The sequence below is a fragment of the Silurus meridionalis genome, chromosome 16, assembly GCF_014805685.1.
Source record: "Silurus meridionalis isolate SWU-2019-XX chromosome 16, ASM1480568v1, whole genome shotgun sequence".
Taxonomy (NCBI): domain Eukaryota; kingdom Metazoa; phylum Chordata; class Actinopteri; order Siluriformes; family Siluridae; genus Silurus; species Silurus meridionalis.
In genome coordinates, this window is record NC_060899.1 from 13,945,053 (window position 1) to 14,007,147 (window position 62,095).

Consider the following 62,095-nt stretch of genomic DNA (forward strand, 5'->3'; position numbering starts at 1 on the left):
ATCTAATCAATCCTCATTCACACAGCAGTGATCTTCACGACGTCCTCAGTGACCTCACTGGGGGAGAAATCAAAGACAGCTGCTTTTGTGAGAGCTGCTTTGAAAGTGTGTATCCTCTAGGAGCCTGTTCACACGACACACACACACACACACACTAACACGCACTTCTCAACTGCGAACTCTCATCAGCACCAGAAGCTTCTTCAGCCTTCATCTTGCTCGGAGGAAGCGTCCTGAGTGCCAGAGTAATGAGTACTTTACTCTCGTGTTAACCTGCAACATAAGGTTTATGGCAAACTAATACAAGAGATTTTGACGGGAAATATGCAAATCTGATGCTCATATATAATGCTGATATTTCTATATTCATGCCAGGAATGTTTGATCTCCTAAATCTAATCGAACCGTTCAAATATTAGGGCCTTTAAAAACAAATATGGACCATCATACACTATATCAACATCTCAAAATCTAATTTCTGATTGGTCAGAAGGTGTTGATTCATTTTCGGTACGTACACTATATTGCCATAAGTTTGCGGACACCTACTCATAAGTATGGTGCTGTTTGAGCAGTTTTGGAGTGAATTTGGAGTGTGCTTCTACACATTTGTGTTTATAATATTAACATATGTAAATGATAACTGAAAGCTTTTTCAGTGCTTTCCTGGAAGTGGGAATTCAGACTTCTCTATTTCAAGCTACAATGTAGAAAAAATGAAAGAAATGTCATGTTAACATCCAATAACGCGGTGTAGTGATGATTGGTTTCTGATATATTGTATGTTCGACGTTATCACTTTAACCATGCTGACTGATCTAAAATAAATACTACTACACCACAGTATACGGACAAAACTATCGGGACACCTGAATTACCAGCCATATGCAGTTCTTCCACCACAAAGTTGGAGGGACACAATTGTATACGATGTATTTGGATGCTGAGGCATTACATTTTCCCTTTACTTGTACTAGGAGCCCCAAACTTGTTCCAGCATGACAATGCCGATGTGCACAAAGACAGCCTCGTGAACATATGCATATATGAAAGATCTTGGGTGGCCTGCTTTAGAGTTCTGACCTCAACCCTATTAAACACCTTTGGGATGAATGTGAACGCTGACTGCACGTCAGGCCTCCTTATCTCAACTACATCAGTACCTGACTTTACTATTGTAGCTGAATAAGCACAAATCTCCCCACAAAAATCTAGTGGAACATCTTTCTAGAAGAGTGGAGGTCACTATAACAGTATATATAATATACTGTAATATATAATAATCTTATGCTCAGGTGTCCACAAACATTTGTCCATATAGTGAACAATAAGGTAGTAAAGGATGAACAGCCATGTTGGCATGACATGTCTTATGCTGGATTGCAAATTAGAATATAGGAATTTTTAAATAATGAAATTATTATTAAGCAAAACAACTCATGTTCTATACAACATCGCTAACCAGGGCGATTTGCTGGGAACTGATTCTTATTGTAGTCCACTGTGCCTGATAACGATCCAGTGCCAAGTCTGACTATTTTAACACTGCAGTTTACCATGGTGATCAGGACAACATGTGCGTGCTAACTTTCAAAAGTGCAACATGCTTTGCTTAGAGAACTTTTGTTACTATGGAAACTGGCAGCATTTTGAAGAACCGAGTTTTGCTCTGAAACCCTCGATTGTCTTTGATCATCAGCTTTTAAACGGTTTATTATTTATGACGGGCCGTGTGAATGATTTTCGTTCTTGCTTCGGGAGGGTCAGATGAGCCTCCTGCAAAGTTAACAGTGTGCTGTGATGCATTGCCGATAATAACTCATGATGAAGTGCGCAGGAGTGGGGTGAGCTGGGGTGGATGTGGGGGGTGATGGGGTGGTGGTGGTGGTGGGTGGGGGTGTTTGGATTTCCCAGTCGCTGTCAGGAATTTAATTACTGAGCCTTCTGTGATGCTTTTGGGGATCCTTGATTAAGTTAGACTATAAGAAGACTACAAATATACACTATATACATATTATATATACACACACACACACACACACACACACACACACACACACACACTAAATAGACAAAAGTTTGTTGATACCTTATTAGGTATTAGGGTAAGAAGTATATACTGTTATAAGGACAGTGGTAAGTGGTTATTAAGGCTCTGGGTGACTGATCTGAAGGTCAGAGGTTAAAACCCCAGCACTGCCAAACTGTCACTCTTGGTGGGCCCTTAACCCCTTTGTGTTTCAGGAGTGCTGTAAAAGCTCCTTTACCTTTATAATAACCTCCACTCTTCTGGAAAAAAGTCACTAAATTTTAGAGTGTGCTTGTGGAGATTTGTGCTCATTTAGCTTCAAGGGTGTTAGTGTGGTGAGGAGGTCTGGGGTGAACAAAGTTGAGTTTAGAGCTCAATAGAAGGCCACTCAAGATCTTCCACTCTAACCCATGTAAACCATATCTTCATGGAGCTGGCTTTGGGTCTCCTTGTTTAAGTGAATGGAAAACTTGATGCTACTGCATCCAAAGATCCTATACAACTGTATTCCTCCAACTTTGTGATAACAGTTTAGCGAAGAAACACATATGGCTGAAAAATGTCTGACAGAGAGACTTTGTAAGACCAGTTTTTTCTTTCTTTCATATTCTATTAGCTAAAATGACTGCCTGTAAACTGGCTCACTTCCTTCAAGATATCATATTTCATATTGCTACATGACCCTGAACATCGCACCAACAATCAAGCTACACCTCAGAGCATATTAATTTGCATTTTAATTTGCCTCAGGGCGTAACTTTTACGAGCATGCGTCATCACGACGCTGGTGTCTGGCCGGAGGTGGAGACGCTTTCAATAAAACGGTGCTTACTGAAACCGTCTTTCAGACCAACGCTGGCTAAAAATGCAGGTAGCATATTAATGATGGGAATTAATCGGTAAGATTAAAAAGAGAAACTATATCAGGATCAGATATCACGATGCGTAAAGTCATTAACCGATGCTAAACATCTAATAAATAATCATTGCTGTAGTGGGTGTAGTTTATTTAAATCACATGAGGGAAGAGTGTAAGCTTTTTTTACTCAATGCTCATAATCTCAAATAGCAACTCTCATAATCTTGTATGATAAACCTCCTTATTTTAAATAATTGTAATTTCTGAAATTTCAGTTCTCATAAACTCCAATTGCAATTTTTGTCATCATAAATAACAGTGTAATTCCGATAATCTCAAATGGCAAATTCTGATTATCTGAAATCAGAATGAAAAAAAAAAAAAACCTCAAATCGCAATTCATTACATTGCAATACTCATAATTGTACACTGCAATGCTCATAATCCAACATGGTAATTCTTATAGAGTCACAGCAATACTCATAATCCCACAATGCAATTCTCTGAGTCACAGCAATATTTATAATCTCACATTGCAATTCTCATAGATTCACATCCATACTCATAATCCAACATTAAAATACTCATAATCTCACATTGCAAATCTCAGAGTCACAGCAATACTCATAATCTCACATTGCAATACTCATAATCTAACATTGCAATACACACAATCTTACATTGCAATATTTATAATTCCACATTGCAATACTCATAATCCAACATTGCAATTCTCATAATCTCACATTACAATTCTCATAGAGTCACAGCAATACTCATATTCCAACATTGCAATATTTATAATCTCACATTGCAATACTCAGAGTCACAGCGATACTCATAATATCATATTGCATTTATCATGAACTTAAATCACAATTAATATAATTTCACACTGCAAATTGCACTCTTTTGAACAATTCACACAATCTAAAATCTAAAGTGGAAATGGTAGCTGCCTAATTAAGGTGTTGGAATCCTGACTGTTGTGAGTTCAAATCCTGGCACCATTAAACTGCCACAGCTGGGGCCTTAAGCAAAGCCCTTAACTCTCAACTCGTACACAATTAACGTTAAGTCTCTCCAGATAAGGGCGTCTGCCGAATGCTCTAAATGTATTCATCCAGTAAAACATCCAAAAAAATCGGAATGGCTTATCTTATTCACACAAATATCTAATCATGTACCTGTTCATGTTTCCATATGTTGAAAAAAAGATCTCCAAATTCTAACAATTGGCAGATCATTACACATCACACTGTTTTTAAAACTGAAATAGCTAATCAATTGGATTGGACCGCAAACTCTCACCTGTCTCCTCTGTCTCAGACATTACTGCTTAGTATTCAACACATGAAGTGTAGACCTTTGGCAGGCTTGATTTCTTTGGTTCTTGAATTTCAATGTGCAGGTACTCTCACGTAAATGGTTTACAGTCTTCTGGGGTTGATTGCATCATTTGTTTTCCTTAGACATTCATTATAACCATATATAATTGTAGATTCATAGCATATACTAGTTTCTCTTTACAAACCTGTCTGTCTGTCTGTCTGTCTGTCTGTCTGTCTGTCTATCTATCTATCTATCTATCTATCTATCTATCTATCTATCTATCTATCTATCTATCTATCTATCTATCTATCTATCTATCTATCTAGATGTAGCCATCTATATTATATAGATGTTGTATTAAACACTGATTTTATACACACAAAAGGTTGTCTGAACAGCTAAGACCCACAATCTCCTCATAAGCTCTAATTAAATATAACAGAAAGTGGCACCTTTTAGCAGTCACTGGTTATTACTCTAGTCCGTCTCAGGTGAAGTCATCTTCTAATGATGGTTCTTCTCCGTGCTGAGAGACTGAGGATATTCCCAAGGTAGTAACAACGCCTGCTTCGTTCTTCATCACATAGTGACTCAGTCATCCGTTTCATGTTATGACTCTGGACCAGACCACTAATTGATGTCGCATCATGGTGTGGTTGGAGTACTGTTATTTGATATATATCCTTCAATTCTATAAGTTAAGCTTCAGAGTCAAAGTAGGTCAAGCAGCGAGTAGAGGAAAAAGCCACATCATTGACACCATTCCTTCTTTCAAGGTAAGTTTGATGTCTTGATGTCTTAGGAACACTGCATTAGGGTATGTAATATTGTGTAATTATTTCTAAGTCCAGAACAACTATGCATTTGACTACATAATTTATAGCCAGCTATGTACACGTGTTAAGATGTGTCTCTGTTGATTTTTACAGATGAGATAATCGTCATATGCGAAGGTATTGGAACAGCAAGGTCCTTGCCATACACTAAAAACATTTCGAATGGAAATCGAAAACTTACTGAGGTAATAAATCAGAATTTCCAGATAACTGCATCTAATTATTTGCAACACAGCACCATTTTTTCGATTTCACCCAATTTTTCAAATGATCGAAAATATTTTAACATGCTATTGTTTCTTGTTACCCAGATGTACCCTATTAGGTTGGTCATTTCAACAGCTAATAGTTCTGAATTTTTACTCTTGGGTTGAGCCATGGCTTTTTGCAAAGATAAGCCAACATGATGACCAGAGAACTGTCTATGGGAGAAAAGCAAGTAAATTTATTTTTGAACAAAAGCAGGAAAATCTGAACCATGACAAAGGCACCTAGCACTAGACATCGATCAGGTTGTTTAAGAAAAACTTAATTTCATGACAGAAACATATTTTATTATCTTACATTAAAATGGATTGAAATATTACAATCTTACATTAAAATCTACAAACTTTTTGATTACATTTTGTAAAATTGTGTAAACAATGTTAAATGAAAATGATCACAAATTAAGCATTTTCATACAAGAACTTTATCAAAACTTCATTCGTTTAATTAGCCAATCAGCCAATCATGGCTGATTTCAGTATTTTTCCACTTTTCAGAACCAAACATTTCTTCGGTTTCAACATAAAGTACACTGATTCAAAAGAAAATGCTGTTCCTTCACCAGATAAGTCCATTATAGGATGTGTAATAGCAGCTACTGTAAATGAAAGCTCTTGGAAATGTGTGTTTCCAGGCAACTGTTGAAGGCATTAGTGTTTTAAAGAGATTTCCTTCATCTCTGAAGAAACTTTACCTTTAAGTTTTGACTTGTTGAGTCTAGTTTGCCCTCTAACCTTCAAAAGAACATCTTGGAATTGTCGCACTTTTCACTCAAAAATGCTTTGCATATTTTTCAGAGAACTCATACACGTTTGTGTTTTCTGGTTCTAGTTCTTCTGAGAACTTAAGGCAAGAATTTTTGTTAGCTGGACACTAAAACTGTACTTGGACAAATTAGGATGAACAAACCTCTTGATCAATACTCAAAATAACCTTCTACATGTGCTGTTTCTCCATCATTGAACATTTAAAGGCTTTGGCATGGAGGATTTGGTGTTGAATTTATAATGATCTCAGATGTTAAGCTAATTTATGAGTTGCTCAGGAGCTCCTGGTCCCACAACTCCAACTGACTGTAAAAGACTGTAGAATGTTACTCATAAACATTACTCATAATTACACACTCTGATGCTCATGATATTTCTCACTCTATGGTGGTTGTAATGTTTTAATGATTTATAATGACAATCTTGGTCTCACCCAAATGAGGATGAGTTTGGTTCCTTTCAAGGTTTCTTCCTCATACTATCGATATCTATCATACAGATCTCGTTCATGAAGTTAATATGTGCATCCCAAGTGTCAAACGCTGACACTTTTCTCCCGGGATTGTGTAAATGTTGCAGAAGCACCTAAAATCATGCAGATATAGATAAAGATAGATAGATAGATAGATAGATAGATAGATAGATAGATAGATAGATAGATAGATAGATAGATAGATAGATACTTTATTCATCCCAATGGGAAATGTACAATTTATGACTGATTGATGATCAGTCTCTTAGCTAAGATGATGAAGGTGTGTCTGAACTCATGCCCCGTGGTGAAAGGTGCTGCGGTATTCACTTGAGGTTGGCAGGAGGTAGGTGGTAGCTTTAAATTAATCATGAGCGACACCGCTGATTCCTCTAGGTCTCCGCTGTTTAAGAGGCGAAGGATTGAGTGTCGTCGCTGCCTGATGACAGCCGGGTGGTTCAGGGCCCTGGCAAGATGTTGCAGTGTGATTGAGCAAAGCAAAAGCGCCATGTCATTTGATAGACCATTACTAATTCATCATCGTGACTGCATTATTGCAGGGGAGCGCAATGATGATGGCAAAAGTTGCAGAACATGTGATTCCGGTTGGGGATAATACATAAAACCTGATATGGGATTGATGCCAAGGCACATATTAACAAACTGTTTTAAAAAAGACCACCGACCTTTTGCATGGATCTGGAGCTTGTCATTATAAATGGCCTTACTGGCTGTAATTATTTAATGAGGCTTCGCTACTCGGTAATGCCATAATCACATCACAGTGGCAGAACAGGAGGCCTGTAAAAGATCCAGACCTGATAACCTTAGAGAGGAATAATGCACAGCAACAGTAGATTAATTAAAATTTTATTTAACACACACACAACCATATACTGAACGACATGCAGTGAAATGCTTTACTCTGACTGTGTGGAGCATAAAAATAAAATGAATATAAACCAGAACATATACCCTCACTTTAAAAATCCAAAGACATGGTTTTAGGCTGACTGGCATCTGTAAATTGTCTGTAGTATGCGAAGGTGTGTGTGCAGGATTCTGTCCAGCGATGGGTTGGCACCCCACCAGGGTGTCCCCTGGCCACAACTTGGGGTAATACATGTATGGCACTTGGCTGACACCTTTATGCAGAGCAATACATAATGATATTTTTATACAACAGAGAAGTTAACGCTTGCTCAAGACTCTAGCAGGGGTACCTATTGATCTGAAGCCTAAACCACTAAGCTAAGACTTCCTGTACCTGTGTGTTAAATGCAGTGTAGGGGGTGTGGGAATTGTGCAAATAAATCCAAGGTCTAGACCGAGGCTGGGGGCTTGAATGGCCTGCGGAAAGAAGCTTCTTCTCATTCTCTGTGTTGGCCTTCAATACAAAACAACAATACATAACAACAAGAGTCAGAAACCTAAGGTCCTTCACTATCTTCCTGAGCCGCTTGCTTTAGATAGAGTGCAAGTCAGGGATCTTAGCTGATCTTAGCTGATAGCACCACCCATTGGAGAACCGAATGGGGAACCGGTCAGTCCTGTCTGATGCTATTCAAAATCCAGAATATAATGCTTTTTGTCAGGTGTACAAGTTCCTTAGCACCTTTTAGAGGTCTAAAGAGTAACTGAAACTCATACTTGAAAAAAAGTGCAGATACCTTAATGCAGAACTTACTTTACAATTACAATTACAATATGACCAATTAAATCAAATTAAACATCGCCTGTTCTGCAGAAAATGTTATTGGTAACGGTCTTTGACATTAAAATAGGTTAATCAGATGCTGATCTTAAACCTGACACTTTACGATATCAATATATACCCAATATGGAGAAAATTGGGACATCTGGCTTTTCTATTCATATCCACTTCTTTCCCAATGGCACACAATTGTACAGAAATTCTGAAATTTTCCCACATGAACTAGGAGACCATATTAAATACCATTTGGATGAATGTGAACGTTGACTGCACCCAGGCCTCCTCACCTCACTTACATCAGTACATGACTTTACTAAAAGTTGAATGAGCACAAATCTCCACAAGTACAGTCCAAAATCTAGTGGAACATCTTTGCAGAAGAGTGGAGATTATTATAACAATGTATGGGGTCTAAATGTGGAATGGGATATTTAGGTGCCCAACCAATTTTGTCTGTATAGTGTGTTTATATTATTCTAACATAATGCTTATATATAGTCTCATTTATATTTATGTACTGCATATTTATGTAATTGCTGTGTAATTTCTTTTTGAATAAATCACATTCTTTTTCCATTTCTGCAGTTGGCAGATGGTTTTACAATCACTAATTTCACCAAAGCCTTATTAAATAGGATCAACATTGCGGCGTTGTCCATATTTTTTAGTGGAAAAACCCACAATTAGTTTTTTTTTCCTTGAAAACTTCAACTGGAAGTGGTAAATCAGAGTTATGCAGTTCGATCGAGAAAAGCACGTGGTCTTGGGTCGTGCGTAGGATGCTCAGACCTGCCGTCGTCCTCCTCCACGAAATTAAACTCATCCTCAACTTTGTTGCCAGTTCTTCATTCTCCATGTGTGTGTGTGTGTGTATGTGTGTGTTATAGAAATATACAAGGAGGAGGATGAGGAGGAGGAGAATGTTACCATGGCAACAACTTTGGCAGCATTCACCTCACCGTACAGTATTCTGTGCCAGGAGTGTGTTACCATGTGCTATGCCAGCTTCCTGAGGGACAATCGTTTCACACAACAAACACACGCACACGCTCAAGTCTGTCAGCTTCTGTTAATGATGAACAGGGATCACAAGAAGGGAGCAGTGGGGCTTCAAATGAGATCAAATTGATCTGAAAACAACATCAACAACAACAACAAACATCCTTTTTCCTAAATGTGTGTAAAATTTTTTTTTTATTAAATTCACTCATTCTCCCACTCTGATAAATATTACACCACGTTCTACAGGAAAGGAACATCTGAAAAGACATTAGCTCTTCTGTGAAGGAACAAAAAAAGATTTTCTCAAAAATGGCATGAATCCCACGCTTCAATCACAGAAGAAGAAAAAACTCTTCCTTGTCGCATTCGAATTCTGACAGAATTCGTTAGCTATATTTGCCACAAAGGATTTTTAATCCATCGATGAATAATGAAAATCAGCTTAGTCTCTGAAAATGTCAAAGACAAATGTTAAAAAAATGGGAATTGCTGTTAAAAAATAGACTGTATGAACAAAAATTTGGGACACCTGTCTTTTCCAGTAATATGTAGTATATGTGTATAGTGTAATGGATTCCATTGACATTTGGCATCACCCAGATCGGGGGGGTCTCCCTTTTAAGTCTGGATCCTCTTAAGGTTTCTGCCTAATAGCATCTCAGGAAGGTTTCCCCTGCCACTGTTGCCTCTAGCTTGTTTAATGGGGTAAACACAAAAGGACTCATTTATGCTGCTGAAATGTATATATACGTGATCTATTTATTTCCGGGATAATGTTTATTGTTAAAAGTGCTGAAAACGGAATTAAATTGAATGACCACAGTGTGTTGAGGTAACTTTGCACACAATTGTATAGTATGGGAGGTGGTAGATAAGTAGTTAAGGCATTGGACTCGGAAGGTTCAAATCTAGACCCAAACCTGTTCCAGCATGGCAATGCCCCTGTGCCAATGGTTTAAAGTATTTGAGTAAATGTACTTCATTGTAATGTTTTGGCTACTTTCTAGTTTTACTATCAACTATATAAGCAACTTTTACTCTCTGATATTCTAAGACTTCTACTCGTCATATTGGAATCGGTGGCTTTTAGGTTTTGCAGTAAGGTATCTATACCTTTATTTATCTCCATACCTGTGCCCTGTGTAAATCTAACTCTATGAAGATATGCTTTACTTGGAGTGGAGTTGGAGTGGAAGATGTCCTGCTATTGAGTACTGACCTCAACTCTATTGAATACCACAGATGGCAAAAGTACACACATCCTTCACTCAAATGATTTAAAAGACTCTGGTAGAAGTTGATGTTCTGACTACACTTTTTCATCTAAGTTAAAGTAAAGAAGTTTGGGCTCTGACTTGTACTAGTAAAAAGTAGTCGTTACTACTACCAGTTTTAGTGTCACGCTGGTAACTGGACCTCACATCATATTAATATATTAATACAAAAAAGCTCTAATTTTGTTATCTAACGAATGTATCCAGGCTGAACATCCACCATATAGACCACAAGCAGAGAAAAGATGATGATAATGATCAGGTTCTCAGTCATGTTGGCTCCCTCTGTTTCATCCATCTCTAACGAGTGAAAGCAAAAAGTTGCCTGAAAAATAAATAGTGAGGTAAATACTGATACCAAATATCTGTACTTCATTACTTCCCACCTCTGTTGAATACTTTTGGGATTAATGTGAATGCTGACTGCACAACAGGCTTCCTAACCTACATCAATACCAGACTTTAATTACACCCTTGTTGCTGAATGAGCACAAATCTCCACAAAATCTAGTGGAACATTTTCCCAGCTAATGGGGACTAAATGTGGAATTGGATGTTAAAAAAGCACCTAAAAATCTGATGGTCAGGACCATTAACAAGAAGAAAAAATGTGTGTAGTCTATTGTATCAGTGTTCCTGAAAACTTTTCAGTAATGAAATCTGAATCATCTCCCAGCCTCATTATCATCCTTTAATAATTCAATGACTGATCCAATTATGTGAAACAAAGCCCCATATCCTGCAGGCAGGATTATTTTGCACGAATAAAATGGAGCTCGAGGAATGTCAATCTCACTGAAATATTATCAGATTTTTTTTTTTTGTCTCATCAAAGCCAAATGACTTTGTGTAGTAAGTTGGACTAATGATGTCTGGAAAAAAAAATTGAAGAAACGACATGCTCTGTGTGAGTGATGTATAACGAATAATTGAGTCACAGTTACGTCATGTATAAAGTCGGAGTGAATCGATACCTCGATTATGTTTTAACGTGCGTTATTTGTTCCTCGGAGTCATGAACAGGACAAGGTCTCTCTAAAGCGTTCAAGTCGGACTGACACCCAATATAAGCTGTAGGGGAGAGTGCGGTGGTATAAAAAGATGAATTGAACAGTGTGTACTCTTTATAAAGTGCTACATAGAAACCTTTCCAAGTGTTTACCATGATTCAAGATGAATGAATGTGCACTGATGAATAGCTGCACTTAACAGGACAAAACGGGTTTTTGCAAATATTATACCTGCAGTTTGGTAGTAAAAAATTGCACAGACATTTGCTTTTTGCTTTAATGCTGTGCAATAAGTGACACTGCAGGAGCTTTTTATTTTTGCATGATTTAAGAACTACTGCTTAGCTTGGACTTCACTCTGTGAAGGTTTAAAAGAGTCATCCAATAAATCAGTTTCTTGCTCTTTAAATATTCATGATTTACAAGACAATTTTTTTTTACCCTAGATGAAATGTTCACATCAGGTAAAAGATGTTTCAGTGGATTTTGAACTGTGATTGTGAAGATTTGTTCTCAATCTGCCACGACAGTGGTGGACAGTAGGCGCGTTTACATGGACCATTGAAATCGGTTTGAAAGTCCAATCCGAATGAAAATGCTCCATACTATAAACACCTTATTCGGTATAAAAATGCCCACAGGTAGGGGTAGAAAACATTCTATATACCGAACAAAATAAATGCCATGTACGATCCAAACCGATTACTTGCAGAAGATATACACTAACTTCTTTACTGTGCTCTTGTGAACACCAAATTGATTCGCCACTACACGGTATTCCACACAGCTTCCGAGTGTATATTAAACAACTGCGGCATGCATAATTAGGGAGGATAATTTCGGAGGAGGGAAGGGTAGTATCGAGGTGCTCCTTAGAGATGCACAGGCACCAAAATGTAGTATGTGCACAAATTCACACTGTTGCTTGATCAAGAGCAACACTTTGCATCGCATAAGAAATAATAGAACGGCATGTTGACTGGAATAAAAGGCGGCAAACAGGACATAGGCTAATGTGCGCATGTCGCAAAGACAATCCGATTGAAAGCGCCGGCATGTGTAAACAACATATCGGATTGGATAACGTCTCATGTAAACAGTCCACCAAATCTTTCATTCATAATGACTTTAATTGGAATGACAAAAAGGTGCACATGTCAACATGGCTACTAACGAAGTAAACGTAATTCATTACGGTACCTAAATGGCTTTTTTTGCGTATCTTTACTTTACTGAAGTATTTCTATTTGGAGAGATTTTGACTTCACTACATTTAAAAGTCAAATATTTTACTTTTTAATCCATTTTGCAAAATCAGTCGTTGCTTTTTATTTATGAGGATAGAAACGTAACTGGTCAAACACACACCGAGCCACCAATCAGGGTCGAGCGCGAGCTCTGTTTTGAACTTGTTTTGATTGGCGCTTGGTGGCATCTACATAGCATGAGCGTCCAGTTCAGCATCAGTTCAACATCAAGCAGAACATTTAGAGAGCAATAAATGATGAAGAAACTTCTGGCTTGAACTTATTTGATGATTGTGAAGGCAGACAACTAGGGAGGTTGTGGCTCAGTCTTTAAGGCTCTGGGGTACTGATTGGAAGGTCAGGGGTTTAAGCCCTGGTATCTCCAAGCAGCAACTCTTGGGCCCTTAAGCAAAGCTGTTAAGCCAAAGTGCTCCAGAGGTGCTGTATCATGTCTGACCCTGCGCTCTGGCGCCAACTTCCTAACATCGCTGGGATAGGGAAAGAACGGTATAAAGAACTTTTCTTCTTTTGTACCTTTTTAAAATGCTGCTCCTGCTGCATCACATGGAAGTGTAACACCTTAAATAGAAACCCCTTTCCGCCTTTTACGCTCATACCTGAGCTCACAAGCGCTATGTGTCAAACACTGTGACTGTGTGTTCAGCTTGTTTCAGCAAATGAAGAAGAAATTAAAGCCGACAAGCAATATCAAGAGTCATCAGTCCACCAGGGTATGAAAATATAATCTTGTCCTGGAAGCTCGAGGTGGCGATTGTCCACCCCTGCTTTGTGTGTAGCAGTAATGGTGCTGACACAAAGAGATCTGATGGTGAAACGGATTCAACAGCACCGGTGCCGTAGCCCTGATGAAGAAACGATCATATAAACACCTTTTCACCTATTGTACCCCCGAGACAACGGCGTCATTTTAAATGCACCATAATGAACGAATTGTGGGAAATGAGCACAGCTGAAGTGAAGTGTCTCTCCCTAGGAGAAAAACAAAGTTTCCATGGCAACCACCATGCATGGGACATTGGCTTTGAGGCTAGACGAATAAGTGTTACATATTGGCTTTGCACACAACATGTCGTGTAGGCTTACAGTAAAGCGCAAAGCCATATCCATCCGTCGCCGGTGTTAATATTGCTCATCGTATGGTACATACTGTAGTGTACATATAAGGTAACTCTATACTGATTAACTTTTGCGGTTATGTTAAAACACTTTCAAAATGTTGCTGCTGGATGCTGGAGCCTGAGGGACATTTGGACATAAGATGCTTAACAGCATTTCTCTCGAGTCTTGAGAGGGTCTTGAGAGCTTTCGGTGCTTTACATCGAACAGAGGGCTGCTGATTAGCTTCGAACGAGTGCTGAATAATTGAACGCATTTGATGACAAAGTCCGGGTGCCACTTTACGGGTTTAAGCGAAAGCTAACAAGCTAATGGGGGGGGGCTCTCGCTGTTGCCATGGCAACCAACTCCAGCACACACTGGATAAAAAAAAAAAGGCGGGAAGTGGATTCACATCACACCCCTTTCAGGGGCGACGTGGTGTACCAGATTCGATACAATATGGCCTTTAATGCTTTATTTACAAAATACTGAGTAACATATGGTGCGGTTTGCATAAACGCATATGCTCTTTTTGAACATTTGGTGCTTTTTGAACATCCCAGTCCACATTTGCTCTTATAATGGTACCCTTCAGTCTTCTGGTAAGATGTTCCACTAGATTTTTCTCGAGATGTGTGTTCATTCAAATACAAGGGTGTCAGCAAAGTCAGGGACTGATGTAGGATAAGGATTCCTGAAGTGCAGTCAGCATTTGAATTAATCCCAATTGTGTATAATATTAGATTCGGAGTTGACACACACAAAGAATTTGGTTCCAGCTGTAAGTGACTCTCAAAAGTACAGACATAAACAACACTACACATTCAGCGTGGACTATAGAAGACAATACAGACAACACAGACAATGTGAGACAATATTGACAGGATGAGTATTAAATAGGGTTTGAGTGTTGGAGCTCTATAGCAGGAGATCTTCCATTCCAACCCATGGAAAGCATATCTTCATGGAGCTGGCTTTGTGTACAGGGGCATTGTCATGCTGGAACAGGTTTGAACTCCTAGTTCAAATGAAGGAAAGTTTTCATGCTCACACATCCACAATTGTGTGCCAACTTTGTGGCAACAGTTTGGGACAGAATCAGTAATTGGCTGGAAAAGTCAGGTGTCCCAATACTGTCTATATAATGGATTTCTGTAGATGTTTAATCCAAGACATGTTTTTTTCCCAAATCCAAGCAATTCTTTGATTTGAAAAATATAAAAGAATTTTGAGTTTGAGAAATTTGTTGCAATTTTTGTAGGTCACAAGAACAAAGAAATCCGAGCCACGTTCGAATATTGATTATGACCCAATGATTAATGCATGGATGATAAATAATTAGTTATGGAGAGCTGAGAGTGTGTCACATGAAATCATTGTGGAAGTGAGAAAGAAGAAATCGTGACCTCATGACCTTATAAAATCAGTCTCACATTTGACCGTTTGTAAAGATTTTATTGAATATATATATATATATATTCACATTTGGATGGTCATACTTTTTCGACGTTAGCCCTGTTAAACGGTAAAAAGTGCAACGTTTACCATACATAATATTCAGAAGATTTTGAGGTGGGTCATTCCAAAAAATTACTGCAAGTACACCAGCTTCACTGCCACACAGCGAGGCACTTTAGACTGTCGCATGCAAAATAGAATAAAAAAAAAAAACTAAACAAAAACGAAAGCGGGATTTCACAGTACGCAGAACACAGCGGTACGGCTCGACTGGCAGGCTTCGTTTTTTTTTTTTCTTCGTAAAATTTGGCACAAATTCGTGATCGTGAACATCCTGTACAGCAAAGAGCGTAGCGACCACGTCAAAAAGTGCTGGAATTACAGCTACAAATAAGCCGCTTTGTACAAACTGCATCTCCGTACAAAAAGGTAGCTTTTTTTTTTCTTTTCTCTGTTCAACGAAATTACGATTAGCAACATCGAAAAACTTTCAATTACAAAAAAAAAAAAAAAAAAAAAAAAGATCAAGTAATAAAAAAATGCTGATGCTGCAAAAGTATAATAAATTAACGATTTCTTTGAGAATAAAAAAAAAAAAAACATTGAAGAATTTCACAGTTCCATTGTGCACAAACGTGTTGGGTGCAGAACGAAAAAAAAAAAAAATAATTCCAAGTCAGTGAGTGAGAGAGTGAAAGAGAGATAGAGAGAGAGGAAGAAGGAGGAGAGGAAAAACATCATTGTAAAACACAACAGTAAGCATTCGTCTGTGATTTGTGCTCATCATTAACATCGATGCGAAAGCTTTACCACTGAGGATCAACAAAACAAATAGTGAGATCAGACCAAAAAAAAAATACAAAATGGAAAAAGTGATCAAAAACATGCCCTCGAGAGGAATCAGTAGGTCAGACATGAGTGCTGTGAGGGTGCGAGGCTGCGGCCTGTGCTCCTCTCCTCGTGCGCATGCTGCGAAATTCAACCCTTATCGGAGAAGTGCGGCAGAAGTGCTGCTTCGCGCGGAGCTGAGCGTTTCCCCAAACATCACGGGGAAAAAAAAACGTCCGTCTGTCCGTTTTTTGGTTTTAGACTTCCGACTGCGACTTTTCCGTCGTGTTCTGGAGCACTTCGTCAATTTGGTCGTCTTCTAGGACGACTAGATGGGGGAAAAAAACAGAGACGAAACATGTAAGATGGTGCAGGGATTCATTTCAGCAAATCACCAAATCTAACGATGTTTTCTTAATTATTAATAGTATCATTAATTAGATATTTTTACATTTTTATTGTTTTGTGATTATATACACAAAAAGTAAGACAGCAGTTACAGTTCGGTACATACAGTCTGTCTAAATCCCATAATCACAATCTCACTCTCAGCTCACTCTTTTCTCCAGTGTGTGTGTGTGTGTGTGTGTGTGTGTATGCATTATGTAATCTACCTAAATCCATCCCTCGACCTGACATTATCTTTCCAGACATTACAGCAACCACAGATGAGCAAATATGAGTAGATAATAACATGCAGGCAGCACAAACACCGAGCAAACCGACTCGTATCACGTTTCCTCACGGCACATGCGTGTATGGAGAAAACCAGAAAAAAGCCTGCGTGGAGAAAGATGATGAAACATTGCTTTGGGAAAAAAATTAAATAAACAACTGATGCAAACTTAATTCAAGGCCGAATCGAGGCTGGCGTGTTTAATAATAAGTGCAACAAAAAAAAAAATACTACATAAAAGACGACATTTCTGCTTACCTACATTACCCACAATGCTCTCTGGGATTGTAGCGATAGTAGTAAAAGTGGGGGAAGTGCATCCTGCATTAGCCTAACGAGATGCAGCAGGGCTTTAGTCTTTTTTTTCTTTCAAACAGAACAGCATCCGAAGCGTTAACACGAAGCTTATCGTCGACCGCCAACACATTTCATTTGAGAAAAAAAAAATATACTTTTTTTTATTATTTAGCTGTGGTCAGCAATGTTACAGCACCCCTAGAGCACAGATTATCAAGGGCCTTGCTCAAGGGCCCCAAGAGTGTCAGCTTGGCGATACCAGGGTTTAAACCCTCAACCTTTCCATTATTAACCATCCGTGTTTCAGGTTTCCTCAGCGTTCCGCAGGTTTTCTTTTCTAATCTATGGCCAACCTGCGTCTGTTAAAACTCCAGGGCTCTAGTAATAACTGGAGGAGTTGTGACGTCAGAGTGGGCCACATTTTTCTGTTTAAACTTATGCTAAGTGCATCAGGATAGTCAGGACTTCTGCCTTTAGAAAGGAGATGTAGTAAAACTCCTGAAAGTCTCCTCACCTCGTTTGCTGCGTCCGATCTGTCCAAGCTTTGGAGGTCTTTTATTCTTCGTGGAGCTGAAGAAGTTGTTGGTGTTGTGCAGGCGGCAGGTGAGGGACATCTGCTCCTGGTCCCCATCGTTTCCGTACCGACTTATGTTCTCCTCATAAGGCAACACCTGCGACATGGTTCTCTCTCTCCGTCTAAACACCAAGCCAACATTCAAAATACACCTTCAACTTCATCTTTAAGCCAAATGAATAAAAGAAAAACAAGCTGAAATACCGAAAAGAGCCTTCAAATGATATTATTTGTTTGTATTTACCCTCAAACCTCCTCAGGTGTTTCAGCGTTTCGGCCACAGAGCAGCTCCTACAGCCAGAGAAAGCACGTGGTGCACGGAGACTGCATCAAAATAAAATCTGCCCTCCCACGCGCGGATTCGCCGGACCACCCGCCCGCCCAGCCAATCAGATTCGCTTCGTGACGACGGCGACCCAATAGCAATGCAGGTAGGCGGGATTTCACGGATCCAGCCAATCAACGCGCGGCATATCCCATTCTTCCTGGAGTACGGATTCAACACAACACGTCTCCGTAATGCCCCCTATTCCTACTAATCTAGTGCACTGTGGGGCATCTGTACTCATTACAGCGCGTTTACTGCGCACCTTTATCTTCTACCCATGAAGCTTCCAAGTGTTTAAACACAAAACAAAACATAGAAAAACAAAGAAATCAGTGAATAATAATTGTAACAATAATAAATGCATGCACTTCTACAATTATTATGAGTTCAAATCAAAGCCACACCAAGCTGCCACTCCTGGGCCCCTGAGCAAGGCCCCTAACCCCATAGCTGCTTAGTTGTATAAAGAGACAAGTGTAAAAAATATAGCAAAAAAGGTGACAAATACATTTTCACAGCACTGTATGTACACACACACACACATTTATTTATTTTTGCTTTCTTTGTTTTAATATAAAGACAAAAAGAACATAAATGTCAGACTTGTTACATCTTTAATGTGATATTTTAACAAACAAAAATCCACAGAAAAAAAAAGAATTGTATAATTTTAAATAAAAAACACTACAACACCCTGATTGAGTCTGAAGTCTGAACACCACTCCCAATTAATACTATGTGGAAGCACGTTTTGCCTTCATTAAAGCATCAACTCTTTGTGAAAAAAGTTTCTATAAATGTCACATATCTAGAACTTGAGATTTGATCCCACTCTTTGCGAAAAGGTTACGAGGGGATCTCTTGCGTACGGCTCTTTGTTGATCAATCCATAGGTTTTCGATTGGGATTGAGGTCTTGTTATTTCTATCTTTATATTTAAAAAACCTGCAGATTTTTCAATCCACTGTATGTATGTGTACATCATTAAAACAACATTTAAAAAATCACCATCAAACTCACATGCATAGTGATCCTCGCAAAAGCATTTACCCCTTTGACATCCTGGAAGTGGAATGCACTCTCTGTTTTCATAAATATTCCTGATATAAATTCTCACAAATACATTTTCCAGTTTGCTTGTATAGGAATATAAGGTAAATTATGGATCTAATTTCCAAGCAGATGCATGTGTTGCTTTTAACTATTTTAGAGTATAGTTTAATGTTACATCAAGTATCCTTAAAGCTCAATTATGAATTTAATTTTTATATATTATATGTATATATAAAATATATCAACATTTTCAGAAGCTTTACCAGAAGTTTGCTACCTTTATTTTCTGAAACTGTGGATTAAAATATTCAAGTGAAGCAGGTCTATATCTGGATTCTCGAGAACGTTACAAAATCAAGAAACAAGAATTTCAGGGTGTCCAGACTTCTGTCTGCTTCTGTTAGAACACTACACATAACCTGGGTCCCAGAAAATACAAATCCAGTTCATCACCATTTCAGGTTATTACAGTATAAAATGTACTGAAGTTTAAGAGGGAGGGGCTAATACTTATGCAATGCCCTGTATATACTAGTTAGACAGCGCCCTCTTCTGGTCACTGAGTTTTATTGAAAAGCCCTTCATCACAAACGTGCTGTAGATTCAGAAAACAAACCATAATTTAAATGAAAACACATTGATCAGCCTCTCATTTTTTCTATTTCTCTCAGCTGGCCCGTTCACTTCTACTGCTCTTCTCTTAAGAAAAAAGAGGGTAGCGCTACGATGATACAGAAATCAAATCATATTTACCTTTTATTTTCTGGCTCAACCGACACGCCCTTTTCTTTTTGAAGAGGGAGTGGGCGGGGCGAAGCAAATGTGTTAAAGCTTAAAGCATTACAAAACTGCACCTTCAAACAGTCTTTAACACAAATAGGGTGATGATTATTTAGAAATAAAACATAAAACAGGTAAAAATAATGAACAAGTGATGTCACCAAGCCGGAGTCAATTAAAAGGTGGTGTCAAGTTTCCAGACAAATTTTGTAACACGCCGACAGATGGCAGCACTAGGCTGCACGCACAGTCACAAGGAGCACCGACCGGTGCCAAAGTCGGTGTGCCAAAAGTCCTTTGACATTGTAAACTGTGCAACTGGTGCTATTCTTACCATGTGTGTTACCACTTCTGCTACTCTGGCTACATGCGGACTCGGTCACGGAGCTCTTCTAAAACACGAGTATCTCGCCGGAAACAACACGATCCAGGATTTCGCTCTCTTTCCGAATTGCCGTTTTGACACCATCACGGGGATCCAGCATGAATCCCAGACAGTGCTTGACACACTTCAAAAAAGAAGACTTCCAGAATTTTTAACATGGATAAAGAAATTTCGATTTGATACCACCTCATATTTATATCAATTACCAAAGTGTTTTTTTTTCCCCACGTAAACATGAACTATGATCTACTTTTCACTGTTTATATGTACATTCCATGCTGATGAACCTCTGTATTGTACTGTACATGTTGTAATAGTAGTAGTAGTAGGTAGTGCTGACACTGGAGACTCCTTCCATAAGCCTCCGCTTATAGAACACTTATAGAATCATCCATATCAACCATTAGAGGGTTTTTGTTAAATCAAGAAAATACTATTTATCATATATATGTAGTTACTATGTAAACGACTTAGGTGGAAGCTTAGTGTTTAAGGCATTGAAATCTGAAGGCAGTGAGTTCTAATCCATGTCACATCAAGCTGCCACTCCTGGGCCCCTGAGCAAGGCCCTTAACCCTACAGCTGTTTTGTTGCATGAACGAGGTAAATATAAGTTGCTTTGGATACGGGCGTTCACCGAATGCCTTAAATACAAACTTGCGATTTTCCATGAAGTTGACGCTACAATCAGCGCTGTTGATTTAGTAAACAAGACACTGTTTAACCAATCAAATACGAGAAGACTCCGAAAGCTCCACCTCTGTCTCTAGGGGTACCTGATGTAGACACAGAGCTTCCACGAGCTGATTGGCTCTTCACATTTCAGCGTATAAACATTTCTTCTGAAAATCAGAATCACTATGCTTGAAAAAGCGAACTGAATCGTTAGAAAGGGATTTTTTTGTGTTGTAGATGAACGTGTAATGTTTGTACAATCGTTGAGATGTTTTCGTGGTCAACAAAGCTTTATTGAATTTCTTGTCTTTTATTTTATAACAGAAATGAACTCAAGCATCATTTTAAAGCCTTTGAACGGAAAAAAAATCAGTTGAACACGTATAGATTTGTTGTGTCGAGGTTTATGCAAATCATAAACGTTCATTCTATCACAACGTTGACACACAGTCACAGAAGAAAACGCTTTCAGCAGCCCAGGAAACCAGTCCATGGCTTTTTGTCTCTCTGTCATGGAAGTGCTGCTTGTAGGATAAGTGCTTTCATTCCCATCTAAAAAGTCCAGCTTGGTATCAGAGGTGGTGATCAACCTGAAAAATCCATCTTGTTAAAATTTCATTCGCCTTCCACGTCTCCTCTGCAGCCCTGAAAGCAGGAACGCTGTTCTGAAACCGGTTACAACCGCCTGCTACTACTGACTCAGTCATTTTATACGTTTTATCACGTTAGTTCATGTGCAAAAAAGCCAAGTGATTGAAGAATTTCCTGATTTCCACCACAAACAGTAGTGAGCTATTTAACTATATATATTTCAATATTTTAATTTAGTAATCATCAGCTGTATATTTATTCGTAAACTAAATGAACAAACGTATTTGGACCCCTCACTTTTCCACTCAAGTCTTTTTGGATGTAGTAGAATTCATTTTTCCCTTCGCTTGAACTAGGAGACTCAAATGTTCCACCATGACCAAAGCCAGCTCCATGAAGATATGCTTTACATGGGTTGGAGTGGAAGATCTCCTGCTTTAAAGCTCTGATTTTTCTGCCTGAATGAGCACCGATCTCCACAAAATCTTGTGGAACATCTGAGAAGAACGGAGGAGCAAACGGAGAATCGGTGTGAAATCCAATAGTGAGGTGTCCACAAACTGCCCATAGAGTGAATATGATAAAGAGATTGATTACAGATTTGGTGAAAATGAGAGTAGCACCTACCCACCATGTTAGAAAATGGTCACATATTTGAACTTGAAATTTGAGCAGCACAATATAATCGTTTAGCTGAGGTACAGAGGCACCACACGGTCTATAGCGGCCCTGCAAATGAGGCACTTTTTGGGCAGGGGCAGTGCGTCGTAACACTGCCAGCATGCGCACACATGGCCGCATTCGAGAAAAACGCATGAGCGCTGCTGGCTCAGGCACACAACGCACGCTCCGACGTGCATGACCTCATCATCTCCGCCAATCATCCTCCTCCTCAGCTCTTCAAACTCCTCCATTATCTCGCGCTCCTTCTTCTTTTCCTTTTCCCGGCTGTACCGCCGCCACAGCACGTACACCAGCGTAGCACATGCTGCCAGACCCATGAGTGCCGTCAGAATGCCATAAAACCTCGCTCTGCTCTTGCAGGTCTCGAGCAGTGTCTCGTAATCCAGGCTGCTCAAGACGTAGCGCAATCCCTGTTTTGGAGGCTGCAGGCGCAACTGACCGCCGTCCATCACAAGTTCTCCGACGCCGGTGATGCCCGCTCCGAGCCGCAGCATCTCCTCCATCTCGGTCACGCCCTGGGGCCACTCGCCGCTCAGGAAGTGGCCTAGGATGCTGGTGAAGGAGCTCGTGGCTGGGTGGAATTTCTCATACGTTTTTTCCAGGTCGATCTCGGCGTCCATGGGGCGGAACACGCGCACGGTGGTTTTGATGGCGTCGCAATGCGACGCGAGGTCAAAGGGTACGGTTTTGGTGTGCTGGTGGATGAGCTTCTCGTTGTTAAACCTGATAAAAGTCAATTTTAGTGCGTTTTTTTTTTTCTTTCACGAAAATTTAAGTAAATTTTTTTAAAATTTGTTCAACAATAAGTGTTTACCAAAGATGACTGGTCTGATTCCTCATCATCGTCTTCTCCTTCAGCGTCAGTCTGGCGATCACGCCTTGGCAGCCGCCTACAAACTGACTGTTCAAGGTCTCCTTAACGGAACGAACAACTCCTAAAGAGACGCGACAGAAGACGCTCCAATGAGGAAACATTCAAGACAGAATAAAATATGAGGAATAGAGGTCGACCGATACGGGTTTTTTCTCTGGCCCATGCCGATATATTATGCCAATTTTTTTTTTTGCCGATAACAATACAGCTCCAAAAAGTTCTCATTCTCTCTCCAAGAGTGCCATCAGATTTAAAATGAAAAAAAAAAAATTTCCATTATTTCCAATTTAAAAAAAATGTAACTGATGATTAAAGATGGAATGCACCGATAGATCGGTCGACCTCTAATTAGGAATATGTAAGAATACAGGGTCGATTATTGGCCCTGACTCAATCCCTCAAGTCCTTCAATCCCTCTTTTCCTCCTCTGATGACTTGTTTACAGCACAACTGTTGTCACACACTTCATCTAATATTCATTGGTACCTTGGATAACAGCGTAGGGGATACATTTCCCTGGAGCTTCAGCGAGGATGTTCAGCAAATCTTGATCTAATGAGATTTTCTTGGCTTCCTGTTGATTAGAATACAATCAGATGCTTTTTTTCTTCGGTCAAAACAAACCTTTTGCGAAGTTCTTACTTACTCTTAATCTGGCAACACTGCTGTTCTTGTTCCTGTACAGCCAGTAGAAGAAAGCGGTGAGAGCTGAACTGGTGGCCAGCAGCAAAACCTGGTTTGTAGAAGGTACGCCATTCGAGTCCATTTCTTTTTAAATTAAAAACACGGAAAAGCGTATCAATCGTATTTATCTGGTAATAATCGTAAATATAAAAAACCAACACGTGAGTCCCAACATGGTTTACATTTAGAGAGTTGACCACTTTGTGACTGGGGGAACATTTTTATTACAAATTTAGCTCCTTCCTGACACCTGATACAGATCTCCTGCTCCTCTTATCACCAGTCCCTAATGTTCCCGAAAAACAGGCATTGATCATCGTTAACAAACACCGATGGAAACTTTTCCCAACATTTAATCTACATTTTTAGCAAGGACTAATCCCGACCGTTCCTGTTGACCAATCGCTAATGTCCTTTATTCCAGACGACCAAACACTGATCACCACCGGTCCCAAGAACCAATCACCATAGTCTTTCTCACTCTTTTGGCTTTGTTTTTAACTCTCTGTAAACATTTCCTCTGTGTTTTTCTTCCAACCACTCGTCACTTTCGCTTCTTCTCTTTCGGTAAAAAACGTTAGACTAAACCTCAAAGTGTCAAAAATCTTTCCGCTTCACGCAACACGACTTGAATTGCTGTGCTCATTTGCATAGCAAATACTATGCAAATTAAATTTGTGATGTCACCAGGTGACTCAAGATCACATTAGATACTTGATAAAATATAAATGACACTGATTTCTCCATGGCAAAATTGAACAGCTGAACATTTTCAGTTTGAGCTGAAAATTGTTATTTCTCTAATATTAAAACTAGATAATGTTTTAATATCATATACACGAGCTGCACTTTATAAATATATCATTCGTGCTATTTGCATTATTTCAGTTTCGGGCTGAAGTAGCAACAAATATGTCTCTTTTTTATTCACATTATAATAAAACAATTGAACATATTATTTATAAAAACAAATAAATAAAAGAAAAGCTGAATCCCATTCACTCTGATGTAACAGGATACTCGCCTATTAGCTTTAGCTTGTTAGCTTGTCGTTCCCAACTGACTATCTGAATGCTAGGCTAACATTTCATTCGCACTGTTTTTATTTAAAGAATAAACAAACAAACAAATTTATGTTGTGTTTCTATTGACATTTCTTTCTGGTTTTTACCCAAAACGCCTACAATTGTCCATTTAACATCAACATCTCTCTGAATCCAGTAACTTCCCCAAAGATCTCCACCGGGTCTGTCCCAATTCGAACATGTAGTACACCTAGGTGTAGAATGCACCTATTTAGGGAACGAGCTGTTTTTGTAATGCGGCCCTTGATTCTTCTTCTGTGGAAATGAAGGTGTGATGTCAGTGCCACCTTGTGGTATGGAAAGTGAAGTACATGCAGATTGTTACTATTGATGCTAGATGAAGTGATCGAAGTGTCGAAAGATCGTAAATTTAAATCCCAGTAACAACAATCTACCACTGATGGGCCCCTTAGCAAGGCCCCTAACCCTACTTGCTCAGTTTTACGAATGACATATTTTATAAGTCGCTCTGGTTGAAGAGCGTCTGCTAAAATGTTGTCTGTCTGAATTCGACAGATGTTTCCAACAGGCTCTGCGGAAATGTCCTTTAAAATAACGTCATTTATTTCATTTGTATTTTTTAAATAAATGTACATGCATGCAGAACTACTTACACAGTAAATGTTCATACATACAACCCCAAACTACAGCTCATGGTAAAGAGATGATGGTGAATATACAGTGATTCTGCTTGTAGTATTGTAAGTATAGTTTCTTTTGATGCTTTATGGTTGTTTTATGACCTGCCAAAACACCTTTGCTTCATATGTAAATTGAAATCTGTCCATTTTTAATTGTATTGTATAAAAAAACAAAAACTAAGATTACAAGTCGTAGCAATACAAGAATAAAGTCGATATTTTGAGAAATAAAATATTACCACTTTAATCTCATATTGCTACGACGTTATTCTATAAAATTCTATATAATTCTATAAATTCTATAGTGTCTATGACGTGTCACTATAACCCATCGTAGTTTATGTCTATTTTAATGTCTGTTTATTTATTTATTTTTGATCATTTATTTTTGGTGAGCTGTACTGTATAGACGCTTGAGCATTCTCCAAATGTTTTCCAGATGGAGTGTGTTGACCTGTTGCTCAGTAAACAGGATGTAACGATGAGTCTGGATGCTTTTTTTTTAAATAGCTCTGGTGTTTCATACATCTTCTACCTTCTGTCTAGCGAGTGTCGCAAACGTCACTCGATGACACAAAAATGCTTAAAAAGCTTAAAACGGACTTCCAGCAGGACAATCATCCAAAACATACAGACACAAAAAGAACTTACTGACCACAAACTCAAGGTCCTGCTATAATCATCCCAGTCCCCTGACTTATAGAAATCCTTTTGGTTAAACTGAAAAAGAAAATCCACCAGTGTGGACCTCAAAATTTGAAGGATCTTTAGAGGTATGAAGGAGTGCTCTCCGATCTCTTGGCATGTATTCTCCAATCTCATCAGTCTTTATAGGAGAAGACTCAGAGCTGTTATCTTGACCAAGAGAGATCACGTAGGGTATTGACTTAATGGGCGCCAATAATTTTGGCAGACAATTAAATATTTTCACAGCTTTCTTTGTTTGCCAATATTAATGGAGGGCACTGTGAATTTTAAATGGACAATACTGTACTTTGGGGGTGGGGGTGGGAGGTGGATGGTGGGTGATAAGAGGGGGCTGATTGGGTAAAGGGGCAGGACTCCTTATTGTAACACATTATTTATGTTATTTCTATAGCAACAGCTCCAAATGGTATATTTTGTGATATTAAACAAATGCAAAGTGCTAAAAAAGGAAGAAAGTATTAGCTATGAGAAACAAAACACCGCAGAGCGGATTAGAAAGAGAACCAGCACATGATGGTGTAGGAGTCACAACATAGTTAACTTTATGGAGTTGACCACTTTGTGACTTAACATTTTGGGGAAAATAAAGGGTCTGTAAAAGATTTAGCTATTGCTTGAACTGACTTTGTTGACAGCTGGAGTCTGTCCTGCACATGATACAGATCTCCTGCTCCTCTAGACATATGCATAGATAGAAAGTTTAGATGGCTAGATGAATGTAAGAATGTTCATGAAAGGTTGGTTGTTTCATTGGTTTCCTAAGTTAATTGTATGTATAGATAGATGATAAAGGAATGGATGGTTGGTTGGGTGAATCAGTGAATAAATAGAAAATAATAGGATGGATATCTGTCTGGTTGGTGGGTTGGTTGGCTGGTTGAATGTACGCTTGGATAATTGGAGCAATCGGTAAATTCTAAGGATTTGTTGAGTGCCCTCTAGTGGAATTCCATGACAAAAGCAGGCAGAATCCCTACTGACTCAGTGACTTGAGGGACTTGTGAGATTCGGATCTGTTCACAGAGTGATTCAGAATGATTCCTCATCTCTAGTATCCAGTAACTCCAATAAAAATAAACATCCAAATGAGATGAAAATACTATATTTATCTACCTACCAAGTTAACCATCTAACAAAATCAGCCAATCAATCAATATATCAATCAATAAATGAACAAATCAACCATTAATTCACCAATCAATCGAACATTCAATTAATATCTGGTTAATTGTTGATTTTAATTGATTGATTGATTGATTGATTGATTGATTGATTGAATGAGTGGTTGGTTGGTTGATTAATTACAAATAAATAAAGTTATTTGATTGAAGTAAAAAAAATAAGTAAGAATAAAAAATAAAAATAAATACTTGAAATCTTGGACTTAAAACCTTACCACAATCAGTATTTTTTTAATCTAATTTATACATATCTTTCTCTGATAATTTCACAACCAGCGATCCATGATCTTCATTCAGCCACAACCCATATTTGTTTTTTTTTCATAATGCCGTCCACATCAGTTGAGGAAAGGACAACTAAAGAGGGCTGTAGTGAGGCAGTAGTGCACACAAGCACAGACTCTGATGTAGATGGTGGTCTTGATGTCGTGTTACTGTACATAATAACACACTCAAGGTGCTTTTACAGGAAATGCAGAAGGATCACAAGACTAATAATGCAGGTTGTCAAATTCAAAAGTGAACACTTCTACATCCTGAATAATGGGGAATAAATGACTGTTACGAAGAGACCGGCACTTGAGACTCCTTTCAACTGATTTGTTGTGCAGCAGGAAATCCTATTAAAACTCTGTGTAATTAGTGTGCAGGACATGTGCCTGGATAAAACCCACACAGCATCACTGTATGAAGAACCACTTTAGAATATTCGCTCTGCAGGAACACATCATCAGATGAACAGGTGATGAGGTCATGAGCTAATGAATCTTCCCTGAGCAGAGAAGCCCGTAGCAGCAGCAGCAGCAGATGTCCCAGTCCCAGTGACTCTGGTTTGCATGCTAAACACTTTCTTAGGAGCAGCACAAAGCTGCACAGAGGCTTGCAGAGAAAAAAGCTGAAAGTGTGCAGAGAAACCTGAACTCTCCTGCACTAGTTTCAGGCTCATTAACATTCATATCTCTCTGTCTATCTCTCTATCTATTTCTCACGATACACTCTACTCTGTATAAATAAAAATGCATAGAATTATATTCCACTGTTCTAAAGAGTAGGGGTTAATCAAATATTTAAATCCACACTAATATGCACATCTTTCCCAACTGACACACACACACACACACACACACACACACACACACGAGATGCGCATATTTAACCAGTTCACACGCTCACAAGGCACAGGTGTACACACTTGTGATGTGCATTTCCATAACTGAGGCAGATGCATAGCCAATAATACAATTTATATATTTATATATATATTTTTTTTATTTTATATTTTTTTAATATTATTTATTTATTTATATATTTATAAATGTATAAATGTACATATATATACATTTATATAAAACAATATAATATGATAGGAATAAATTTAAATGAAAAAGAGAATTGACATGATGATCAGTAACAGTATTCAAGCCAGACTTAATTTCATCATTACTGATCGAGGCTAAACATTTTCCATTTAGTTTCAAACTCATTCCTGTGATGCTGAAAAAAGTTCCATGAACCTCAAAAGGTTGGAATATGCAGCATGATGCCTTACGACTAACAACGAGCGGTACTTGTTTTTTATTTATTTACTTATTCAATATTATTTAATATTTTTTTTAGAAAAACCTTATCTCTGATCTTTAAAAAAAGACAGGAGCGAGTACATTCGTGCCAACTCATCTCAGCTAGTTAGGGATATTAAAATGGTGCCATCTATTGAGAGGCGTAATGCATCCGGAGTGCTGCCTTGGAGCGTTTTTTTTTATAACCAGACAAAAGCGGCCAGTGAATAATGAAGCCGATTGGCACTGGCTTGCATCACGCTGATTTTTCATTTCCGTCTTTAGAAAGTTCAGCAGCAAGGCGGATTTGCATTTGGGGGCCGACTCGAATGTGTATGCAAATAAGGGTGAGTCAGTTTAAAAACCTGGGCGTTAAAAAAGTTACACGCTCAGCTGAGGCTAAAAAGATAAGATAACCTAAGTGTGTGTGCATGTGTGTGTATGATAATTATCAAGTGGTGTAGGTTACGTTTAATTGGCTAATACATCATTTGGCAACCAATGAACATGAAAGAATGATGACCAAGGGCAAATTAATGTCAAGTACATTGTTTGGGCAACAAAAATGGATGGATATTCGTTTTCTTTTTTCGACTAAACCAGATTAGATTGAGGACAAACCGTCCCTGCTTGGTAGTCAGTGCATGTTTGTTTAGCTGCAGGTCACAGGTAGTGTTGCACAGCAGGCCAAAATGTTCGCTGTCATCACGCCAGGCATTTCCTCTGAGCAAGAGCACAACAGTGACCATAAATCACCCGTCTAGGAGCCGGCCCTCTTTCACATCTTTCATTACAGTGGACAGTGGAGTTGAGCATAGAAGCCTGATTTAATTATACTCTGACCGTAAAGTAAAGTAAACACAGGAGCGGGCCATGAACCTTTGTTGTTTTTTTCTGCAGATAAATGGTTTGGGGACACTTTAGGTTTTTTCGGGAACGGCATTAAATTACATGCCGTTAATGAATGTCCAGAAGGTTTCAGAAGGTACCTCCAGCACATTCACCATATCACCAGTGTGATATAAAGCGTCACATCGGGGCTGATTTCTTTGCAGCAAAGACTGTAGACAAAGTGGATTAGATAATTATTAAATGGATTTATAGATTTATATAATGCAAAAGATTTTTTTTGTTTATTTTAAGAAGGGGGTGTTTATGGGAAAAGGAAAAAAATGAGATATGTATTATGAATATAATATATTGTGTAAATATAAATATATATGCATGTATGTATATTTAAGTTGAGCACAAATCTCCACAAGCACACAGGAACATCAGAGGATTGGAGGTAATTATAACAGCAAATGGTGACTAAATGTGGAATAAGATGTTCTTTATATAATAGTCCTTTAAACCAATAAAATCGATCTAACACACACAACATGAAGACAGTAAAATGTAAAGATAAAATGTGTGTGTGTGTGTGTGTGTGTGTGGTTAATACCACTGACTCTTGATATAAAGCACTGCTCAAGATTACCAGCATCTTCATCAAGCCATCGATAAGCATCTAATATCACGTGCAGCCATCAAGCGATTCGAATCCCACAGCGCTGTAGAAATCTGATCCTTCAGAAGGTGCTGATTGATGTTCAACACCAGGAGCCCTTTTACACAATCAAAGTCACAGCGTGTGTGCAGGAACGGCGATAGCAAAGTGCCCTGAAATGCGAGAGAAGGGGCGCTTAGATAAGAATAATTGGTTTGATTCGACACTGTTCCGCACTGTGGGCTGCTCATGCAAGAGACGGCCTGATAACAAATAGGACGGGGTAGAGAGAAGGGGGAAAAAAACAAATGCGATATTCTGGCACCCTTGCAGGCTTTAAATGAGAGGGAAAAAACCAAGATCAGCAAAGCTGACACTGTTCCGTTCAGCTCCTACAGCAATAACGTGCTTTTTTTTTTGCTCCCCAATCCCCCCTCCTTTAGCTGATGTTCGGACTGCTAATCTAATGAGCTGCAGAAACAAATATTTCACTAGATAGCATATTATAATGGTTGTTTGTATGGAGTCAGAAAGGTGCTCTTAATTATGCACAAAAAGGACCCAAGGAGTTCCAATTCTCAGAAGAAATGACCTGCGATAAAACGCTGATACTGCGATTAATCTTACTGCTTTAGCAAGATGCACAGTGAAATTACATTTCTCTGAATTCAAAAATGTACAAAGAAATCTACAAGAGATTTTCCGTCTTGCTTGATTTTCCACAAAACGGACATTATTTAAACCCGAGAGCTCGTCAATTTTCAAAGGAATACTTTTCTTCGCATGAAAGGCCAGAGCAACTTTTATTCTAATGTACTTCTGAGATCATTAGTTAAAAAGTCACAAACATAATGAATTCCCTCACACTTTCTGGTTGGCAGACGACGAACCGTTCGACAACACGGCCTTCTTTAATAATGCATACGTTTCAATCAGAAAGCGGTCGCCACAGTTTTTCCGGGTAGCGTCTAACTGTGACTTCATTATATCTGTATACAAATGAGGCACTTCTCTGAGGTAAAATAAATAACCCATTGGGTTTAGTGACAAAAATCATAAATTGTTTGTGCAAGGAAAAAAATACTTGAGCTGTATTTTTTTCGTACAATTTTCTACATTTATTATTTACATTTTTTGTTTACAGTCTTACAAATATGAGTAACCGTAGAGCATACAACAGAAGTGCTAGTTACAATATACATCAAAAATTGAATAGAAAAAACTAATATAAAATGGATTTATAGATTTATATAATGCAAAAGATTTTTTGTTTATTTTAAGAAGGGTGTGTTTATGGGAAAAGGAAAAAATGAGATGAATATGTATTATGAATATAATATATGCTTGTGTATATATAACTATATATGCATGTATGTATATTTAAGTTTATTAATAATATACTCTGTTGAGTATTTATATACATAACGCAAGTCATTACAGGTTATTTTGAATAGAATTGAATGTGACATGTTGGACCATGGATGTATATTTATGTATATTTATAACCCCCAGACTCCCCCCTGCCCCCTTTTTGTTATACTTTGCAACAAATTTTGAGTATAATTTATATTTTAAACACATTAGGTATAAGTTTATCACATGCCATTTGAAATATGCTTTATGATTGCATGTAAATTCATGTTTAAAATAAAAGAAAATATAAAAAGAAGAGAAAAAATTGATTTATGAGCTGTGCATCATTACATACTCAATTAATATAGATTCCATTCTTTAGGAATTGTTCCATGTACCACCTTTCCACATGTGCTTGAGATATGACCGATGTACATGGTGCTCAATATATGGGTAAACATCCTGTTCCTGGTTCCCTCATTCTGATAATAAAAAGTTGTTGATCTTCAAATCAATCCTGAACTTTTTATTTTAAAAGGTTTTAAAACTCAATCAACATCGAAAGATTTAAAAACAGCAAAACACCAAAATGGGCATCATACATAGAAGATGCCTCGAGGTCCATTTTTTCCTCGGGCATTTCCTTATTTCATTCCTCGTCTCTGTTCCCTGCCTTGCGGCGTTGACTTCAGTGGCAGCTAAGTCAATACGCGCCACGTTCATCAATCTCGGGAAAGGCCGGCGAGTCATGGCTGAGTTCTGCCCTGCACGTTAATCTTCTGCAACTCTTTTTTTTTCAGGTTGTCACACACTCGGCTCATGTCCAAGAAAAGTGCTGCACGTGTACTCACTTAAACAAATAACCTCTGCTTGAAGCTTCTGCTCGAAAAAGGCAGGCGCACTGAATGGAATATTTGGAGTCTGTTTCGCTTCAGGACGTTTCCCATGATGCTGTACGGATGGTACTAGAGTGCATATTTCAAAGAGGGTTAAAAAAGGCAGCAATGTCGCAAATTGCTTTGGGCAGTGACATGTTTGTTGTTTGTAGAAAAGGCTTTCCACTCTATGGACCAAATCTCAGGTGAACAGCACACAAATTCTCACATTCAAAGCCTGCATGGCTTGAGAGCAGTGTTTTGATTGTATATGTTCATCCAAAAAATGTACTTTACCAGTCATATGTGGTTCCTTTCCAAGCTGTTGCCACAAAATTGGAGGCAAACAATTGTATGGGATGTTTTTGAATGCTGTAGCATGAAATTTTTCCCTCACTTGAACTAGGAGACCCAAACCTGTTACAGCAAAGCTAGCTCCATGAAGATATGGTTTATATGGATAGGAGTGGAAGATCTTGAGTGGCCTGTTACAGAGCTCTGAACCCTATTAAACATGTTTGGGATGAATTGACAACGACTGTACCCCAAACCTCACCTACATCATACTTTACTAACGCTCTTGTGGTTGAATGAGCACAAATTTCTACAAACACACTTTCTAGTGGAACATCTTCCCAGAAGAATGGTGTCCTCTTCAAACATAATGAGAATAGCTAAATGATGAGAATAGCAAAAGGCTGAATGAAGACATCCAGGTGGGGTTGAAATAGCATTCTCAGTTTGAGGTTACAGTAGTAAAAAGCTACAAGTTGGTAAAACACACCCCAAAGAAAAGAAAATCCCACCTTCCTTAAAAATAGTATGCTTTAATAATTTTATTCTTAACAAGCTAAATGGGAGGCGGGGGACACTATAGCAAAAAAACCCTGTAGCAAAAACATTTAGAAAGAAAAACAAGTCTTGCAAAACAAGCTGCTACTGTAGAGCAAGACCCTTCTCGACTTGCTAGAGTTCATTTAATTTGCATTTAATATTACAAGGCTTGTGTTGGATAAACTAAAAAAAAGTGCAAAATACTTTTTAAGTTTCAAGAGTACACACAGTTTTGCTGCAGCAATAAGGCAACTAAAAAACTTTTCAGAATCCCTTAAGGCAATCAGTCCAGTTAAATCTTAATAGAATGAATAGTTCGACTCGTGGTAAACAGCATATGGGTGTTAATAAATTGTTTGTCATTTTACCTGCATTAAAGTGAATTTTTGGTTCCACATGTGCCATTATGCATTGGTTTTGACATGGCACTGGTCCACATTTCAACAGTCACTGATAGAAATATCCATCCACAAGAGCTCCAACTGCCCTATTTCTAGCAAGTAATCACTAGCTAGGAACTCATTTGGGACTCAATCCATCACATTGCAATCTCATCTCGGATGGACATGTGCAATCACCCCCACCTCCAGCACCACCAGTCTACAATCCCCTTTCTCACACTCTGCAGATGATAGAAAGGCTGTGCATGATTCATCACCACTGACCTGACTGGCTGAATAGCTTCCCTTGACATCCTCCTCTGCTATTATATACTTCAGACTTCAGGGAAAAAAAGACAAGAGAATAGCTCGGGATTATGTAAATGAAGTGATGGCTGGCAGAGATGTCTAGCAAATAAACACTTGCGGAATACCATGGAAGCAACATATCGTGGACTTACAATTACAAAATTACAATGTGACACTGTATATGACAAACAGCTGCAGTTTCATTCCTTCAATCTCTATGCTAATAGAAATTAATGAAGTGTAAAAAGATCAGTGAGTCATTTGAGTAAGTGAGTAAGATTGAAGTGAATCAAATTTTCCCTGTGTTGTTCTGCATGAAATGGACAGATGCACTGCCAAAACAGATCAAGACAACTAATAGCAGTGCTGTTTCCACTCTGACAAACAGTTCTTCCGAGTATTAAGCCAATTACTTATCCCCTCTCTTTAACTTTGTAACACATTTTGTTCAATTCTGGAAGTCTACTTAGCTGAGTTTACAAATCGACAGCAAAATAAACCTGTAATAACCAAGCAGCCGAGTTCTCAGTCAAGTTGAGAATCTCTGGAAAAACCTGTTCAAATAACATTTAGCCTCCATCCAATCTGACAAGAGCTGGAGAAATATTGCAAATAATAATGGGCAAAGAATATCAGGTTGTGTAATACTTGCTTAGACATATCCCAGAAGTCTTGCACATGTTTTTTCCAGCCATACTACCAAGAAATGACCCAGAAGTGAGTACTTATGCAACCAGCAAATGTTTTTCAGTCATCTTCAGCAACCGCTTTATATTGGTCAGGGTCACAGCAGTCTGAAATCCCTGGGGAAACCCTGGGTCCCCAAAAAACTGGTCACAAGGTGGGGGAATTTACCCACCACAAATGGGATGGGAAAGCTGGTGAACTCAGATATGAACAGGGAGAACATGTGAAACTTTGTACAGACAGCAAGTTGAGGTCAAGATAGAACTGGGGAACTAGGAGGTATTAGGCGTTATTAGGCGTTAACACCTTCTGCTGTTCCACTGTTTTAACTTTTAACAATGCAAAGTATGCAAAAGTTTAAGGGTGCTGAAAGATATCAATGATTTGTATGAGTTTTTTTTTGTTTGCTTGTTGTTTGTTTGAGATGATGTTTAATGCGAGTCATGTTAACCTTAGTTCCAATTTCATAAAACTGCTGCTCTTTCCACTTGACGTATTTTTAGGAATTGGCAGAATAAAACGTTTTTGAGTTATAAAGATGTTGCTGTCCCAACGGTCAAGAGACCCACCACCACCTGGTTAAAAACTATATATGAAAAGAGCAACTGATTTACTGTGCTTCTAGAGCTTTCACCGTTGTACTTATTGATAGTAGCAGCAGGCGAGGGGCAGGAAGAGTTAAGATAAATGATGCTGAGAAATTGGGCTGGGAGCCCAGTTCTGATCATCGCACTCCCTCTCCTTCTCTCTCTTTCTTTCGCTCTTACTCTCTTTCTCTCTCTCTCTCTCTCTCTCTCTCTCTTTCTCTCTCGCTGATGAAACAGACCAGAAGGAAAGGAGGAGGAGAGATAGGAGGGGCGAGCGAGTGAGCGAGCTGTGGAGCAGACCAGCTGAGCCTCACTGCTCTCAGTCTCTCTTCAGCGTTGTTACAGAACAGCTTTCCTCATTCTTGCTCTGAGGCACTCGGTACACAACAGATACACTCGCTTGTTTGCCGTCGGTGGGGGCAGTGAGCCCCTCAGACAAACTGGGACCATGCTGCCCTGGAAGAGAAGCAAGTTTGTGTTAGTGGAGGATGATGCCAAGAGCAAAGCGAAGAGTCTGAGTGCTGGTCTCACCTACCACTCACTGTTGTCCTCGCTGCTGAGGTCGTGCCCTGACCTAGTGCCTGACTGTCCCTTCCACTGGCTCGCAGGGGTTTTCCACAGCAAGCGTCAGAAAGTGGAACTGAACAAAGAGGAGCCTATTTACAGTGTCCGCTACCTGGGAAGTGTAGTGACAGTAGTGGCCAAAGGTGAGGGCTGCACGCATGATGCCGTCGCCAAGATTTGGGCATCCAGCAACTATGGGGAGCAGAGTGCCAAGATGAAGCTGAGCGTAGGGCCACATGGCATACGCATGGGTTGCCGCAGGAAACCCCCTCACCTCTACACTCTTAACCGTATCACCTATTGCACAACAGACCCCTACCGGCCAAAGATTTTGGCATGGATCTACCGGCACCAGGTCAAGCACAAGGCAGTGGTTCTGCGTTGCCATGCTGTGCTTTTGGCCAAGGCAGACAAGGCTCATGACATTGCTCTCAGCCTATACCAGAACTCCATTTCAGCCTTTAGTGAGTTTAAGAGGCTTAAACGGCAGAGTGATTTCCGGCACTGCAAGCAGGAGCTTCTTGGGGAGGACATCATGCCACTTATGCCCTTACGGAAGCTGATGAATGGACAGTGTCACTATCAGCCACCAGTAGACAAGCCTGGCAATTCCAACCGCCTGTTCGCCATCAGTGAGGAGGATGAGGAGGAGGGTGAAGAAGAGGAAGAAAAGCAGGCAGACAACAATAAGCAAAAAGCATCAAATTCCACTCTACCAAATCCTCAGCCAGAGGAACCTCCTGAGAGCAAGCTGGGATACATAGTTCACGGACTAGACAGCTTTTCTATCACCATCAGAGATGAGGTGCACATGACGCTCAGCACACTTGTATGACTGCACAGGGATATTGGAGGGTGTACACACTTCTCTTCAGATATTTCTCTCTGTCTTTCTCCTCAGAGCTCTATGATTCCTGCAGAGCGTGATCCGGTCCACCATCAGCAAGTTTTAAATGCTGAGTTGCTGCTGGCTCGCCTCGTGAGCACTTTCTGTATGGATGTTTAATAAAGTGGAACTTTGTGAATAAAGACAAAAGCACAACGTGAGCGCGCTCCCCACTCTGCAAAGCAAGCCAGTAAGGACAAAAAAACGGAAGGAGCTCAGTCCTTTTAAACTACAATCAAACAAGGAGAAAACAGAGACCTTCAACAAGCCTTTGTGTTCTTTTCATGTGATTGCATGAAAGTACATACTTTTCTCAGACTTTCTGGATCATTTTGGAAATCGATTATTTATGTAATATGTTCATTTCTTTTTTCTACGTAACCATCTCCCTCTTCTATGTAACTTTCCTTTCTGGCCAAAACCTCTGTGACAGCAATGAGCATCAAGAGCAAGGTAGCAGCACTAATGAATTAATCCATGATTTAGGATATCAGCCATTGATTTGACGGGTTTACAGCTGCTGCACATTACAGCGCCAGAATCATTTACCGTATGACCAAAGGAGATGCCATGGCATTTAAGGCAGGATGTTTAAAATGTTTCGCAATTTTACCGTCCCTGGTTTTTGCACTGTGACATGTCTGGGACCAATATGAGGAAAATACAAACATAGTCTATGTTCCTTTCTACACATTTAATATCAGCTTGATCTGATAAACAGGTAAATAAGCTTTACTGCTTTATAAGGTAATTCATTATTCAAAATATTATGCCTATAAAAGAAAAAAAAAAACACTGTCTTATATTCGTAAACACGTTTCTATCTAACAGTACCTTTGTGATAATAATGGTGTATTAGACATTTCGCAAGCTTCGTTCCAATTGCACTAATTAACATGGAATTACAATAAAATTAAAACAAAAACATTTTTGGATATGAACAGGAATGTGTGAACATGTGATCTTGTTTGCATTCGGGTGTCCAAAGTCTAAGGAAAAACAAAGAAGGGTTTTTTCTGTGAATAATATTCATGCTTTGGCAAAAGATGAACAATCTCTGCGCAAATGGCGATGCAGATTGACACCAGGCTGTGAGTGGGCTCTGGAGAGGGAAGCAGAAATCTTTTCATACACTCACACATACACAGACAATCTCTCTCACACACACACATACACACACACACATACACACACTTGGCCCCTTTTAAAGCCAAGCGATTCGTCAAATGATCAAAATGTACAGGAAATGACCATAACGCACCTGGCTCAATATACCAGAATGACGCAAACTCCACTGCTCCTGCATCTTTGTGCTATTACATCAACCCGACTCGCACGATCTTTAATTAAACGAAACAGAAACCCCTATAATAATGAGTTCCAGTTGAAAAAAACAGCCAAAGGCTTTAGTTTGCTCGACAAAGATGCTTTTATTTATTTAATTATTAATTTATTAATTTATATATTATTTCATTTTGTATTCAGGGTTTGCGTTCCTCGTGCAGTAAAACGAGATTTTAATTATTCCGACGAATTAGCCCTCGGGGAGCCCTCGGGGTTCGGTCAATATCCAGCGAATCAACGAATCACCTATCAGAAAACTCAAAACAACAAACGGTTGGTAAACAGGTAGAGGCAATTAAAGCTGGCGAAACAACACGATCAGAATAAAGTGTCAAAATACAAAGTACAACCAATAATTCTTGTATCCCAGCATTTAAAATATGTATATATATATGAATAGCAATTTGGAAACCAAGCCCCATCATGTATTTACTGATTGCTAGCTGGCTAGTGCTAGTCATCTAGCTAGTATGCAGCCAGACAAGTATGCAAATTTTATCCAAATGTGAATTTTATGTACTCATATTTCCTATATTAATACCATTAAACAGTATATTATATCTATACTTATATAGATAAACATACCCTAACAACATTTTTGAGCTAAGTTCCTTTGCTGTGTTAACTAGCTGACTAGTTTAACACTAATACAGTGACTAAGCATTATTTGCCACAAAAAACATTACTACTCATAATGTAAAATATATGGTATAAAATCATTTATAAAATCAGTTATTTAGAAATTTTCAAAAAATATTTTCTTTGGGTGATTTTTTACACTACACTACTGAAAAAAGATGTATTTATCCAAGCTAGTCTCTAAGCAAGTCAGCTAGCTAACATTTTATTTTATTGAAGAATTTACCATTTTGTTTATTGATCTGATTTTGTATATTGATATTGATTTTGCTTCAGTGAGGATACTGAAAAAGTCTCTCTCTGGTGTCTACCTGAAAACCTGTGCTAGCAGGTAACTAGCTGTCTAGCTAGATTCTGCTATTATGGATGAACTTCACCTGGATACTGCAGATTTGTGCATGTGACGCACGGTCCTTTACATAAGCGTGCCGTCTTAGCCGAGGAAAAACATCAGACAAAATACCTAAACCTTCCAGAACACATCACTAAGCAGAAGATGAGGTCCAGATGGAATGTACGTTGGAGGAAGAAAAGACGTCTTTCATCCCCGTTGCCCATGTGTCGAGCAGACGATTGTTTGATGCTGAGCCCTGTGGGGAATCCAGGGACTACATCTGCATCATATCACACAGTGCATGACCAGTGGGTGCCTGGGGTGAGCTGTAACATTTCCTGTGTGTGCAGGATGGTGGCTGTGTCGAAACGGCGATTCGGTTGTTTATTGCTGCTGGAGAGGTTTCTTGGAGACAGATTAAAGAAGTGGTGTGTGCAAGAGTGTACTTGGCGTCAGCACAGAGAACAGAGCTAAGTGCATGTGTGTGTGTGTGTGTGTGTGTGTGTCTGTGTGTGTGTCTATGTGTGTGAACTCCTGTCACCTGCTCACTGAGGAACAACGGGAGGTACAAAGTTGCAGCGGCACTTGAGGAAGGGTTTAGAGAAAGTACTAATGAGTTCTCCTTAAAGCAGAAAGGAGAACGAAGTGTGCCAGGGACAGAACACACTCGATCAATGAGCCACAGCATACAGGCTGAGGGCTGAATTTAGGCATTTAGCGTGTGTGTGTGTGTGTGTGTGTGTGTGTGTGTGTGTGTGTGTGTGTGTTTCATTTGTATTCTACAATTGCATTCAACTGTCCTCTTGTGCTGTACTGCTGAATACAAAATTATTATCACTACCTATACATTTTTCTTGACCCACCCTCTAACAATACATTATTAATTCTGCCCTCTCAAAGCCTCCCGAAATAATATTCTACACTTTTTGTCACGACTTCATCCACTGCATGACCTACAAGTAGAAATGGTACTGATCTGATACTAGAAACAGTAAAAAATAATGTCAAATGTGATTGGGTCGCATCCTGTTATAAAAAAAAAAGACTGAAAAATTGTGGGGGCCAAGCATCAAATACTGTAGACCTGTTAAATGTTCTTCTTCTTCTTCCTCTTATTATTATTATTATTATGATGATTATTATTCTTATTACTTTTTCTCCTTTTTTTGTAGTTAATCTATCAGAAGCCCTTTGAATCCTCTGGTAGAAAGTTTGAAATTTGCCAAACCGATTGAAGAGTGCATTAGGAACATTCAGACCAAAGTAGGGTCAAATGTTGCTACCACTCTAGCTTTACAATTGGATCTAATTTAGAGGTAAGTTTATGGTCGTAATTTTTAAACCACATGTCCAAAATCCAAACTCTATTCATCCCTGCCATTCCTAAGTTTTATGACAAATTTTAGACCAAAGAATCAGCAAATAGTATCTCAGGTCAAACTAGCAACAGACAACTCAATTGGTCACAGCAGTAGCCCCTGGAGAAGCAATGCCACCCTGCAACCTTGTTTATCGAGTCCTTTTTATAACCATGGTCAAAACATACACATCATGAAGGAAACGAATGAATCCATGAATGAAACTTGAAACTATCTGCACCATGATAAGGTTCTGCATTCCCATGACAACAAGGATACTGTATCTGCAGTGTACAACTCTGGGTGCTTGGCCCCCTGAGAATGCTGCTTGCTGCTTTTTGGAATTGAAAGCGTTTACAGATTGTTTACGGGTTGATATTTGACTAGGTTTTGCCAATACAAAACTGCACTTTTGATATCGGAACACAGTTGTGTGAAATGTTATCAGGGTTGAATATGTTTACAGGATTTCCAGGATCCACATACAAAATTACTTTTGTCCTTTTGTCCTTAAATTTTCATGTATGTAGAATTGAACTAGAATTCCAATCTCATTCCTGGCCATATAGCACCCATGGAATTTTACTGACTGTAATGCAGGTATGTATGGAATGATGTTAATTTTTTTTCTATTGTTCACTAATATTCAGCTCAACTGATATACACACAGTATGTTGATTTTGCCACGCACCTGGCCAAGCAGATGTCATGCAGTTTCCGCAGTTATGAAATGACTAATGAGCACCGCTGACCTAATTCACCATTCTGCAAATGAGTCTCACCAAACTCAACTCAAAGTTCACCGTGATTATCACTTCAGAGCGAGATCTGGCACCCACCAGCTGACTTGTAGCCTACATAGTCTTGGCTAATAAATATTGCATGACCTGTCTGAAAGAGAGAAAAAAAACCTTTTATGGAAACAGACATGTTAGATTCCTTCAGAGACTGAAGCTGAAAGTAAAGGGAATAGACTTTGATGACTCTAGAGTTCATTTGCAAGTCTCAGCAAATATTTACGAGTACATTTACATTATATTTACTTTATCCAGAGGGATTTACAGTTACATAATATGGGAAAGAATAATATGGACACCTGACCATAAGATGATTTTTTTAACATCTCATTGCATATTTAGTACCCAATTTACAGTTATAGTAACTTTCACTCTTGACAATGTTCCACTCAAATTTGAGCTGGCATGGTGCACAAGGGCATTGTCATGCTGAAGCAGGTTTGGGTCTCATAGTTCAGGAAAATTCAATTCTTCTGCATCGAAATCTAAATACAATTGTGTGCCTCCATATTTGAAGTAACAATTCAAAGGAAACAGTCTGGAAAAGCTGGAAAATTTAGGTGTCACAATATATTGTCCACTAGCATATATCATTTAGAGATTTGAGCAAGTGATGGTTAAGGTCCTTGTCCTCAAAGGTCCAGGAGTGCCAGCTTGTTGGTGCTGAGAATTTTTAAACACACTCGGTAACAATCCACACCGTATCTTGAAAAGGCTTTAAAAAGAATTCAAAAGAATTTTAAAAAATGGCTGAGTTGAAGGTAAAGAGCTTTGAAAGCTTCATACAAAGCAAGATGATGATTAAAAAAGGTAATGCAAGGACAGTCTTTTTAATAAGCAGTGAACGTTGCCCTTCCCTCAACCGAGACATCATTATCTTTACTGCAACGTGTCTTCAAGCACACGAGGAGTTCTTTCATTATTTACAATCTGATGGAGTATCCTGCTCTGAATGCTTGGCATTATATTAACTGTAACTAATATTACAATTTGGATTGCATCATATTGTCCATATTTCAAGGAGATCACATTAAATCGGATTTAATACTGCGAAATAGCAGGTTGTAAAAAAACTAGAACACACACTAGGTAATGCGATGAGGGTGGGAAGATGAATACTAGTCTACTGCAGAAATGACTAAATCATAGCCTGAAATCTAAGAATCTGAGAATTGATAATGGAGTTAATTATCCACCATTGCGACACAGGTGCAGAGAAAGTCACGTGGCATGGTTAGTGATATGCAGTGGCGTCTTGGTTCAAGTTACATTGTACATATTACTGTATTTATTCTATCTGTACTAATTATTTTCCTGTCCTACTCTATCCATCCCATAGATGGGCCAAAACATTTACAGATATTTTGGAATAGGCCAAGGGTTCTCAAACCTTTTGAAGCCAGGAATCTCTCAAACTCCCAAAGCTCATTTTATTCCAGAAACTTCCCATTTTTAAACCTTCAGACTTTTGTGAACAATTATATGTCTATTAGTACAGTGGTACCTTGACCTACGAGTGCATTAATTTACAAGTTTTTCGAGGTACGAGCGGTCACTCGTCGATTTTTTGCTTTGTTATGTGAGCAAAAAATTGAGGTACGAGCTTGAGACGCCGCTGCTAGATGCCGAAGCGAAGCCAGAAAGCGAAGATTGTGACGAAAATTAAGATAAGCAAAGAAGAAAAAGTTACAAATTTAAAGTTTAGGGATACGTAGTGTACAGGAGTGATAGTAAAAAACGAGTTTTCCCTCCTCCGCTGCTTATCGCCTCTAAACCGTTAGTTACCGTTACTTAAAGTCTTAAAGAACTTTTTCTGCTTTGGACTTCATGCTCGAATTGGGCTACAGACAAAAATCCCTACTTGCAGATTTGTGCCTCGGTGGATAAACAAGTCTTGCAGAAACTGGTCCAAGTGCACAAGATACCATGTCTAATGATGGCACTTTGTAGAGGAGATGATTGAGGATGCTTGAATGTTTAGTGTCTGTTCTACTTAAAACTCCAGCTGGATTTCTCCTGTTTTCTCTTTGCAGCAGTGTTCATTGCCTTCGGACACAGTAATATTCTGTAAAAAAAATGTTTTTAATAAAAAGCTATACAATAGTCATGCAAAAATCTAAAAAAAAAAAACCTCATAAAGTATTGGATGTTGTCTGAATCTTTGTTTTGCATCCAATTATTTCACCCGTTAGGACTTCCAGATTGGATTCAGACACCTTCCACACTGCCCAGCTGGCCTGCCATGCTGGTGACATCATTCACCTCATTAGAAGAGCGATTATGAAACCCGACAGTGTGAAACCCGCTTGAAATGAACGACTTTCGGAAACACATTTTGGCTTTTATTGGACACACTGTCAAACACGCACGTCATTTCTAAATGTCATACCGGCAAATGAGGAGCACGGCTCAAATAGATCTTCATTAAGACTATATTCACTATATACACGATATATAGTTCTGTATTGTTGAAAGATTTATGATCAAACTCTTGATGTCACCAAATGAGGATGGGTTCCCCTTTTGAGTCTGGTTCCTCTCAAGGTTTCTTCCTCATAACATCTAAGGGAGTTTTTCCTTGCCACGGGGATAAATGCACACCATCCACCTAGACTGTTGATTTCTGTAAAGCTGCTTTGAGACAATGTCTGTTGTGAAAAGCGCTATAGAAATAAATTTGACTTGACACTTATGTACTGGGACACCTGACATTACAGTTGTATTCAAAAAGGTAAAAATTGTATAGGACGTATAGAATTGGCATGAATTGGAACTCTGACCACACCCCAGGCCTCACCTACATCAGTACAATTGAGACTAAATGTGGAATGCGAAGCTCAAAAAAGCACATACCGTACTTATGACCAGGTGTCTGCAAACCTTTGGCAATAAAGTGTATTTCCATTTACTTCCAGACACAGTACTTCTTTTCAAACAAAAAATTTAAACTATTTCCTAAAAATTTAAGGGAGGATTTTGCCGAAGCCTGTACAAATCCATGGCAGGAGTTTGACAGAAGGTGAAGGATCTGCAGAGGTGAATCATAAAATTCCAAAAAATTAAGCAGCATACACTAGATAGGAACTACAGATAGACAGTTTCCTTATTTTGGAAACCAGGTCCTTTCTAACAAAATGTAAGGTTCTTCAGTATAGAGAAGTTCTAAATTCCTAAATTTTAGAAATCCTAAATTCCATAAAACGTTTTAACCTATTTTAAAAGCGAAAACTAAAACATCGTCATACCATGCATGTTCCAGGAAAGGGTTCCTCAAGCCGGAGCCATGCAGCGATCGCGATCCGATCTAACAGTAAATCAGTACAGATAATTTCTCCTCTGTGATTTTGACCCGATAGCAAATCGATGAAACCTGCAGCATCGTCGATTGGTTTCTGTTCTAACGACAGAGGAAAAAAGCGGTTTAATTAGTCCGATAGATTTATGCCCCAGTGCTGCTGAACGCTCGATTCTGATTGATCAGATGGTTTTGATTCATTTTCTTTTACAGCAGCTCCAACTATAGTATCACATACAAGGTGCGCTTAGTTCAAATACATGACAAGCACGAAACAACATTGGAGACTAGCTCCGTTTGCACACATTACTAATCTACATTTACAAACTATCACCTTTTAAAATAGTCCTCCTGCACAGCAATACAGCGCTTTCAGCGTTCCTGCCACTTCTGGAATGCGTCCTGGAATTTTTGCGCTAGATCTTTACAATGGTATCAAAACGGTGACTTTTGAGCTGGATCTTAATCTTCATCTTCAGGAGATTTATGAAAGTCGGTGCTCCCTGTGGATGTGCGTGCAGCCTTGTGCTGCCATCTGCTGGCATGTTATAAAACTATTTTGAATACTATTTTTGAAACCCTTTGATGCCACCTTAAATACAAATTCTAAATAGCATCAAACGTGACACAGGTTTGCAATCAAATGGCGTGTTGAGGTGCAGAATCTGAAGGGAACCATGTACTCTTGTGGCGTAATTCTGCCTGTGATCGAGTACCCGCGTATGAATCTAAACAAAAAACAGGAGGAACTAATACTAATCAATTAATAAACAACACAGGAGGGTGTGTACTGATAGTTAATAAGTGCTGACCCTCTTTTCTTTTAATCCTCTCGGTTGAGAGACTAGGGGCGGCATATTATTGTGCTCCTACACACTGATATATTCGATTAAAGCTCATAATATTGGTGTTTACCTTCGGGCACCGTTCGGCTCTTGGGTCGAGAGAATGTGCAATAACAGAAGTGATTCAATAATTGGTCGGAGTTCTTTTCCAGCTGCTTTCTCTCTTTCCCTCTCTCCCTCATGCTCTCTATCTTTCGAACTGTTAGTTTGCCGATTATCTTATTAACTGCTTTTCCACTGTTTTCTGTACGAAGGAGCGAAGAGCCTTCAGGAGCCACTCCAGCATCCCCAGGCCTGCATTCGTTCTGCTGCTGGTTGCTATTACAGTGAGAGATCTTAGAGAGCGATCTCCTGCTGTCTCCCAGACACTCGCACACAGAACACACCCACGCACAGTGTATTTGCCAGAAGCGAATGTTCTCATAAAGCTCAGTAATGTGACAAAATGACTTGTCTAGGTCTTTCTCGCTGCTCCGAGAGTGTACATGTGCTTACTGAGTCGCCGATTTTAACCATTGTGGAAAGCAGACACTCAGGCACCCTTACAAACACACACATAGAAAAAAAAATGCATGTCTAAGAAAATACTAGCATTGGTCTGGTATTCAAAGGAAGATATATTACTTTGACGTCAATGTTTTTTTCAATTGATCCGCGATCGCTTCCTTTTTTATTCCACCAGAACTGCATCTGATTCTTTATTTTTTGGCTTATTTTCATATTTAAAAAAAGGGAAATGTTTCACCACGTTTTTTTTTTTTTAGAAGATGACACTGGTAAAGACACTGAACAGAACATGAGCTGTGACCTCTTGATGAATCAGCTGCTCATCTGGTCTGTTCATTTTTAGAAAAGACTCAGAAAGAGGATTTTACTTGCCACATACAGTATACACTATAGCGCAGTGAATTATTTTCTTCATATCAGAGCGCAGGATCAGCCATAATACAGTGCCCCTACAGCAGAGAGAATTAATGGCCCTGCTCAAGAGCCCAACAGAGGCAGCTTGGTGGTGCTGAGGCTTGAAACACTGATTTTATGATCAATAACCCTGGAAAGACCACCAGGAGGTCTAAAGGCAATTTAGTGTCAGAATAAATTTTTTTTATTTATTTATAATTTTTTTTCCATTCAGTACAATACATTAAAGATAGATAGGAAGCAGCTACCGATCCGATACAATTCACTCCTATTACAAAGCAGTGCGATCCGATTTTGATTTGATTCAACAAAATGCGATTAAATAATAATAATAAAAAAGTGTTGATATGCAATTTAATGTCTATATATCTATATAATGTCTTTGGATGCTGTAGCATGAAATTGTCCCTTTACTTGAACTAGGAGACCCAAACTCCAAATTCTAGTGGAGCTTCTTCCTGAAAGAGCAGAGTTTATTGTAAATATTGCAATAATACAATTAATACAATTTAATTTAATGAATACAATAATATAAACAATTAAAACTTCATAATTACAAATTCAACATTACTTTTTCAGAGAGCGTACCAAACTTATGGTCAGGTGTCCAAAAACATTCTTTATGTGTGGAGGTATAAGCTCATTCACACACACACACACACACACACACACACACACACACACACACACACACACAACCATTTTGTAGGCAGGAACTTAATTCTAATAGAAAGGAACTCCAGTGCGAGGTGTGAAATTACTCCGATCTCTTATGTATGTATTTAATTATTCCTTCATTTTTACAAGGCACCATGGTGCAATTTCATTTTACTGCTGGAATTTCCTGCGCACTCCTTTTTTCTTTTTTTTTAAAGCACATTTACTGGATGTTGTGTGAGGAAAGAATACATTGGCTGTGTCTTCAGAGATCACTGTAAAAAAGAAGAAGTAGAGGAAGGTACAAAGCCTCATGTCTGTACATCTGCAGTTTTCCCTCAGACCGGCTTTATTGGATAAGCAGTACTGGACTTTGACACAAATCTAGTTGTGTAACGGTTACATAGCAGCACCTTAATCTAATGCCTGTCTGAGATTCAAATACCAAATATGGTTTTGAGTGTGTGTGTGTGTGTGTATGTGTGTGTGTGTGTGTGTGTGTGTGTGTGTGTGTGTGTGTGTGTGTGTGTGTGTGTGTGTGTATATACACACTGTTCCTCTGCCCAATAAAGGCAAGCCAGAGTCTCAATACTACCAACAAATAGGCCAATAATGTCTACAGCAAAACGTAAAGCAAACGTGCAGATTTTTCCGTGATAAACTGCAGGGATTATTTCTGCACAGACCAGACAGACATACGCTCAGCTATTTAAAGGTGGACTAATTACGATTTTCCCTCGGGCGCTGCAGCCAAATGTCTCATGAGCCAATATTTGAGGTTTTACGAGCGTTCCTCTTCTTCTTGTATTAACTCTATGCAGCTGATATTGAGTAAAATGTTGCGGTTTGTAAAGAACGTGTAATGTTAACGTCTGCTAGTTTCTGTGCAGTGTATATTTTGTCTAAATACACTATATGGACCTGACCTATTAAGTAGGTTTTTGGGACTGGTTTGCTTTAGTTGGGATTGTCACGGGGCATTGGAAAGAACACACAAAGGTTCTTATAGTCTTATAATCGTATAGTCAGGTGTCCACATACTTTTGTTTGTATAGCTGCATCCGCATCCCTGAGCTGGGAAAACACCTGCTTCTCCAGCATCCCCAAAAACTGAGAAATGGGTCTTTCTTGATGTATTCTGTGGTAATCACACATATAGAGATTTGGGTTCCGAAAAGCACCGGAATGTTTCTTTAATATGCTTTTTATGATGGTAAAATCATTTTGAGTTGATGAAGATGAATAAAAGATGCATGGCCTGAAACTTCACCCGTAGCATAAATACAGAAATAAATAAAAAAACAAACATGGCTGAATACTCGTTGCTCGCTGGATAATCAAAGCAATGAAGAAAATCTTGATTGCAGGGATTTTTTTCATTACAGGTTTATATGTAATAAGCTTGCGAAATAACATTCTCACCATGCCGACTGATCTCCTTTAGCGTTTCAGGGGGATGATGGAAGTGACTCCGAGAAAGGATGATCGCATGCACTGCGCTAACAAGACGGCGGCATAAGGAAAAAATAATGTTGCTTTCAACGAGAGAGGAAGAATTATGCCTTCATTAAAGCTTTGCACAGCATGAGGCAACACACACCTTCACACACACACACACATACACAAACACACACACACACACATGCACACACTATCTGATTTACACGCACACAGGCGAGTAGGCTAGCTTTTCATTTTTTATTTGTTGTCGTCTGGTTTGTGTTTACACTGACATTTTGAGTAAACATGTCTGTGGTAGGAAAAGGTCATGTCCCCTTTACTTCAGAGGTACAGTTTATGAGGTTAGAAATGTCTACCACTGCAGAGAAGCATTAGTTCTCAAAAGTTCAGTGCCAAATATGTAATATGTAATATGTGTCAAATGTAGAGATCTTCCACTCCATCCCATGTAAAGCATATCTTCATGGAGCTGGCTTTGTGCTCGGAGGCATTGTCATGCTTTGTCAAGTTTGGGTCCCCTAGATCACATGACAGAAAAATTGAATGCTACCGCATCTAAAGATCCTACAGTATACAGTTGTGTGCATCTAAAATTGTGGTTTTAGGAAAGATCCCCATATGGTTGAAAAACTCAGGTGTCCCGAAACTTTTGTCCATAAAGTGTATGTGCTATATACAGTGAATGGAAATTTATAGGAATATAGAAAAACACTAGACAAAGGTATGGTGTGATGCAGTTACTGTTAACACTTGAGGTCAGGACCTGAGGTTCTCCTGATGTTCCCTTACTAGCTTCTACTTGTTATTTCTTTTTAATTGATAATATTCACGACTGCAGCTTGTCTTGTTAAGTTGTTTGTGTAGAAGGCTTGGTGGAAAACAGCAGTTGTCAGCAGCTCACTAATGGAGACTCGAGCATTGATTGCAGTCCAAAGCCATCTCCATGGTTTCCAAATGCTCCCATCCGGTAATCTCAAATGATGTAAAGCCATTCTCAGCAGCAGCAAGCGGTGTCCAAATGACAAGACCGAGACCTGAACCAACAGATTTTTTTCAAAACCAAGACTTTTCTAGAAGAGAAGACATTTCTCTTGTCAAACATCTCTCAAGCAAGACCAACACCACATCTAAGGGTGTTTTCACACCTAGTTCATTTTAAAAGAACCAAACCCAGTTCACTTAAAGTGAACCAGAAAGTGATCTAAGCAAATGTGAACTCAGTCCCTTTCGTGTTCACAATAAAAAAGACTCAAAAGAGAACTCAGTTCTCTTTTTGGTCCTCTTCAGTATTGAATTGATCTCAGACCCTTTCGTGTTCACACCTCAACCTCATAAGAACTCAGAACCCAGAATTGTGTGAAATTTTATCACGTGTTTATGTACTTCTGTCGTAGTTTTTTCACTTGTACGTGACATTGTGGTGCTGTTCTGTTGTAGCCCCTTTCCTTCAGTTTTTGAGAAAACAGAAGAAATACTTTTATGTTTTTATGTATTGTGAATAGTTGGCGTTTAATGCCATCCTCTTTACAAATATCAATAAGTGCACAGCTCTCTTCATAAGACCACACGACTCCGCGACCTGCCATGTCAAAAAGTTTTGTGTTTCAGCAGTGACGGAACACGGCTGCAGGTATGGCAAGCCTCCAGGGACATTTGGCGAAACGAAATGCAAAGCGGACCGGGACCACATTGCTTTCACATGTCACAAACAAATCGAACCACAAACGGACCCACAAACGAACCTTACTCAGACCACCTCCGGAGGTGGTCTGAGTACGGTTTGCTTCTGGGTCCTTTTAAGGGGTCTGAGATCACTTGGTTTGTTCACATATACACACTGAACCTCTCCGAGAGCGTTTGGAGGGCTCAAACGAACTAGGTGTGAAAACACCCTATTACCCAGGGCTGGCACTAGACATTGGCAGATCAGGCATTTGCATAGGGCCTCGGGCTTGGAGGGTGGGGCATTCACAACATTAACCAACCTATACTCCAGATTACCAATCAAGACGTTCAACACAAGAAAAAGCGTGTCCCAGCCCTCTGAATGCATGAATAGACTGTGTGCAGTGATGAACAAAATCCAAATTTTCTGCGTACTAACCTGATGGTGCCAGAATGAATGCATCCCTCGATGGCTGCTAAGTGAAAAGCTAAACAGGCTCGCAAGGAAAAAAGATAATGCAGCTATGTAAGATGCCACCATGTATTTTTTATTATAATGCATTATTAAAATCAACGGATCCTTATTCTGCCAAATCGCTGCCGAATTTAAAACAGCGCAGGTTCAAATCCGAGCTGATTGACTGTACAGTGACATTGCGTCAGGAGTTGAATTTCAAAATACTAAAGAAAAAGTAAAAGTTTGTGAATAAAACAGCAATAGGGCTACACTATATCGCCAAATGTTTGGTCCTTATTTGCTCTTATAATTCCTGCCACTCTTCTGGGAAGTTGTTCCAGATGTTGAGCCAAGTACCAATCCAATAACTGTGAGACTAATCCAATTCAGTAGGCAAAACCCTTTTGCTTCCAAGCACACCTGTCTTATTTTATGCCTTTACATAATAGTCAGACAATTAATACGTCGTTCTAATAGACAGACATTTTAGATTCGAAACCAGTGAAATTGCCATGGAGACAGAGCCTCCCCTCTGGGTTTAGTAACGTGGAGCCTGTATATTGACTAAACCCTATCTTGCTGTCTCATAGATTAATATCCTCTGCCAGGATAAACAGTCCTGTCAGTCAAAGCCTTAAGTCCACCTCAGTATGAACATCACACCAATAAAAGGGTCCTTTATAAAGCTAAGAGTTTCTTTGCTTGAGCGTGGACCTTTATGGATGCTACCTTTTTTTATTTTAAAGAGTGTAGATGCACTGTCCCTACTAATCACATGACACGCATGGGGAACTTGCCTTTATTACACCCAGATATTTATATGAGAATATTATAGCTTGTATAATAGCTTTCCCTTCGGCCTGCATTGTTGTGATTCGGTGTCTTTGTTTTAATCACACTTCATTTTAAATTTGCTCGAGTTTGCCTTTTGGCGAAACGCACTCGTTAATCCTTTTGTGCACACTTACTGAACATGCTCTCTCTTTTCTCTCTCTCTCTCTTGCTCTCTCTCTCTCTCTTTCAATTTTTTTCTGTTGTTTTGCCATCCTTCCCAAAGGTAAGGAGACGAGCTGCTACGCTCAGATTGCATAATGCTGATAACAGAGAGAGAAATAACAAATGGGAACTGGGTGTGGATACCTTTTTCAAACATCTGCTTAATTTTTTATATATATATATATATATATATATATATATATATATATATATATATATATATATATATACACATACATCATCAGCTCCATAAAAAAAGCACACACATCCTCAGCCATCTGTCCCACACTGTCTGTCATTCACTGTACTGGAAATATATACAGTACACACAAACGAAGGCAAGATGTTTACAATGCAGGACAGTCATCACTATTCACAGCAGGAGAGCATCTGTGACTAATTCATATGTGCTTGTGAAGATCAGAGATGGTGTAGGGAAACGTTTATATAAACAAAAAAACATGAACGAGACGAGCACGGTGATATTCAAGCATCTGGCCACTTGAAATAATGCCGCAGCACGTAGAGGTTACGATTATAATTCTGGATGCACTGCTGTGATCCCGAGCCCAGCCTGCATTTTTGCGCTAATTGTTTTTTTTATTCATGGCTGTCCTTCAGCGAGTCAGATCGAAATTGAGATTTAATTGAAGTGGTGAATTCATTTTTTTTTTCTGGGTGGGAGGGATTCGGATTCGAGGTCCAAGTGACACTTGGATGAATTTGTATTCATGGAGGAAGGAGAATTTCTTGAACACTATTGCTGATGGATAAGAAGTTTAATTGTATTATTATACTGTATAGTATTAAACCTCCAGGGCTTCCAGGGCTTCGTTCTTTTACATATGCATAAGATACGAAGCGTTATAAATTAAAAAAAATAAATAAATTGAATTTCATCCAAAACATGGAAACGTGAAATGTGTGAATACTTTTTACTGGTTTGACTTCCATTTAAAATGCAAAGCATGATATGTAGTAAAAAAATAAAATAAATAAAAAGCATCATAATACAGCATCATATCACCCACAGCAGTCTCTGAGGTAAAACTCACTGGCGGTGACTAACATCGGTGGAGAAATAAACGCTGAGTCATTTAATCAGATCTGTTCTGTTTACCAAACAGGCAAACCGTCTGCCTACAAGCCAAATACAAACAAAGAGCATGTTTATTATAATGCAAAGCTTTTACATCTTTACATCTTTATTCATCCTTAGTACATGCTTGGTCAGGATCATGCTAGATCTGCTAATCTAATAGAATATTCATTGCCAACAAATAAATAAAAGATTCAAATAACACATCACTAGTTGGGGCCAACTGAGTGATGTTGCTAAAAGAAGAGGAACCATCAGAGGATTATTATAGTACATCATGCTACAGTAGCAACATTTTTAACATTTATGCAGTATTTCAAAGGGTTAAGAAAATACAGCAAAATGCAGGTACAGAAATGAACATTTGGAGCACTAAAAAGAGAGAGACAGATCATAACTTTGCATTATACCACTGATAAACATGCTCTTTGCAATATGAATAAAGTATAGTATATAGACAAAAGTTTCACTTGTTGTCTGGTCGTTAGGATGCGTTGCTCTCACCGATCCGACCCGGGTTTGATCCCCAGTCAGGGAACCAACCCCAGCCATTAGGGTTGCACAAGCCTTAGTGCCGGTCCCAAGCCCGGATAAATGGGGAGGGTTGCATTAGGAAGGGCATCCAGCGTAAAAACGTGCCAAATCAAACATGCGGATGATCTGCTGTGGCGAACCCTAATGGGAGAAGCTGAAAGAACTTTTTTTTTTTTATATAAACAAATGTTTAATGTTGTGTACATTTGTGGCAGCAGCTTGGGGAAGAACTACATTTCCTCCTTAAGACCTTTGCATCTCTGTGGAATAAGAAAGTATTTTATGCTGCTAATTTACTGCATGCTCTTTGTACAAAGTCAGTAATCATGCTGATTTTTATTGCACTTAGTACTTCAGTACTACTTTACTGAACAGCTCCAATATCATTTATTCATATCCATAGTCATTCTAACTCTGAGATAGACGGCTTAGTTAATAGCTCCAGATTTATATATAATAGTTCCATTGAATATACTGAGATGAATATATAGTGGCTCAGTGGAACAACCCCTGAGCTCATAAATAGTCTGAATCTGAATCTGCACCGACTTTACATTCCAACATCCCAGCATTCAGATTCTGCTTTATGTAGTTTGTGCGCTTTTCTCTCTTTGCTGGGTTGAAATTTATTATAGATTACATTCGAAGTACTGACTGTGAGGCTTTTCCACAAAAAAACGCTAACCCGTGCTCTTCTTGACACTAAAGGGTTCGTTAACGTGTAGGAAAGCCGAGCATGAGAATGGAATTCATTTATCTGTGTCATAGGTGTGGGAAGGTGCGTTGAGACGCCATGCCACTGTATGCTTTATATGTGCTGACAAACTTGAAAAAAAAACATTTATAGAAATTCCTTCGAGGGGTAGAGAATAGACAAGGTCTACTCTGAGGTATTTTTTTAATAGATTTTTCCTGCTGGCATGTCAGTACAGCTCAAACCGCATTGCAGATTGCAGCTCATCCCAGAAATTTTAGATCAGTCATTACTAATCATATTAATAAACAAAGTATAAGAATAAGAATGAGTATAGTGAGAATGAGTATCCTGAGTATAAGAATGTTTTGTGTTTTTTGAACATCCAATTTGGTTTCCATTTACTGTTATAATAACCTTTACTCTTCAGGGAAGATGTTTCACTACAATTTGGAGTGTGCTTATGGTGGAGATATGTGGAAATTTGTGCTCATTCATCCACAAGGATGTTAGTAAAGTCAGGTACTAATGTAGGTGAGGTAACGAGGCCTGGGGTGCAGTCAGCGTTTTATAGAGGCTTACTGACTCCTGCGAATTATACACAATATATTCCAAAAAGGGATTTTCAGTCCGATCTCAGTCCTATATCTTGGGATTAGTCAAAGAAGAAGCAGGCTTAAGGAGAAAAATTCAACAAATGATTGTTCCTTCACAAAAATGGCAAAAGAGGAAGAAATTTAGAAACATTGTGTGAAGATTTGAATATGGTTTGTGTGACCGATTATATTTAGCAAAAAACTTTCCTTCACTTATAATGTTTCTACTGTAAATAAAAAACTAATGATGTTTTAAATAAATGTAAAAACAAAGAGATCCAGTCCATTGTATTCTATTTAATATTAATAATAAAGATGGCTTTCAAAAATACTGGTCTTAAAAGAACTTGGTATCAGATACATAGGAAAATAAATGGTATCTTCCATCCCTGTTAGAAAGTGAATGACAAGATATAGCAGGGGAATGACAAAGAAAATATACTGATTGGTTTCTCTTTTTGCTAACTAGACCACAATTTTCTCTGTGGGCTAGCTTTACAGTCAACTCTCTCTCTCTCTCTCTCTCTCTCTCTCTCTCTCTCTCTCTCTCTCTCTCTCTCTCTCTCTCTCTCTCTCTCTCTCTCTCTCTCTCTCTCTTATCAGTTCATCCATCTATTGAGTTATGACATAGTTCAGTAATGCTTTTGCGTCCTGCAGTACCGTGACCGAGTCCTAAAAAAGCAAAATACAAAATACACTTCACCCTTGACTACACTAAAATGTACCCTCTCTTAATAAAAGTCAAAAATAAAGAATGTTTTGCCTCTGACTCACTTCAGGCTACCTCCCTAAAATTAGTTTTTGTGGGTTGGGACGTCTGTATTTGTACACAAGCTTTGAAATGACTGGAAAATGTATTATACACTGATTTGAAAGTGCACTTTAAATGTAATAAATATATAAATCTATCTTTCTCTACTGCCCCCCATCTCTTAAGGGAGGATAAGAGTGCTTTTCTTGAGCTGACAGATGCTTTTAAACATGCAGTGTGTATCATTTGTTAGACATAATTATAAAGAGCAATATTAAATGATCACTTTAATTGAAACTATCAAGGTTGTGATTTGAACTCGTAACCCAGATGGATTTTGTGCATCGGGATTGAAAACAGTTAATTACGACACTTTGTAAGCTCTTCCTGAACACTTCATTAATTCATTCATTCATTCATTCATTCATTCATTCATTCATTCATTCATTTATTTATTCATATTATTCAGTCATCTTCCAGAAGCATTGTACTCGGATTAGGATCATAATGAGTTCAAAGTGGGACCCTGATTTAACACTTTTACACACTGGTTTACTAGAATCATCAAGTTTTTGGGAGGTAGGAGGAAACCAGAGAACCCAGAGGAAACCTTAAACCAGAAACCCTGGAACTCTGAAGCAGCAATGCTGGATAGCTACCAGATATAACCATAGCACCATTGGACACTATGTAGTATTTGTCAGAAGTAGATATAAATAAATAAATAAATAAATAAATAAATAAATAAATAAATAAATAACAGCAACATATACAGTATGTATGGTAAAATGGGTGTATATGCAATGAACACAGGCAATAAAAGAGAAGTGATGTGTAATATATATTAAAAAACTGTGTAAGAAACAGTACTCAATTAACGAGCGCACAGAGAGAGCAGTGTGTTAAGAGTATTGATCTGTGTGTGAAGTGAGATGTGACTTGGTTTCAATTCAGCAGGGTAGAACTGCATTGCTGTATTGATACATACTAAATTTATCCATAGCACCTCTTCTGTATACTTCTATCCAAGAAATCATTTAGAATTTATGGAACCAAATAATACATTTTAACACATTAACATTTTCAGCTTAATTAAAATGTATCATTTTCATTTCCTGGCTGTCCTTTAACAATAATTATTGTGTATAATAGTATATTTTATTCAAATTTTCTATTCCATTGTTCTGTATATAATTCATTGTATGTCCTAGATTATCCTTATTTCTAGAGTATCTCACAAAAGTGAGTACACCCTAACATTTCAGCAACCATTTTAGTTTTTCTTCTTAAGGGACAATACTATAGAAATCTAACTTGGATATATTTAAGAGTCATCAATGTGCAGCTTGTATAGCAGTACCGATTTACTGTCCTTTGACATTAACTCAACATACAGCCATTATTGTCTAAATAACTGGGTGACAAAATTAAGTACACCCTGTCCAAAGTGTCAATATTTTGTGTGAGCACAATTGTTATGTAGCACTGCTTTAATTCTCCTAGGCATGGAATTCAACAGAGCTGCACAGGTTGTTGCTGGGATCCTCTTCCACTCTTCCATAATGACACCACACAGCTGCTGGATGTTACACACATGACACTTCTCCACCTTCCCATCGAGGATCCCCACAGGTGTTTAATAGGGTTCAAGTCTAAATGGCAGCTCTTCAGTACCAGCAGCGCTCATGTTACTGATATTCTTAAAGCCTCTGCCATCTTTGTGAAGAGCAATATTTCTAATTCTCAAATCCTTAGAGAGTCTTTACCAGAGAATTGCACCTAAACCACCAAATTTCTAACTGCTCTAATACAAGATACACAAATGTGTATGGTCCAAAATCATGAATAGGACATGTGGCTCTGCACGGTTACACGATGTACAGCTGTTATCACTTGGGGTGTATTTAGATTTGTTGCCATTATTTAGACAGTAATGGCTGTATGTTGAGGTATTTTTAGAGGACAGTAAATCTGTACTGTATACAAGCTGCACACTGATGACTCTAAAATATAAGTTTCATTGCTATAGTATTGTCCCTTAAAAAGATTATATAAAATAGTTACTGAAATGGAAGGGGTGTACTCACTTTTGTAAAATACTGTATATATTATCTGTATATACACTTTGTATAACCTTTGTACATATATTGTACATATTCCATATTGTACATTTTCATATCTCTTATTCTCTACATATTGTTTCTGACATCCTGCACTAATCACCAGCTCCCGCATATTTTTTCTCTGCCCAGAGCCTTAATATTTTGCTGTACATTTATCTACTTAAATATTACATGCTGTAAAAATATTTACAGTATCTGCACTTGTCAGTTTGCATAATTGATACTTTTTGCACTCCTGGTAGATGCTAAACTGCATTTCGTTGCTGTGCACCTGTACTATGTAATGACAAAGTTTTATCTATCTATCTATCTATCTATCTATCTATCTATCTATCTATCTATCTATCTATCTATCTATCTATCTATCTATCTATCTATCTATCTATCTATCAAATCAGCAGGTGGAGAAAAATGTTTTACAGAATACAAGGCAAGACATTAAAACTGTAAATTTAATCCTGGAAACTGTATTTTCTATTTAACTTGATCCAAAATGACTCATCTCAAATAATCTGCTTGGATCTTGATCTCTTTTGCAAAAAACTCATGATTATACCTCCAGTAGGTCATAATCGCTTTACAATTCTCACTTAATTTCTGTACTTACAATCCAGAAGTTACAATTATAACAATTATATTCAAGTCACTAAAAGTACAATTTTACACAGCATGCTGAAATGCTTCAGCAGGAGGTGGGGGTGGGAATGAGGTGATGCAGGGTGAATTGGGTTTGAGAAATGTTTTGCCCTTTTTAGTCACCTTTTTCAAAGAAAGTGATTTTCTGAAAGTGGTGAAACGTACCAATGTGGTGTGATGATAAACTTTGATTATAAAGGAGATCTGGCACAAGTCCAGAACAGCGTCGTCATGGCTTCATCACCAGCAAGGCCATTTCATAACTCAAAGCTGAAAGACACTGAAAAAAAATTCTCTTTGCTTCTTCAGAACAACCTTCAGGGTATTTTTTAAAGTCCTACAAGTTTTGAGAAATGGAAAAGCCGATATGTTTTTTAGAGGAAGAAAGGAAGCTGTGTTACCTTGTAAAGGTTTGAACTCTTGAATGGAAAATAAATCTCACAACACTGCGAGATCCTTCACATGGATAAACGTCTTCAATGAAATAACGGTCATATTATGTATGGAAACTACACCGATCAGACATAACATTATGACCACCTACCTAAAATTGTATTGGTCCACTTTTGCTGTCAAAACAGTCCTGACCCATCAAACATTAACAGCATTAACTTCTTCAGCAGTTTGAGCTACAGGAGCTTGTCTGATGGATCGGACCACACAGACCAGCCTTCGCTCCCCATGTGCATCAATGAGCCTCGGCCGCCCACAACCCTGTCGCCGGTTCACCACCGTTCCTTCCTTGGAGCACTTTTGATAGATTCTGACCACTGCAGACCAGGAACATCCCACAAGAGCTGCAGTTTTGGAGATGCTCTGACCCAGTCGTCTAGACGTCACAATTTGTCAAACTCGCACAAATCCTTACGCCCATTTTTCCTGCTTTTAACACATCAACTTTAAGGACAAAATGTTCATTTACACATATGGTTTACATGGGTTGGAATAAAAGGTCTCCTATAAAACTCTGAACTAAACCCTACAAAACACCTTTGGGATGATTTGATGCATCCTTTTTATAACATATTTGCATCTGTAAAAATGATTTATTTACATATAGTGTTGTGGTCCTGATGACTTACAAGGCAAGCGCAGAAGTCTGACACGCCATGAATCGTCTCGTTCTTACAATCCACTTGCGTCACAGCACATGTGCGGCTGTAAAATTAAGTACGCCTTGATTTATTCGTCATCCCTCCAGCTCGCTCATAACACAGCCGTATTTTAGCAAAGCCCGTGGCATGTTGTTTTTCAGCTCAGGAAAAATTTCTCAGACGGCAATGTAAAAGTAAAGAGACAGTGCCTGCTGGGATACACATTTTGCATAAGATACTCCAACTAGTATAGTGCGTTATAGGATTTAAATAGTGCACCGGGTGTGCTTCATCAATTTGGGACAGTAGCACAAAAATAGGTCACTATATCGAAAAAGGAATCATCATTGTTCACACAGTCATCTGTGTACCTTTTAGTGCATCTGATGATATGTTGGACCACGTCCATTAGGTTGCTACTTCAAGCGCTGTAACGTTTATTGATTTCACGCCAGCTATTTTTCACACATATTTATTACTGTTTAAGTAGCAAGATGTCAGATATAATGCTATTACCAAGTGTTGTGTCTCATATTAAAAGGCAAGAGGAGATGTTTTTTGGCACATAATGGAGGTAGTGGTCTAGGCAAGAACAAACATTTATTGGGCAAAGTACAAAACAGCTCAACCTACAGACTATGAACAAATGCAACAAAAAGCATGGAGTAAACAAACAAACAAAATCTCCATAGGATACTAATCTGACTCTTCTAGTTCAAGAGGTTTTGCTTTTTTGTCACGTGACTCCCATATACACTATGCAGTTATAAATATAAGAACAGCACATTAGTACAATACATCGAAAATTGTAACCTACAAACCAAAAGGTTATCGCCAAATAAACACATCTCGTATGCACTTGGATGGAGACACCTCCCCGAATCTCTGTTTTTAGCACGGCATGTGTTATTAATACAACCATCTGCACACTTGCCCACAATTCCCCAGATTAAAAGGAAAAAATAAGTGAGAGACTGCTAAGCTTTTGTCAGGTTGCCAGGCCTTCAGATAAATCAGCTTGCCAGCATCTGAGTCAGATGATGAATTTTGCTGACCACTTTTTGTTTGGTGTGGATGTTGTATTTTGAGGTGGACAAAGATGCTGAGTGTACATTTCCATTTTTTTTTTTTTTTTACGCTAGGGCACAAGTTCAGAGAAACTTGCAGAATATCTTTAAAGAGAAAATCAGGCCATATTAAGTTTACTGTTTACTTCTCTGAATAACTTTCTCAGATGCTTATTTATGGGGAAAAACAAATCTATTTTTGCTTTTAAAGATTTTAGACGATTTTAAGGGGGTACACCAAACAGAGGATTCCAAGTAATGTGCCTTTTAAGGGATCCACATCCTGCAATGCACTATATCTTTAAAATCTCCCAGTTTCCCCAATATAATCCCATCTACAGTCTACCAGTTATCTCCATGACTGAGGTGGATGCATCTCGATGCATGGCCAACAATACGATATGTTAAAAATACATATGAAGCACTTATCGATGTGATGCAATGCGATACGATTCACCCGTATTTTGATGCAGTGTGATCAGATTTAGGGTTAGGATAAGGGTTATTCGATTCAGCACAATGCGATTCAATGCAATATGATGCAATGAAAAAAATATTGATGCTCTGCAATTCAATATGGTACTGATAGTTAGCTTAAAATTTTTTGCTCTAGACAAACAGCAAATACCCAATTTACTTAAATGCCTTCTGATTTCCAACACATGGCCCTTTCATAAACACGCCTTAATAGTGCAAAAAAAAGAATAACTAAAACCAGACGTTTATTCTATGTGACTCTCAGGACACGCCTCGGTCTCCGTAGTGTCATGATACGTCACACTCATGTAGCAGCAGTGATGCTGAGAGAAAATGCTCGAGAAACAGTTTACGAGGAGAAATGGATCTACATATAAAATTTTGGTCAATAATTCTTGATAAATAATAAATAGTTTTTTACCCATGCAAGTATTTAAAAAATTATTCATCGGAATACAAGTTGCCATTTGTATCACGATGCATCATTTTTTAAAATACTTGCATTATATCAATGCATCGCACTGTTAAACTTTTACGCCTATGCACTGATGCGAATCGGAGAATCTCACCATCCTTACAATCTTCAAATTGGTTCCATGTAGATCCACTTGTGAAAGATTGTACAACCCACTCTCCAATGGTTTTAGGTAGAACCCCTTCTTAGTGCACAAAAACCCTTGAGATCTAAACCCGAGATTATTTTTCCACACTGTACACTCATCAAAATGTTCCAAAATAAAACCTATTCCTGGAGTGTAGCTTTTTCCAAATATAACTGCTGCAACCATGTTAAAGGTTGAAGAACAAAAGAGAAATCCACAGGTCTTTTAATATCTTTTTAAGGGAGTAAATCTTCAAGCATATTACAAGTCTGGCATTTGTAAAAATGTACAACCTCTCCAGAGGGTACAAAGTAGATCAGCTTTATACTGTATGTGTACATCTCCCATAGTGTTCCATGTAGAACCCATTCAAGAACCTGCACCCCAATATTTCACAATGGACCTGTACAATCCATGCTGTTCTTAGTAGAACCCATTTGTGAGTGCACATCTAACAGACAGTGCCAAATAGAACTTATAACAAGACTGCAAACCCAACAATGAGTACAAGAGCATTTAGGAGTCTCATGTAGAACCTATTTAAGAATGTACACCCTCCAAAGTGGATCACATTTTTGGAGTGAAAACCTCCGAAAAGGTTCAAAGCATTTATTCTAAGACTTTGCGCCCCTGAAGAGACTACATGAAACTCCCTAAGAGGACAGAAGAGAGAATATTTAAAGATTTCCTGAAAAAGATA

At 38.6% G+C, this 62,095-nt stretch overlaps 3 protein-coding genes across 5 annotated transcripts; 1 reads left to right on the top strand and 2 right to left on the bottom strand.

Annotated features, from left to right (window-relative positions):
• Positions 1-15,362: 15,362 nt before the first annotated feature.
• Positions 15,363-18,155, bottom strand: camk2n1b (calcium/calmodulin-dependent protein kinase II inhibitor 1b). Its single transcript, XM_046868977.1, has 3 exons — positions 18,006-18,155; positions 17,702-17,883; positions 15,363-16,542 (listed from the first exon to the last, which is right to left on the bottom strand). Exons 2-3 carry the CDS (start codon positions 17,865-17,867, stop codon positions 16,472-16,474), a joined length of 237 nt encoding a protein of 78 aa, XP_046724933.1. The 5' UTR covers positions 17,868-17,883; positions 18,006-18,155; the 3' UTR covers positions 15,363-16,471.
• A 3,098-nt stretch (positions 18,156-21,253) lies between these two features.
• Positions 21,254-25,089, bottom strand: mul1b (mitochondrial E3 ubiquitin protein ligase 1b). Of its 2 annotated transcripts, none has more exons than XM_046870224.1 (5): positions 24,987-25,089; positions 23,778-23,899; positions 23,618-23,705; positions 23,072-23,192; positions 21,254-22,980 (listed from the first exon to the last, which is right to left on the bottom strand). In XM_046870224.1, the coding sequence occupies exons 2-5, from the start codon at positions 23,895-23,897 to the stop codon at positions 22,263-22,265; spliced, it is 1,047 nt and encodes a 348-aa protein (XP_046726180.1). In that variant the 5' UTR covers positions 23,898-23,899; positions 24,987-25,089; the 3' UTR covers positions 21,254-22,262. The 2 variants fall into 2 exon arrangements, with proteins under 2 accessions (XP_046726180.1, XP_046726179.1); XM_046870223.1 differs by having other exon boundaries at positions 24,840-25,085.
• Positions 25,090-35,792: 10,703 nt separating this feature from the next.
• fam43b (family with sequence similarity 43 member B) lies at positions 35,793-37,894 on the top strand. Of its 2 annotated transcripts, XM_046869704.1 has the most exons (2): positions 35,793-36,872; positions 36,969-37,894. In XM_046869704.1, exons 1-2 carry the CDS (start codon positions 35,952-35,954, stop codon positions 37,071-37,073), a joined length of 1,026 nt encoding a protein of 341 aa, XP_046725660.1. In that variant the 5' UTR covers positions 35,793-35,951; the 3' UTR covers positions 37,074-37,894. The 2 variants fall into 2 exon arrangements, with proteins under 2 accessions (XP_046725660.1, XP_046725662.1); XM_046869706.1 differs by having other exon boundaries at positions 35,796-37,894.
• Positions 37,895-62,095: the final 24,201 nt, after the last annotated feature.

Bases quoted from the DNA above. Each gene is read 5' to 3' on its own strand.
- camk2n1b (XM_046868977.1), bottom strand. From the start codon at position 17,867: ATGTCGCAGGTGTTGCCTTATGAGGAGAACATAAGTCGGTACGGAAAC. The intron at 16,543-17,701 runs GTGAGGAGACTT...TCCCCCATCTAG, and splicing joins GATCGGACGCAGCAAACGAG to TCGTCCTAGAAGACGACCAA.
- mul1b (XM_046870224.1), bottom strand. From the start codon at position 23,897: ATGGACTCGAATGGCGTACCTTCTACAAACCAGGTTTTGCTGCTGGCC. The intron at 23,706-23,777 runs GTAAGTAAGAAC...TCTAATCAACAG, and splicing joins GCAGTGTTGCCAGATTAAGA to GAAGCCAAGAAAATCTCATT. The intron at 23,193-23,617 runs GTACCAATGAAT...GCGTCTCTTTAG, and splicing joins CCCCTACGCTGTTATCCAAG to GAGTTGTTCGTTCCGTTAAG.
- fam43b (XM_046869704.1), top strand. From the start codon at position 35,952: ATGCTGCCCTGGAAGAGAAGCAAGTTTGTGTTAGTGGAGGATGATGCC. The intron at 36,873-36,968 runs GTGCACATGACG...CTTTCTCCTCAG, and splicing joins CTATCACCATCAGAGATGAG to AGCTCTATGATTCCTGCAGA.